The following is a 72,089-nucleotide window of genomic DNA, read 5'->3' as shown; positions in this document are numbered from 1 at the left end:
CACACACTCCCACCTGGTTGCAACAGCACCCAGGCTCAGCCAGTGCTTTGCTCTGCCTGGAGCAGGCTTCAGGAGTGGGGAAAGGCAAAGGAGTAGAAGCAAGGCAGGGAGGCTTCCCAGGACTCCGAGAGCACAGGGACCCCCAGGACCGGAGCCGGGGCTGGATGGCTGCAGCTGTGTTCTTGAAAGAGGGGCTCCTGCCCACCAACCTGATAGGGGATGGGGCTCCTGCCTGTTCCCACTCTGACTGGTGACCCGGTGGCACCTCCCCTGCTGTAGCAGAGTCTTTGTAGCTGCTGCTGCCCTCAGTTATATATGAAAACTAATTTTTTCCAACTAAGGATGAAACTATATTCTGTGGAATATAGTTTTCACATATAATTAAAATTACACAATATATTTTAATATAGTTATATTTGGCTATTTTATGCTTTAAAATAAAATCAAATATAACTCTTTTTGTATCATTTAATTTCTTTTTTGTTAATCAATGAGAGCTTGTTATGTTGCTCAGGTTGGCCTTGAACTCATGGCCTCACCTCCTCAAGTGCCAGGACAACAGCCCGGAGCCACCGCAGCCCCCATTTAATTTATTAAGTTATATTTCACCCAATAAAAATCAATATTTGTACATTGATACGGTATACATAATTATTTCAGTTAAATAAATTGACCTGAAAATTAATGCTAGCTATTCCTTATTGTATTAGGCATCATGAAAGGGTTTTACATATGCAAACTCTAAAGGCATTTAGTACTAAAACAAATACACATATATGACAGAAATTTCATTTCTATCCCCCCACTAACCCCCCCCCCCGTTTTTTTTTTTTGGAGACAGAGTCTTCCTCTGTCATCTAGGCTGGAATGAAGGGATGTGATCTCACTTCACTGAAAACTGGATTCAGGTGATCAACTTTCGTGCCTCAGCCTCCCAAGTATCTGGACTACAGGTGCACCACAACTCCCAGCTAATTTTATTTATTTATTTATTTATTTATTTATTTATTTATTTATTTATTTTTAGTAGAGATGGGTTTTTGCCATGTTGCCCAGGCTGGTCTCAAACTCCTGAGCTCAGGCAATACACCCACCTCGGCTTCCCCAGATGTTAGTATTTCAGGCGTGAGCCACTGTGCCTGGCCCCCCATTTTTTAAATGAAAGAACTGAGGCACAGAAAGTTTAAGCTACATGCCCACCATGAGAAAATAAGTGGCAAAGCTGAGATTTGAACCTGAGCAATTTAGTTACAGATGTTCTACTGCTAATCATTACATTAATTTGCTCTTAGATTATCTATATGCTCCAAATGAGATATATTAAAGTAAGAAAAAAGGAAAAATTGCTTCTCTGTCATCTAAAGCTGTTTGTTGTTGTAATTATTAATGATTTTGCGCCTAATTATTTTAGTAAAATATTTTCTTTTCTAACGGATAGGGTATTGGAGAAAAGTAAAATAGAATTCAGCTATCAATAAGTTATATTTCTGTTAGTTTATTTCTGAGACATTTGTTTTGAAAAATATACATGAAGATACATGTCACTAATTTCATTTCCGAGCATCAGCAACAATTACAAATGAAATTAAAAAATAGAAATAAAATTAACAATACTGACTTGAAAATCTGTTTCTATGAATGTCTGAAAAAATAAAAATACCTTGCAATTTAATAGCATAAATATCACTGTTTGAATTCTAGTTGTTCCATTTATTAGCTTTATAACACAACCTGCTCAAGTCACTTATTTTCTGGGCCACTATTTTCTCACTTGTCCAGTGAGAATAATACTTTGTGTAGTGTTATTTTGAAACACCTAACCCAGAGACTGATACATTCTGAGCATTTAATAAATGTCAGCAACTATTCCTCAATCTCATCTTTTAATCAAAAACCTTTCCAGGGGTGAGGCAAAATCCTTGAATTTATGTTAAACTAAGAGATTATAAAAAAAATCAGTCTATTGTTTTAATGTATGCACAAAATATTTAGAAACAGAACTACTCTGTTATGCTATCATTTGATACAGATTTTCAAAATACAATGTCACTCTAAGTGGTATAGTCAATAAACATAGTAAAGATAGAAACCTAAAAAATAATTCCTAATTCTAGTTTTTACTCTCATGATAGTCCTTTAATACTTAAGTCATATTTAGAAAAGCCTTACCAAAACTAAAATTCTTAGGACATCTACATTTCAATGTAAGTTAATTACATCACAAGTACAATTTAAACATTCATTAGACATCATTAAAATTTGGGGTAAAAAACAAAAAACCCAAAGGCCGCTAAGCAATGTAGCTTAGAATTCTCTCTAGCATTGCAAAATGAAAATAAAAGGGGCTAAGGAGTTTCTTTGATTTGAGGTAGCATTCTTTAGAGAATATAAATTTGTTAACAGATACATAATTATATTGTTATGGTTCATATTTATGCACATGGTGGAAAATTATCATTAGTTTTTAAACAAACAGACCACAGGATCAAAATAACAGAAAAAAAAAAACAAATTATTAACTTTGCTTTTATAAATCCTTTATAACACCAAAATCAGTAATGTCTGTTGAGTATCCAATTTTAAGGTGAATGAAAAAAATCCAAGCAGATTATTCTTTAAGTGTTCAATAATTTGAAATGCTGCCATCCTATTCTGGACTCTTGGAAATCAATAGTAGAAATGAATCAAGTTGCAAGGGATTCATCTACTATAAGCTCCTTCTGAATCTGGACAAAGTAAAAGTTATGTTATATATCACTGGAAAAGTGTCATGTAGCATTGATTTACTATGTTAGTGACAGCACTGAAAAAACAAATCAAACTACCTAAGAAATATCAAAAAGTACAGCCTACAAATGTTTTCCTTTGGATAACATCATTAGCCCTGGGTAGAACCTGAAGGCACAGAATTGTACTGAAAGGCAGCCATGAGCCTCACTCAGTTCATGTGACCTCTTGTGTTTTTTAAAAGTATTTGTAAAAGTTTCAGTGTACTTTAATATGCTCATCATGTTTATGTGACTATGGAGTGCAACTCTCTCTGTTATGTTTATTTTAAGAAAACATGGTTGAATCAATGAATATAATGCAGACTAGTAGAAAATGTATTATTTTGGGAAAAAAAGTGCAGCTCATTAATTTGAGCATCCAATAGTTTTTTTATTAACTTTCATTTTAGGTTCAGGGGCGCATGTGCAGGTTTGTTATGTTGAGAAACTCTTGTCACAGGAATTTTGTGTACAGATTGCTTCATCACCTAGATATGACCTGATAGTTATTTTTCCAGTTCTTCAGCAATATTTTGAGAAGTCAAAGGCAAATTCTCTTTATCTAAGTAGCAAGACACTAAATACATGTGATATTTTATTTTTATTTGATACAAAGTAATTTTTATTTTAAAGGGTAAGATACTTTTTTACTTACCAATTAGAAAAATGGCAACACTGGTTTTTTACTAATGCCAATTTAGCAGACATCCAATTATTCATTTTCTCTTCCTGCCATGTATCCAGTTTAGATTAATATTGTATTATCATTTAAGGACACTCTTCTCCAAATAGTCATAGTAATTTTAATTTTATTCTATGATGCTTTTGGAATTTCATATAATAGAGAATTATCAGTTATCCATAAGTTCAAAATAGAGAATTCTAATTTACCCGTAAGTTCTAAATACCATAGCATAGCTAAAATTTAATTTGACAGTTACCTAAGGTAAGTAATGAGTCACTACATTTAATTAAAGTAATGTGATACTATCTTTACAAATGAGGTAAAATCATGCCCCAAATAAAAATGAAAAGGTATTTAATTAAATGGTTTTAGATGCAAATGATATTTTCTATCATCATTGAAGAACTCATATTTAAGCCTATGAAATCAACAAACACTGAAATAAAAATTTTTTAAAAACTAAAAATCAGGAAGACTCTTTTTACCCCCGTTCGATGAATTGATCAACTCACCCAAGCCTCAAATGTTTATGACTAGAGAATGCTACCTCAGACTCAGGACTGTAATCTTTTCTGAGGGAAGAGTCACAACTCCTGAAGAGTTACTACACAGGTTAAGAATAGTTTGTTTCATGGAACATCAATTTCTAAGCTTTTGAAAGAGCAATTTTACAAGCCTGCATGAGAAGGCATGAATATTGGCCCCCTTACAGGGACTAGGACCATGTGAGCAGGTATGGTGCCCAGGAGAAACTGTGATTTATCATGCTGCTGTCAATAAACTACAGAAGAGTTTGGGCCAAACAAATAGGAAGCCGCGGTGGAGGCTATGGTGCAAGGAAGCCAAGCATCAGGGGAGCCAAATGTGTGCTGGGCTAATTTAATTTTTTAAAGCTGTAACTCAGCCCACACCTTGGGGACACAATTTCTCTCTGGCAGCATTTTCTATGAAGCTAAAACAGCTGCTTCACCTATCTCAAATCAGATACTGTGCTGTTTCAAGCAAATGTTTACCAAAAATAACAATCGTTGGGCACGCTTTTCCAGAACATTTAGATTGAACAAAATAGATTATCATGCCCCTAAAGTAAGCATTGATATAAATGATATTTGCTAATAAAATTTTAATTTTGGTATTTCTAGTAACCAATGGAAAAATTATGCAAATTACTAAAATGCTTTAAAATAATATACAACCAGGAATTTTAATAATATATTTTTCAAAATGATATGTCATGAAGGGTAACAGATTTAAGAAATAAAAATCTCATATAATTCTGAGCATTTTTAATAAGTATAGAAAATTTATCAATTATTTAAAACAGGGATTTATTTATGTTAATTTAATTACCTTTATACTTGATCTAACTCTCATTCATTTAATAAAAATATAATTTCACAGGAATACTAGTTGCGACATCTTAAACATTAAGTGTACTTTCTGTTTTCCTTTGGGTTTTTATAGCACAATGAAATTGAAGAATCTGCTAACAAATTAGCAATATTTGGAGAGAAACTTTCCCTTTAAGACATTGAAAACACATTTGTTTTCCATTCACTGAAGGGCACAGAGTTCAGTGTTATTCGACATGGTAGCTGAAGGAGCGTTCGTTCTGTTTCTCATCTTTAAGTCCCATCTCCTTCGTAACCTGAACTTTTATCTCACAAATAGAGAATGAACAAATTAATAGGATAAAGCATCTATGACTTAGTATATTTCCATATATGTCAGCTGGAATCAAAATTACTGAAGCACAAAGCATATTCGACAGCACAATATTAGGTGACTTTTACATGCCTCGGGAATAGAATGTCTACAAGACCTTTGTAATGAAAGTCAGAATGTAAAGAAACCTATATCCAGGTCCAGGAGGTGCATAAAAAAAAATGCTAGAAGGCAAATTTTCTAGCTTCTGGCTAAAATCAGTGAGATGTCACAGTCCAGATGAATCAAGTTTCAGGAAGCAGGATGAATGTCAAATGGCTTATGCCAAAGAGCAGCTTGTTCTTGGAGCATGCCTAAGGCCATTTTGTTCAGAGATTTCATAGAGGAAACAGTCTGCAATTGTAACTCTGAAAAGCCCGCTAAAAACTATTTTAAAAAAATATTTCAGACACATTTTTAATGATAGGAAATGACTCAGTAGGCCTGCAGGGTCCCCAAAACTTTTTTTATTATTAGTTGAAAATTGTTTCAAGGGTTGAATGACTAAGAATATGTGCATGTAGCATTCTGAGCCAAAGTTAGCAGATGTCCTTTTATCTTAAATGCTACACGACCACCAAAGCAAACAGAATAAAGCATTTGGACTCGAGAAAATTCAGGACTGGGTTTAAATAGAAATATAGAGTGTCCAGCTTTAAAGTTTTGAATATACCTCTCTTTTGAATAATGATATAACTGACAGTCATATGCCTAGTCAGTCATGGAGTTAGATATGTGGACATTTATCACACACCTCCGGTCCTGCCGTGATGACTCCTACTGTCCCAAACACCAAAGCCATAGTGAACACACTAGAATCATGCTTGCAATGCTCATGTTACCCAGTATTAGCCACACCGATGTTCCATCTGTCAGGGACATATCTGGCACCTAAAGAGCAAATGATGCTGTATTAGCATGAATTAATAAAACAGCAATTAATGGCTCCCATCTGTTTATTTAAAAAAAAAATTTCTAGATCTTGGCAAAATCTTGCTACAAAAATAAATATTTTTGTTGGTGAGTTGTGTAAAAACATTACATCAAATTCTACTTAAAGCCTTTTAGGACAAAATATACTTTAGCAAATATGATGTTGCTTTACAATACGTTCTTTCAATGATAATGCAAATACCTATTAATTTTACTCGATGGGAATTGCAAATGCAAGTATATAGTTGGAAGAAAAATAACTTAGACACAAAAAAATAGTTATACATTATGTAAACATGGGATATATACATTGAATATTCCACTAAAAATGGCAAAAATTTGGAATTCCTTTGGGACATAAAACATAATATTCCAATGGAAAATTAAACAGCTTAAGTGAACATAAAAATAACTTCAACTAAAACAGATTTCCCTATCTAAAACAACTATAACTCCAACTTTCTTCCGTTTACCAAGTTACTAATGTAAGGTAACACTGAAGGAAACCACAGTTCACAGTGATCAGAGGGAATCAGATTTCTTTTTTTTTAATGGATATATTTTTTATTGTACTTTAGGTTCTGGGGTGCATGTGTAGCTCATGCAGGATTGTTGCATAGGTACATACATGGCAATGTGGTTTGCTCCCTCCATACCCCATCACCTGTATCTGGCATTTCTCCCCATATTATCCCTCCCTAACCTCCCTATCCCCTGCTGCCCCTCCCCTATTCCCCCCCAGCAGACCCCAGTGTGTGTTGCTCCCCTACCTGTGTCCATGTGTTCTCATTGTTCAACACCCGCCTATGAGTGAGAGCATGCGGTGTTTGATTTTTTGTTCTTGTGTCAGTTTGCTGAGAATAATTGGTTTCTAGATTCATCCATGTCCCTACAAAGGATACAAACTCATTTTTTTTATGGCTGCATAGTATTCCATGGTGTATATGTGGCACATTTTCCTTGTCCGGTCTATCACTGATGGGCATTTGGGTTGGTTCCAGATCTTTCCTATTGCAAACAGTGCTGCAATGAACATACATGTGCATGTGTCTTTATAATAGAGTGATTTATAATCGTTTGGCTATATATCCAGTAATGAGATTGCTGGGTCAAATGGAATTTCTATTTCTAGGTCCTCGAGGAATCGATTTCTATGTTTACACAATGTAAGGAACCGAAATTTTTCACCATGTTTTTATGTATAATTTATATAAAGGAAGGGTTCTGTTTCATAAACAATATTACAAATTATCTACATATTTCCTTGCTATGCAATATGACTGATATATCATTTGATATATCATGGTAATGTAAAGGGAGAAAACCTCTTAAGTGATAGAAGGATATAATATAGCTTTCATTCCACTTAAAGTTTGTTTTACAATTCCCACTTCTCAGCACGTAGGAAGTTATGCTATTATTCCTGTTACCATTGTTGAAATTATTAGATAAATTTAACACAAAACATAATATTAGGCTTCAAAAATTAATACTATTTGATTACCAAATGAGGACTTTTATAGATTTCTCACCAAACTAGTTAGATTTATATTTAATCTTCTTGATTTCAAGTTTCATAAATAAGGTACACCAAGATATTAATACAATTTATGTTTATTAAACATGTACAAAGTGGAAATAAATAGCCTCATTTTTTTTGTATTATTCAGTTTAGCTTAATTCTCACAGCAATCCCTTGAGATGAGCACTATTATTAGTTGAATTTTGTATATGGGGATTTCAGTGACAAAATCCCCAAAATGATCTAGTGTCATGTAGTTCTGAAGTGGCAAGGCTGAGTTTCAGGCCCTGGATGCAAAGCCTATGCCTTCTCTCCTAATGAGTATGTATCTTTTAATTGTTAGATTTTTAAATACTGCCATAGATATAATCTTACAAATCACATATGGGATTATTCCCATTCAGCCAATAGCCCCGGTACAGATTCCTACTTCCTGCAATCATGGAAAATGAACCAAGATTTGGATTCACTAAAATCCAGTAGAGTTTTGTATTATTTCTTAAATCACGTAATTCATGTAGGTAGCTTAGGGTCAAGTAGGAGTCCCAGGCATATGTGATACAAGTCTCTTTCCAAACTGTTCTTTAGTTTGATAAATTAAATAAATTTTAAACTTAAATGTTATATGTGTATTTTTTAATACTCATCTTGCATGATTTGTCTTTTCATAACTTAAAAATAAATTGAAATTCTAATTTTAGCAAATAACATGATAACTACTATAGTGGATCTTTTATTCACTGAAAATTAAATAAGCATACTTTCTTTATATTTATTTATATTTTATTTTGTTAATAAGTCATTACCAAAGATATAGTCAGATGCAGTGAGTCACACCTGTAATCCCAGCACTTTGAGAGGCCAAGGTGGCCTGATCATGAGGTCAGGAGTTCAAGACCAGCCTGGCCAATATGGTGAAACCTTGGCTCTACTAAAAATACAAAATTTTGCTGGGCCTGGTGGTGCACATCTTTAATCCCAGCTACTCAAGAGGCTGAGACAGAAGAGTCACTCGAACCCTGGAGGCAGAGGTGCAGTGAGCTGAGATGGAACCACTGTCCTCTACCCTGTGGGACAAAGCAAGATTCCATCCCCCCCCCAAAAAAAAACCAAAGATGATAAATGGTATAAAATCAATAATAAAATCCAGTGCCATAAATTCATGATTCTCTCTGAAGGTTCATAACAATTAATGTATTATCACTAGGTACAGATATTCAATGAGCAGCTACCACTGATAAATGAACTATTATCTATCACATGTCCCCCTAAAATAAAATATTATGAAATGCTTAATCTAATTTACGTATAATTAAAGTCATCTTGACATTTTGTGAACTTAAATGTGCTATTCAGCTTCATAATATTATTTTCTTTCTAAAGTGCTACCACATAACTGATTCTGTTAGATGTTGTAAAATTTTGTTAGCAATAAACATATAGATTATACATCTGGAGGTTTCAGAATCTACCTGGTAACTTTTGCATACCATATATCGTCTGTTATGGTTTAGCCAATTTCCTTCAACCTAAGCATACTTAAGTCATGCAGCATTCTGTGGTCTCTTTTAATTAACATCACAGAAATATAATAACAGAAAACATCTCATGCCATAGGAGTGTCTCAAGAAATCTTTCAAATATTTTATTTGGATTATAGGTGAGGAGAATTAAACATCTTTATCCAGGTCTTCATACAAATGTACAGACATAACTGCACAAGCCATCATAGTTCGCCACCTCTTAGAAATTATACAGATTTAAAATGGATGTGTTAAAAAAGCACAAATCACATATTCATCACAGCAAGTTGACAAATATTACTGAGATTTTATATTTTAGGTAGTTTTCGAAAAGCCAAATTAGACAGAATTACTTTTGAACAGTAATTTGTGGAGAAAGATGAGGGAAAAAAAAAAAGCTAGATAAGAAGGGTCAGCTGTCAACATTCCCAGAAAACAACAACCAAAATAACTTGTGAAAAGAAGCAAGGACTAACACGAAGGGCAAAACTACCTTTCATTTGCAAAAACACTTTCTGGAACAAAGGTTGAAAAGTTTGATGATTGAAGTCCTCTGGAATCATTTTCAATTAGAGACACAGAGTAGCTAGAGCTACACAAACAATCCAACTGGAAAACGATGTTTGCAGAAACAAGTCTATCTTTGTTAAAGTATAGATGGAGAATATCTTAAGTTCAAATACGTCTCCTCGTTCCAAAAATCTTCCAGAAATACTTGACAGTAGACTGACTCCACTTGAAGGGCACAAAAATAACACAGAACTGGCAGAAAAATTAATAATAAGGAGAATAAATCATGTTGAAAACAAAGGCAAATTTAAAAGTTGGTGAAGATATTCATCAGAAAAATGTTTGTGCATGTTTAGTAAGAAATCACGCCTCACATACCGAATGAGGTTTAACTTCTATGTAGGAAGGACACACGGTAGAAATCAAAGAGTACAGGAAGAAATACAAAGACAATAAAATGAGATTCATCATTAACTAGAAGATTCAGAAACATAGTAGGAAAAAAGTTACGAAAAGAATTATGTTGATGACATCCAAACTCAACTCGACAGTTTACATTCCATCTTTTCTGAAGATTGTTCTACAATTTTGATTTTGGCCATGACAAAGAAGATTACAATTTCATTAGCATGTAAAAAAGAAAATGAAGACAAAATTAGAAAGTCATTGAGGAAATTAGCAACAGTAGAAAACTATGCATGTAGGAGCAGCAAGCATAGAACAAGTAAAGCAAGCACAATGAAATGGAGACCAAAAAGAAGCTAATAAAGGTTGAGATCCAAAAGCAGAATATCAAATCAAAGAAAATATTTAATGATGCAATGCAAATAACTTTCTAGAACCTACAGCAAGGCAAAATGCTGATGATAATAAATATCTGATTTGTGATTAAGTAAAAGAAGGATTAAACATTTATCTAGACTGTGAAAGGTTCTTAGAAAATTAATGGGATTTGAATACAAAGAAAAAAATGGGGATACGAAAAGAAAAAGATAATTCGAAGCATTGAATTTCAGAATACCGGAACCGCTTTCATGAAATTTCATGGAAATAAAATGTCCCTGACAATATTTTACAGCCATAGGAAAGCTTATGTAAAAATATTTTTAAAAAGAAAAGCTCAGAAAATAATATTCTGTGGGTCCTCTTACAGAAATTACTTAAAGATAAACTTTAACAAAATAAAAAGCTTTGAGAAAATTATAATAAATGATTGATATGAAATATTAAATGTATAACCATAGACAAGAAAAAAATGTGAGCTGTAGAATGCAAGAAGACAGCCCAAATATTTTAGCCCTACAATCTAAAAATGATACCCATAAGGAAAACAGTAGCTCACACTTTAATGACGTTTAAGGATAAAGTAATTTTGCTGATTATATACTTATGTGTAATCGATGTCTATGGGAATGTTCTTTTCAGCTGAAAATATATCTAGCAAAAATTTTGATAGTATAAATGAATTGAAAAGTTAGTAGAGTTCACTACTGTTATTTGATGAGAATTTAGGTGGGAGAAGAAGAGGAACACATTACTCATATTTGTGTTTCCATTTCCTCTTTGGTTGTCTTTTATTTTTGTGAAGAAAATAATACATATTCTCCAAATAAGTACATTAGCAAGGATATTTATATGTAAAGTTGTAATTTTCATAAAAGGTAAACAGTAGAAAATAGACATTTTTCTAATATAAAAAAACTACACACAAAATTTTAAAGAAAATTTATCAGAGTGAAGTTTTTAAATGTTAAAATAGAAAAAATATGTTAAATTAATTGAAAAATAAATTCCAAACATATCACATTAATGTATTAGTTATACACGCATCACATAAAACAGCAAAAATTAAAAACAAAAGATGATACAGAAATACAGTAAGGATATAAGATATTTTTGTTAACACCTTTACTGAGATATAACTGACATTCTATTGAATTGGACACTTTCAGGCAGGCCCAGTGGGTTGCTTCTGTAATCCCAGTGAGGAAGGCTGAGATTGGAAGATAGCTTCAGGCCAGGAGTTTGAGACCAGCTTTACCTGCTTTCTCTATAAGATCATAATCATTATGTATACAATACTACATGCCATGGTAAATTGCAAATGTGTTCAAAGATTTAAATTTAAAAGCAGAACTATCCAAAAATATGTGCAAGATTGGGATATGTCTTTGAAGACATGAATAAAGAAAATAGTTTTGAATTCTTATTTAAATTCAAAATTGAATATACTATGATAGACTGATGCACTGACTTATTAAAAATAAACTTCCTATATTAAAACATGCATGTATGTAAGTACACACACAGTCACACACATGCCACTCAATCAGTCATACTACGAAAGACAAAGCAGGAAAAAATATTGTATCTTCTACTTCGGATTAAGAGCTATATTTATTTCCAAACATGTAAAGAATCCCTAAAACCAAAATTTAACAAAAAGTAGAGTTTACATAAACCAAAAATTTGTTTAAAAGGAAAAAGTAATCAAACATGATCATTTAATTCCATGAAAAGATGCTTAACATCACTGATAAAAACGCACATTTTCATCTGTCTGGTTGGTAAGTCTGAATACCTTTGATAACACCTTTTGCAAGGCTTTGGAGAGGCGCAACTCTCAATTTTGCTCATAGATGTTATAATCTAGTGCAAATCCTATGGGAAGCATTGTAGCAATATTTCACATAAACTTTGACCCTGCCACTCCACTTCTGGGTGTTTATGCAAATGACATAGTTACAGATATATCATAGAGATATGTTTATAGTAGACTTTTACATTACTGATTTTAATGCCAAGGATTGTAGATAGTTTACATACTCAGTAAGATTTAAACAGTACATCCATACACAAATGCTGCACAGTTCTGAGAAAATTTTTACACTGTTATGCAATGTTCTCTACGATGCATCTTCACACTAAAAAAGGATAAGGGAGAACAGTGTGCATGGTAACTTTTTAAATTATAGGAAAGTAGAAAAATATGTTTTCATTTATTTAAACATGCAGAAAAACTGTGCTGATACACTGGAAATGGAAAAGTGTTTGTTTTCTCATGCATGGTAGCCTGGCAAGAACAATCAGGATTGGAAGGGATATTTTTATTGTATCTTCTTATGTTTTCAGATTTCTAAGCGTTAGGAATATATTACCTAGTAAAAAGAACTAAAACATATTCATGGTTGAAATTGGAGTCATCTGTATCTATCGTCCTCCAGTCTGCTGCTGTTCTTTGCTTCCAGGAAGGACACAATTATCTTTGTATTTCCCAAGGCCCTGCTAAGACAAATACGAGTGTTAAAAGAAAAAGAAAATTACAACAAATTTAGTTTAAAAATCTAATTGGCTTTTATTTGTGATTCTAGAATTGGGCAGCATTTTATTCTATAAAATATTATGAGTGCTCCCTGGCCTTGGCAAAACAGGCGGCTGTTAAGGCAGAAGCAAGGAAACAGAATTTTTATTTATTTATTTATGTATGACTTACTGAGAAGCAGCCTGATGACATCCAGTTGCTCCTGTTGTAAGAGTTAAAGTAGAGAGGACTTTTTCATACAGTGAGTCAGGTTGCACAGGCCCTTTCCAACTGGTAAAGTTGAATTTTCTGTTTTCAGAAAAAAAAAAAAAAAACATACAGAACAAACAACGACAACAAAACACTGCTCTGTTTGGAAATTTACCTACTTCCCTAACATTTCAGGTTGATTATGTGGCACTAAGCATAAGGGATTCCGTTGTAGTCTCGTCTGTTGAGGCCTAGTACTGGAGTTCAGTCCAAATCAATGGCATCCCATGTGTTTTATTTAACATAAGTCAAGATTGTGTTTAACTAAAGCTTTAGTAAATATGGGGGGTATACAAAAGTAGAGACATTGGTCATAGTGGGGAAGAGGTTCAGCCTTTAAAGGGTGTAAAAGTGGCATATGTATTTAAAAAATATAAAAGTTGTATTCGATTCTTAAAACTAAACTATTTCATTAAGCAAAACCAGTATTATTTTTGGTTTTCTTTAACAGCTCGTACTTTCTCTTTCCTTTTTGTGTTATAAGACTGATTCCTTATCCAACATCATTTTCTGGATTACTTAGAAGAAGTCCAACTCTCATGAGAAGGTCTGATAATCTTGAGCCCACTCAAAATACCTTTTTACGTTTTGATGCAAAGCAGCCCAGGTCCCTTTTATCTTAAATGTTTTATTACAGACAATGCCTTTTCTTTAATAACCAAAAGGTGATTAAATAACGCATTCTACCAAACAAAAGAGTAATTTACCCTTAGTCTCTACCTATAGAAACAGAAAAAACTGAGAGAAGCTTTGAAATAACAAGTATCCTGTAATTTCTTCCAAGACATTGTTTCAGTGCTATGGATTTATTTAGATGACTTACCATATTATACTTTAATAATTCCCTACCTTTCTTTTCCTTTTTAAAATCATTTTTAAAAGAAATTCTAGCCAATGAAATATGCATACTTTCTGAACTTTGGTTAAAATTTTCTTTTATAATGTTAACAAAGTGGGAAGGGTTTTCTTCATTCTAAAGGCAATGATATTTCAGATGTTTTCTGCTAATATTAATGCACTGTTAATACCCACAATATGGTCTAGCTTCCCTGTTTACTAATTGCATTACCTTGCAGAAGCTATTTAATATTTCAGTTTCTCTCCTCTTCCCCACAAAATGAAGAAGATAATTCAGCGACTGTTACGGGGATGAAATGTTACCTTACTGGTTCTGATGTCTTTCACCACGATGTCATCTTGTTTGCCACTCTGCTGGAATGACTTGACCACTCAGATATGATCCTGATGTCTATAATGTGATACCTCCTGAGAGTCAGGCATTTGACACAGACACCCTTCTCATTTTGCTCAGGCTCCAACACCGCAGTCTGCCATGCAACGCTCTGCACAGTCTCCATCATGGATATCTGCCTTTTATTCCAACACCTGATGTTTTAATATTAAATCGTTCCATATGATAAGAGTAGAGAACTGAAAGAGGAAGACTCATTCAACAGAATTTGTGTTTTCATAATTATTCCATGCATAATATTTTCTAATGTTTTGTCACTTCCTTTTTGACTCAGTTGCATACAAATATTTTGCTTAATTTTCAGATATATGAGGATATTCCTTAAAATTTTGCTACTGATTGTATAATCTAATTCCATTGATGTTCAAGATTGTTCTCTTTAATATTGCAATTCGTTAAATGTATCAGGGAACTCCATTACCTATTATATGATCACATTTGGTGAATTTATTAATGTGCTTTTGAGGGAAGAAGAGTATTCTAGAGTTTATTCATTTAATTCACTTAAATATCCTTATGTCAATTTTTTGATAAAACATTTTAATTTTTCTGAATACTTAGTGATTTTTTAAAAAACTGACCACACCAATTTCTGAGAAGGAGTATTAAAATCACCACTAGTAATGGCAAATATGCCTATATCTGTTTTTTTTAATTGCATTTTAGGTTTGGGGGTACATGTGAAGAACATGCAAGATTGTTGCATAGGTACACACGTGTCAGTGTGATTTGCTGCCTTCCTCCCCTTCACCTATATCTGGCATTTCTCCCCATGCTGTCTTTCACCAACTTCCCACCTCTCGCTGTCCCTCCCCAGTTTCCCTCCAACAGACCCCAGTGTGTAGTGCTCCCCTCCCTGTGTCCATGGGTTCTCATTGTTCAACACCCGCCTATGAGTGAGAACTTGCGGTGTTTCATTTTCTGCTCTTGTGTCAGTTTGCTGAGAATGATGTTCTCCAGGTTCATCCACGTCCCTACAAAGGACACAAACTCGTCGGTTTTGATGGCTTTGTTCTCTCCAATTTTGCTTTTTGTATTGTGAGTACAGAAAAATTAGCGTTTTTATTTCATTTTTAAAAATCGATTATTTAATTATGAAATATCTCTTTTTATTAATGGTAAATATATTTGTATTGATTTGTACTTTACCTGACATTCAAAAAGCCAGCTTGTTTTTTTTATGCTTAATATTTCTAAATATACCATTTCTACCCTTTTACTTTCATGCTCCTAGTGTCTTTATATTTACATAAATTTAAAAATAAGGAACATATATGTATCTATGTAAAATACATATTTCCACTTTACTGAACATTTGTTAACATTTTTACTACTTTGTTTCATTATTGTGTTCGTTTCTGTTGACTATGTTTTTCTTTTGGTTATATGTCTCATTTTTCTTCTTTTGTCCATATCTGAATTTTGTTCTATGCTGGCAGGAGGTTCTAAATTGTTGAGAGCCTGAATTTAATTTTATTTTTCTTTTCTTTTTTAAAATTATACTTTAAGTACTGGGATACATGTCTAGTACTTGCAGGTTTCTTACATAGATATACAGGTGCCATGGTGGTTTGGGGCATCCATTACCCTATCATCTACGTTAGGTATTTATCCTAATGCTATCCCTCCCCTTTACCCCCACCCCCTGAGAGGCCCTGGTGTGTGATGTTGCCCTCCTGTGTCCATGTGTTCTCATTGTTCAACACCCACTTATGAGTGAGAACATGCAGTGTTTGGTTTTCTGTACTGGTGCCTACTTTATTGAATAAATGACACAATGCTCAAAATATTCATATAACTTTTTCCATACAGTGAAATCTTAAACTGATTTTCTCATGTAGAAGAAACTTCCATTATAATATTTGTTGTAAGCTGTCAACTGTTACAGCCCTGTAATCAAAAGTGATTAAAAAAATGGTGAAGCTGAGTATATTTTCTTTTTTCCTTTTCTTTTTTTCTTGAAAGGGAGTTTTGCTCTTGTCAGCCAGGCTGGAGTGCAATGACACAATCTCGGCTCACTGCAACCTCTGTCTCCTGTGTTCAGGCGATTCTCCTGCCTCAGTCTTTTTCATAACTGGGTTTACAGGTGCTCGCCACCATGTCCAGCTAATTTTTCTATTTTTAGTAGATACCTGGTTTTGACATGCTGGCCAGGCTGGTCTTGAACCCCTGTCCTCAGGTGATCGACCCACCTCAGCCTCCCAAAGTTCTGGGATTACCGGAGTGAGTCACCATGGCCGGCAGAGAAAATTTTCAAATGAAAATTTAATCATTTGTTACTATGGCAATAGTGGCTATATTGTAGTTTCAGTGCCAGACCATTGCAGTAAAGCAAATAGGGCAATAAAATGAGTTGGACAAATATTTTTATTTCCTAGTGAATATGAAAGTCATATTTACACTATACTCTGGTTTAATAAGTGTGCAATAACATGACATCTTAAAAAGTGTACATATTAATAAAAAATACTTTATTGGTAAAAGATACTGAGACAGAGACACAAAATGTGCACAAGCTATTGGAAAAATTAGCCCAATGCAGGGTTGCCACAAACCTTCAACTGTAAAAAGCACAATGTCAGCAAAATGCAATAAAGTGAACCACAATAAAATGAGGTAGGCCTGTATTTTTGTGACTTTCAGGGAAGTATTTAATATTGCTATGGTCTATATTTCTTTAAAGTCTGGTTAATATATCACTTAGAAGCTTGTTTTAAGAGTACACAATGAGGCAAGTGGTTAATGCAATACCTCTTATATGGTGTGATTAAAACAAAAACAAAATTAAAACAAAACAAATCCAAAAAAACCTCCGTACTATTATTCCTATTTCCTGCACTAGATTTTAAACATTTAGAAGTTAGAGAATAAGTCTTGAGAATTTTAACGTTTTCTTATCTTTTTACGTTACCATTGCTTACTATCTTAATTTCAAAGTAAATTACTGCTTTGTAAACAGAATTTTCCGATGATAATGTCATTGCCATCCTCTTGATAATCAAATCCCAAAGGTATTTTTGTGCCCTATCATCCTGGTATTTCTTCATTTCTTCCGCTTTTGTACTGAAAAATACTACTCCACACACACACACTCACACAGGCACACACACATGCACACACAACTTCCTCTCTCTTTTTTTTTTTTTTTTTGTATTTTCAGTTTTCCTCTTAATTGTACAACTTCTCTGCTTCCATTGCTCCTATTCTAGATTTGAAACCTTAAATATGGGGATGGTAAACCACTTCAGGTTATAATTCGTAGTCCTCATTTCTCTTAGTTATCTACTCAACCATATCATCAGCTTATGTATTAACTCTATGCAGATTAATTTCAGGTCCTCAACTCTAGAGTCTTTCCTAAGCTCCAGACTGTCAAATTCTATTGCCTCCCAAAAATTCCTTTCCAAATACTTTGCTAGTGCCACAAACCGAACTTTGTGAGGCCATTTCAGCTTTCTCTAACATTTTTTTCTCAACCCTTATGTCTTTCAGCTTTTATATTTTTAGAAATATCACTATCATTCTCTCAGCTATGTAGGATTGGGTTCTAGTAATATTGTAAACTTGGGGATATAACTAAACATTTGCCAGAAAAAGAAGGGAACTAGGTCTATAGTAGAAAGAGGGATCCATCAAAATAAAAAGACACATAAAATTTTATTACTTAGAGAAAATTATACTTTTAATAGTTTATTAATGCACTGAACATATGTTTAGTGAGAAAGTAATAAATGTTAACATTGAGGACATAAGTCAGACATAATACAACATAATAGAAATTAACCATAATGGCTAGGAGAAACAAGCAAACAGGAAATTACAAAGCATATTGTCAAGTGCAAAGAAAATGTTTTAGGAACATGCAGAATGGAAATTTAACATAGTCTTGGAAACCTGGGCAATGCTTTCCAGATAAATCTGAGATATGCAAAGAATCATGAATTGGGTAGAAAATGGAGAAAAAGATGTTTCTGGAGGAAGCAACAATATGATTTCAAAAAAAAAAGCTTGACTAAAGTATACTAAATTGTCTCCGAGTATCAGAGGCAGTTTATTAAGATTGGTTCATCTTTTGCAAAGAAAAGTGAAATATGGAAAGAGCTCACACAGAGTATTTGCTCTTTTTTTTTTTTAGTGTATCTCTATAGTCACTATTAAGTGCATTAAATATACCTATGAGCACATTATCATTTCATTCTATATAACTCAGAATTGATAAAATATTGCATTCCTGTTTCCATAAATTGATAGGTGTTTTCAGAAGTCTGCAGGAGATATAGCCTGGTAAAAATGTAAGCGACCAGGTAACATTCAGAAAAGTGAGTCTGCATGATTTTTTAAATCTCTTTTGAACTATGTATCTTTTTATAATACAATTATTTGATGAAAGGAACATGGCATTTTTAGGTCCTTTTCATAATTCTGTGCAACATTATAGCAAAGGTCTGTGGGGAAGATCAAAGGTGAGCTTCAATGTAGAAAACTATTTCGTCATGCTAGAAAGCTTGTTTGTAGGTGTCCAACTGAAATGCCAATAGTGGCTTAGAATGCTATTTCATGCTCAGCAATTTTAAAGAAAATATTAAATTTGTCCCAGTTAAAAAATTGGCCTTTAGCCAAAAGTTACATCTAGTTCAAAATAAGGAAAATGTATTCTTGCAAACAATCTTGTGCTGTATTTCAAAACAGGCATTATTGTGTTATGACATATTAATTGATTATATATAGAGAAAGAACGGTGCTTTACCTACCACTACAAAAGGAAGAGGAGGGAGAGAGACGGAGAAAAAGGGAGAGAGGGAAAGATTTTTTTGCCATAATATTGTGTCAATGACAGCCTTGGGCATCTCTTAAATTATTCCTAGACATTGTTTACACATGCTGATCATCTGTACCAAGATAAAATAATGATGCTGAAATTATTTTCTAAATGGTAAAGGAAACCACAGCTAATGCCTGATAATGTGTTGCTACAGAAAGCAATTTCTTTACCAACTTACTTAAAACATTTTCTAGAAGCATGGTTACAAACAATCCATGAAAGTAACACATAATGATGTTTTAGTGGAATCCCATGCTTATTAAAACACCAATTCTGTTTCTCTCCAAGCCTTGAAGCATTTTGCGTATTTGCTTGGCTATCACATTTAATTGTGAAACTATAGTTTTCCAATTTAATTACTTAGAAATATAATTGACAATCATCAAAAAGTCCAGTCTAGACATGAAAATGCATTTATACCTCTAAATTTTGATTCTCTATTTGAATTAACATAAATAACTTACTAAATTATATTTGTATATTTCAAGTTCTTATGAGATTCACTTGTTAGTTCTCATTGTGTATGATTCCAGAAAGATAACTTAAAGTGGAATGCTGTTTGATTAACCTAAGCGAGAGTAGGATGACCAAACGGAATGGTATGGATTCAGAGAACACTTTCAGAGACTTATCTTTGCATTTAAAATGGTATAATTTTGTTTAGCACAATTAAACCTTAAGAAAAAAGTATTTTAAAAATGAAGATTGCTCTGTCTCTAATTTTACTAGGACATTACAAATTTTAATAAAAAAGTTTATATACAATGATCAGTGTTGTCCATCTATCTCTATACAGCTATACTTACAAAACCAAACTTAATTTAAAAGCACGACTTTAAATTTTATGCAAATAAGAAACAAATTAATGTATCCACAATACTTTAATTAAATGGGATAAAACAATCTTATTATTGATTATTTATACATACCCTGCACATACTGCATGCAATTGTTTCAACTATGTTCTATGTTCTAAAATACACACTTGTAGAAAATAGGTAAAAACTGATATTCTAAGTCTTTATATTAATTTAAATAGTAAGCCTAAATATAATATATTTTATCTTATACATGAATTAAATTAATATCACAAAACAGGATAGATGTGAGAAATAATAATTTGTAAAACAGACTGATTAGCTAGGCTGAAAAATCTAGACAAAAAGGTAGAAATATTTACAAATGTGAATGGCTTTTCATTTTTTCTTTAACTGTTATATCTAATGTTTTATAAACTATAATATGAAATATTTTATTTACATATTTGTATTGCTGACATTTAAAAATAATATTCCTCTTAAGTGGTCAAAGTTGCAAGGACAAATACTGAAATATGATTTTGCATTTGAATATGTAATCAGTTCCCTTGGGATAATCTTGATTTTGGCTGTTGCACACAGTTGAAAAGATATGTTGTATTTGTTGTTGAAAGATAAAAATGACTATATCTAGGTGAAGCTATGCTTAATTTATCATGTACTCAAAGGGCTCTTTTGGTTGACTTACTGTTTAGATATGCTCTTGTTTGACTGCATTTATTCTGAAATTAAAAATTAATCCTTTTGTATTGGGTGACTTTTATGATGAAAGAATGAGGATTCAACACATTTTTGGAACAGTTGGGTATATATGTGTGTATGCATCCATGCATATATAAATATGATAAATGTTTATATGTATAAATGTTTTACTATAGCAGAGATCATTTTATCCACCAGACTGCTAATTTTTTAAAACATTTTTGACTCATGGCGATGGAATTTGTGCACAGAAAAATGTTAAGCTGTTGTGACTAAATTATGAATTGAACTAAATAGAGCAATAAAACTAAGCCAGGAAAATGTAATTTATTGAGTCTTTGATATCAAATCTGCCAAACAAGGTATTAAGGTAAAGTGCAGCAAGTGATTGGTCAGGACTGCTTCTAACACAGGTACTAAGCTATTTTTTTTATAGAAGTTAGCAAGTATGTTTCCTCCTAGGGACTCCACATAGCACATAGTCACAAAGTGACCCTTTGAATAAGTATTCAGAACATGATGCCATAATTAAAGACTTCCTATAATTTTTCATTCACTTGACATTAGAAGTAAATGTTCTTTTTTTATTGTATACATGCACACACACGAGATGCTACTACCAACTGAACAGTTGATTATGACAAAACTAAGTAACGAAATAAAAAGCCTCTATATTTTTCAGAAGAAAAGAAGATTCAAGAGACTTGCATTGTTTTTTAATACTATTTTAAAAATGTACTTTGCTCCCCTGATTGTAGGGTTTGGAGTTGTGTCTTTTATGCCTGTACCTCGCTGCAACTCCCATGGAACCAGATGTTCAGCCACAAAAACCTTACAAAAGAGCTTGTTCCCGACACTACATCTTCTTACAATTAACCTCATCCATTCCTTTCTCAAGTGAATTCTTCTCAGTGGCATTCAAACATTTCCTCATCTTTAATAAGATGATGCTATTCAAACCAATTGTCCATATTCTGTCTCCACTTTCTCACTTTCCATTTTGCTTTTTTTTTCTGTATTTATATATTCTTGTGATTACTAAGAAGGTACACAAATTCTTAAAGAGCATATAATGAGCATGTCTTTCCTCAGACTACTGTAATTTGGGGGTTCATGGGTTCAGGATGCCCTCAGCTCCTCTGAGAGGACGTTTCTCCAGGTTCTTGGTCTCCTGCCCTCTCAAGAATGAGAGAGGGGACCACCGCGCAGTGCGCAGTAAATGCCAGACTCAAAAGTGTTTGTAGAAAGTGACTTATTTAGAGAGAGAGAGAAACAGGAGAAGGAGAGAGAAAGAAACAGCTGACTCTCACACTGAGTGAGAGAATCCAGAAAGGTGGAATCCAGGAGAGAAAAGCAGCTTCCACACTGAGTGGAAGGGAATAGATAGAGATGGAGGTTAGGAGGGGAAGACAGGCTTCCATGAGAGAGTGTGGAAGGGGGTCCCAGAGGGGAAATCCAAGAGAAAGACAGCTTCCACCAAGGGAGTGTTCCTGGAAGGGGACCCAAACATGGAGTCTGAAGGGGTGTGGAAGAAGGGGATTTTTAATCTGGGAGGAACCCCCACCTTCTCTTAAGTCCCCAGGGGAATGAAAGGAATTCCTTAGAATTTCCACTGGAGTGATTGACTTTTGATTCCTCCCTTGCCCTCAAAAATTAAAACAGAGACCCTTCAATCTCCCGGATGGAGAGGGATGGGAGGGTGGCATGGTGCTGGGAAGTTCTTGCCCTTAAAATTACGCCCCCTTGTGGAGCCAGAAAGATAAGACACTCCCTCACTACTGTCCACTGTCTACACAGTAACGCAATATAAATAACAAATTTTCTTCCCATGTTTTTCATTTCTTAAACTACAAAATAAGTTGAAATCTCCTACACGTTTCTTTTCTAGTTCCATTGCTCGTGTACTTCTCCAAAAACAACTGCCATTGTGAATCAGCCATATAAGCCGGATAACCAAGAAATATATGTTTGCGTATGTACTCACACCTATACAACTACATATGCATACACATACACATGTGTGCATGCACACTAGCATGCAAGTGTATCCAGGCACAGAGACACATTGTGAAGATGAGGAAACTTGAACAATTAGAAACAGAATGTTTACAGAGCTTCCTGAAAGTCACAGAATTGGTTACTTATGGCATCAGGATTCAGCTGCAGACATTCTCACACAGGAATTCATGCGCTTAATCAATACTTCACATTGAATTAATATCTGATACTACTTGTGCATCTCTGTAATAGAACTCATTAGATATATATCATACACCATCAACTTTACTGGAAAATGCCAAATATCTCCACTAAGAGATTGCACCCATAAGTTATATACAATTTTTTCTTCTCCTAACACATTGTTGTACTTAGAATTTAAATTTTAGATTTTAACCAGTCTAAATTTGTGAAATAATTTTTGTTTCGACTGGAATTTCTTTGATAATTAGAGATTAACATTTTCAATTTCCTCTTCTCTGATTTGCATATGTATTACCTTTGAAAATTGTTTTTCAGTTTTTTACTTCACTACGGTTCCTTATTCATTAGCAATTTCTTTAACTATAAATTATAAGAAAGAAATCCATTTCTCTATTCTTTTCCATTTATAAATTGTTTATATATAGTTAGGTCCTAGAATAGATACATAGATTATAAAACAGAATGAATGTGAATTCCACAGTCTGGTCTAACACTATGCAGTAATTGGAAACTGGGGATGAAGAAGGAACACTGATGACATTGTTGGCTACAGATAAAGGAATTCACTGACCTTTGCTAATTTCTGAGTTATATTACCATGCACTGATCTTTGAATTTTATTGATTTTTTCCCACAACCATTTAAATAAACATGTGTTTTATTTATCTTCCTTAAGTAGATTGATACAGATAGAGTTTTCAAAACTGAAAACTCTCTTTGCTTACCTCAGTTAAGTTCTTCTTGGTTATTATGTCAGCATCTTACTATAGAGGTGAACTCATTTGTTAATACTTTATCTCTGGAGTTTTTTATTTTAAGTGAAATTGATGTATACATTTTTTATAATGTCTTGTGTTATTTTTGCTTTTAAAATTTTAATAGCATGAACTGAATTGAATAGCTTTTTCTCCCTTTCTAGTTTCTAAAATAATTTGTAAAAATAGGACTTATTTGTATATTCAAGTTTGATAAACTTACCTGCACTATTATTTGGACCAATATTTCTTAGGGGAAAGACTTTTTTAAAATGGCGATGTATTGTCTTCAGTATTCTTAATATCAGCTGATTTTCCTCTTCCACTCTGATTGATTTCCTCTAAAATTCACAGTTATTTGTCTATGTTTTCCAGGATGTTCATGGTATTTTGTATTTCTTACTTAACCAATGTTAGTCTCATATGTGTCTAGCATTCACCTACATGCTTAGAGACTTTTTATCAACTTATGTGCTCCTTTTTACTCAAATTGTTATTAATGTGTCTTTCTACCTCTCAGTCAACTAATCTTGCTGTAAGTTTGCCTATTAGTAAATGTTTATGTGAATAAACATTTGATGTTCTTTACCCTATGATGAATAAGATACATAAGACATTTAGCATGTTCCTAAAAAATGAAACTTTTTGTTTAGGAAAGCAGTGTGGAGCAATAGATAAGTAGGTAGTTAGATAGATAGACTTTATCAATCAACCAACATATAAATGATAAATAAAATATTTTTTAAAAATCACCAGGAGTCGTTTAGACAGTGATTACTGGAGATTATGAAATGTGGGATAAGTTAACAACATAGAACAGATACCCTATACTACAAAACTTTAATGACCTAATGGAAACAAGCAGATTGATGCCAAAGAGATTTAGAGAAACTGTATATTTAAAGGAAAAGAGAAAAAGTGTTGCTGATTTCTGTGCATTCAACTTTTTTTTAAGGTTCAAAAGTTACAATCTCATAGTTGTAGAATAAGTAAGTGTAGCAATCTAATGCATAGCAAGAGGATGATAGTTAATAATATTGTATTGTACACTAAAAAAATTCTGAGTAAATTTTAAGTAGATTAACCACACACATAAAAAATAAGTAATTATGAAAGGTGTATGTGTATGTGTGTGTGTGTCTATATATATACGTGTGTGTATCTATGTGTGTGTATCTATGTGTGTGTATATATATGTCTATAGATACACACATAAACACATGCACATATATATCTCAACACATCATATTGTATCCCTTAAATTTATATAATAATAAAAGAGTTTCTGCTAAAAATAAGAGTATATTTTTCTAAATATTTCATGATGTGTAATGGTATGGAGTAATTATCTCAAAATTTTGTTGCAATAGAAGGATTTGGCATTATAATCTATTAAAGAAACACTGAATACGCTTAGATGGAAATATAAAAGGACAGAATTCTCACAAAAATATTGCAAGGAAAATAAGTCAACATTTTCCTAAAATGTACATAGATATCGATTTTATTCCTTTTTTTACTTTATATTTTTACTTATATGAGATGAAGAATAATTGCCTTGAATAAACTTGGCTGTTTTTATTAAAAATAATATGTAACTCACCATGTTATCACTATGTATCAGATCAAACCCAATAAAATGTGGAAATATTCACAAAGCATTTCTATGCTAACCTAAGCAGGCCAATATAGCTCAATCATAAAAACTCAGGAATGATTGATCATGTCAACTTGTGAGAGACCTTGTGTTCCACATTGATAAATGAGGATGTGAAACTCTACCCCCAAATTTTTAATTGTGTTTTGAAAAAGGTGAGTCATGTAAGTTTTACAATGCACAAAAAGCAAGTTCCCTTCAGGCATGAGGGCTCACCCCTGTAACCCCAGCACTTTGGGAGACCAAGGCAGGAAGATCATTTGAACTAGGAATTTAAACCAGCATGGGCAACATAGAGAGATCTTGTCTCTACCAAACAAACAAAAAACAACAAAAATTAGCGAGACATGGTGGGGTGTGCTTGTAGTGTCAGCTGTTTGGGAGGCTGAGGCAGGAGTATAGCCTAAGGCTAGGAGGTTGAGGCTGCAGTAAGCTATGATTACGCTACTGCATTCCAGCCTGGGTAACAAGAGCAAAACTCTTGTCTCCAAAATCAAACAAAAAGGGCACACACACACACACACACACACACACACACAAAGAAAACAATGAAACAAGTTTCTTCTAAAGGAACTTGACACATGAGGGTATTTTTTCAGAGTGGCCATAAATAAAAGTAGCAGAAAATTAGGTACCACAACTATTCAGGGTTGAGGAGATATATTAGATACTTTTCAAAAAATATGAGTTGAATATTTAGTCTGTATGAGTTATTATAATTGAATTATTAGTCCTCATAACCCCTTCATAATTAGAATTGCATCTCAATATTAATAATGTACCTTCTTAATTTTAATTTATAGTTTTTATAAGTGTGACATACACTACTTTTAATGAGAGCATAATTTTAAAGTCATTTAAAAACATGTCTAATATATATTAGAAATAATTTGCTGCCATATGATGTCTCTGTGTATTAGTTTTTTTAAGTTAAATATGTAACTCTCCCTCTGCAAAGGTATATAGATTTTATGTTATTTAATAGGCAAACACGATTTCAGTGGACTAGCTTTCAGCTCAGTGAAAGTTACTTGTGTTGGCCTAGATATTCTTTTGTCCCAAACTAATATACCTGAAATTGGGTGTCTGTCTCGAGCAGCTTATAAAGGTAAGTATGGAATATATCATATGCTGTAGGTAAGCACTCCGCATATCCAACATTGAACATGACAAGGATAGTTGATTTTTTAAAGAAGTATTTGTAGAAAAGTCACTTGGGCTTGAACTTCTTAAGTGATAGGGTAAATTTAAAAATATTTTACAAATATTGATAAGGCAACGGCCAATAGGAATGGAACTATCTGATACTTCATACCAACGTTTAAGAGGATAATATCAACCCTGAAGCCATGCTTAGGAGGGATGTTTTACAGTGTAACCTTGAGAAGCATTCTCCAGAGAACAGAAGTTGAGGCATGTTTGACCTCAGTTCGCTAGTCAGGCAAGCCTGAGGATAAGGTGTGAGGTTCAAGTTGTATGTTTGTTTGAGGTCTTCACTGGGTTGAACTGAACTGCTAAAAAAAAAAACCACTTTCACAGCTAAGAATAACTGAACAGCCATGGAGTATGCACATAATGTCATCAAGTGGAGAGCGACGGATGCTTAGTGCTGTATGTGTAAAGTCTATGGAAAGAAAAAATATTTTCTAATTTGTATTACTGTAAGTAGAGCTTATTAATAAAGTACTGTGTTCATGCCTGGAAATTGCTGCATAGTTTTTTATTATGTGATTCGTTTGGCATTATAAAGGTTACAATGTGTGCTTTGCTTTTACACATACAAAATAGTTTGTGAAGAATTATCACTGTATTACTCAGAATCTTATATATATATACTTCAAGTCTTGGGGTACATGTACAGAACAGGCAGGTTTGTTATATAGGTATACCCAGGCCTTAGTGGTTTGCTGCATCCATGCCCTCTTCATCTACATTAGGTATTTCTCCTAATCTTATACCTCCTCAATCCTCCCCACCCCCTGCTATCCCTCCCTTAGCTCCCCAACCCCATAACAGTCCCGATGTGTGATGCTCACCTCCCTATGTCCATATGGTCTCATTGTTCAACACCCACTTATTAGTGAGAACACACAATGTTTGGTTTTCTGTTTCTGTCCACTAATATTGAGGATTTCTAGCTTCATCCATGTCCCTGCAAAGAACATGAATTCATCATTTTTATGGCTGCATAGTATACCATGGTGTATATGTGCCACGTTTTCCTTATCCAGTCTATATTTGATGGGCATTTAGGTTGGTTCCAAGTCTTTGCTGTTGTCAACAGTGCCACAATGAACATAAGTGTGCATGTGTCTTTATTATAGAATGATTTAAAATCCTTTTCATATATACCCAGTAATGGGATTGCTGGGTCAAATGGAATTTCTATTTCTAGGTCCTTGAAGAATCGCCACACTGTCTTCCACAGTGGTTGAACTACTTTACAAAGCCACCAACGGTGTAAAGTGTTTCTATTTCTCTACATCCTTTCCAGCATCTGCTGTTTTCAGATTTTTTTTAATGATCGCTATTCTAACTGGTGTGAGATGGTATCTCAATGTGGTTTTGATTTGCATTTCTCTAATGACCACTGATGATGAGCTTTTTTTCATGTTTGTTGGCTGCATAAATGTCTTCTTTTGAAAAGTGTCTGTTCACATCTTTGCCCACTTTTTGATGTCATGATTAGCATTTTTTTTTTTTTTTTTTTTTTTAGTAAATTTGTTTAAGTCCTTTGTAGATTCTGGATATCAGTCCTTTGTCAGTTGGGTAGATTGTAAAATTTTTTCTCATTCTGTTGGTTGCTGGTTCACTCTAATGATAGTTTCCTTTTATGTACAGAAGCTCTTAAGTTGAATTAGATCCCATTAGTCTATTTTGGCTTTTGTTGCCATTGCTTTTGGTGTTTTAGTCATGAAGTCCTTGCCTATGCCTATGTCCTGAATGATTTTGCCTAGGTTTTCTTCCAGGATTTTTGTAGTAATAGGTCTTATGTTTAAATCTTTAATCCATCTGGCATTAATTTTTGTATAAGGTGTAAGGATGGGATCCAGTTTCAGCCTTATGAATATGACTAGCCAGTTTTCCTAACACTTTTTATTAAATAGGGAATCCTTTCCCCATTGCTTGATTTTGTCAAGTTTGTCAAAGATTAGACGGTTGTAGATGTGTGGTGTTACTTCTGCAGCCTCTATTATTTTCCATTGGTCTTTTCCATTGGTCTCAGAATTGTTTTACTATGCTACAATAACAAACTGCAAATCTCAAAAGTGTCCAAAAGTGTCTTTTTTTTTTCTATTTTTCAAGACAGAGTCTTACTTGATGCCCAGACTAGAGTGCAGTACTGAAATCTCAGCTCACTGCAACCTCCCGCCTCCCAGATTTAAACAATTCTTATGCCTCAGCCTCCTGAGTAGCTGGAACTATGGGCATGCACCATCACACCCGGCTAATTCTGGTAATTTTAACAGAGATGAGTTTCACCATGTTGATCAGGCTGGTCTCAAATTCCTGACCTCAAGCCATCTACCTGCGTAGCCCTCCAAAAGCTCTGGATTATAGCCGTGAGCCAATGTGCCCGTCCTTCAGTGTCTTAAAAGAGCATACAGTTATGCTGAGTCTAGTATGGTTCAGAAAATTTCCCAGGACATTAGAGTCAACATAGCCACTTGTGATTCATGATGTTTCCATAGCTGAATACTTGAGCGGGAACATGCAGCTTCTTTTGTGTACAGAATAAGGAAAGAAAACACTGGATTTTCATTTATAGGCTATTGAATCCATTGGACTGAAATAACAAATGACATTTCTATTCACAAGCCCTTGGCCAGAGAGTCACATGGCCCAACCTAAATGCAAGGAGGGCAGAGAAGTACAATCACCATGTGTTGAGAAAAATAGAAAAGTTGGATGAGATTCAGCACTAAAAGTCATTCTGTAGCCAGTTATTAGCTATGCCTCCCCACTCATTTGGTGCATATTTATTTTGAAATGTAATGGCATCATCAAATTACTTTTTAAAGTATTGTATCAGTTCATACTTCCACCAGAGGTATATGTTACTATTAACTTAGTCTCACTAATCCTGTTGGCATTCAAGTTTTCTGCTAGTCAGATGCATGTAATATAGTAATGTATCTGTAAGGCATCCTCATTTCCTCTTCTACGAGTTTCCTATCCACGTCTTCAGCAAATTTTCCAGTAGCATTAAAAAAAATTTCATATTGGTGTCAAGAACACTCTATACATTCTACCTACTAATGCTTTTTCTGCTCTGTATGATTAAATAATTTCTATAATTTGGTGGTTTTTTTCTTTTAATGTTGTTTAAAATAGAAATGTTTTACTATTTTCTAGAGATATTTATTAAAAACCTGCTTGCCAGGAAGCAGTGGCTAGTGCCTGCAATCCCAGCATTTTGAGAGGCTGAGCTGGGAGGATTGCTTAAGTCAAGGAATTTCAGACTAATGTGGGCAACATAATGAGACCTTGTCTCTAAAAGGAAAAATTAAAAATTTGCTGGGCATGATTGTGCATACTGGTAGTATCACCTACTGAGTAGGGAGTGGTGAGGTTGTGTAGTTGGAGCATAGTAGGGGTGGAGACAGAAGAGGCTGACATGGAAGGATCTCTTGAGTTCGTGGTGTGGATGCTTCAGTGAGGCATCATCTTGCCACTGCTCTCCAGCCTGTGCAACACAGCAAAACTGCCTCAAAAAGAAAGTCATTTCCTTCTTAAAATGTAAGCTGTCCTGTTATTGGCAGCGTCCTGGACAGTCCAGTTTTCAAGCATTCTCAAGGCTTTTGTCAAGCTTAATTGTCTTAACCAGAAACTTTATCAATAATTTCTACCTTCTTACACAATAGATGTTTAGGAATATGTTTAATATATTTGAAGAGTTCTTTTAGATTTTAAAAGTAAAAGAAAACACCTTAATAAATAGGATTATAAATGTATGACTCTGTTCTGATAGTTAAAGAAATTTGGTGCTGGAATGATTTTATATCTTATAGTTCCTGCCATATCATCTTCAAAACTTAAGGTCTAGTCTAAGATGAAAAAAAAGAACTTTTGGAAGAAATAATTAAGAGAAATTGAAATGAAGTAGATAAAGTCATTTTGAAAAGTTGAGATATTCCTAAAATAACACTTATTTAAAAATAATTTAGGATTAAAATTTGTAAAATTAAAACAAAAATTTTTTAAAGTTTTAATATTGATAGTCTAAGAAAGCACATTAGAGAAATTCAAGGCTATATTGTTCTCTATAAACATAGTGACTACATTTTTTAAAATAAAGTTTAAGAATAATCAAGGATCTATACTTTAGAAGAATGTTGAGAGAAGAAAATGTTTGAATTGCATTGTTTGCCTAATTAGAATTTAATATTTTCTTTGAAGCACTATCCTAAAAACATAGCATCTTATATTTTATCTTTCAGTGATTAAAAAACTATTAATTATGGGTATACACAAAACATATTCAGTTATACATTGTTTCATTTCAAAGTCTCAAATCAAGTGATATGGCCCCGCATCAAAGATTAATTGTTGTAGTTTTAATTTCTGCAGTGTTGTTCTCAAAGAGGAAATAGTCTCTAAAACACTGTTCATGAACTCCAGAGTTGTAGGAAGATATTTTACCACTGTTATTTTTTAGAGTATCTTCATTTCCTTAGTACAATGAATTAAGTGGTATCTGTGATGACTTCTGAATTTAGGACACTTTTTGGTAATTTAAGAACTGAAAATGAATTATTTCCTTTATTCTATAAAATAGAAACTTTAATTGCACTGTAAGAGCTGAGATTTATCATCACATTTAATTGAGTCATCAGATAATTATTATGTATGACATGTTATTTTTATTTTTTGAAGCAATTTCAGACAAGATGTCAGAAATATGTATGAAAGTACTATATAATTGAAATTTCTATTGTTTCCATTAAAAGCAAGACTTCATTTTCAATGTTGAGTGCATGTTCAGGCTTCAATGGAATTTAATAAACTACGCTTAAACCCAGAATAAAGAAAAATAAAATTTAAGAAAGCTGTCAATTTCACTCTTTTTTCAATTTCTTATTTTTCCTCATTCTTCGTCCTGTCTTATTTCTTTGACTTGATGTATTTAAGTTTACCTCAATAGAAATTACATATAAAACTAAAGAGAAATGATGAGAATAAAATGCCAGTCTGTCAATTATTTTAATCAATATAGAGAATCAAATTGATCAACTGGTGCCAGTAAAAAAATGCCAAATGGCAAGAACGATTTTTAGAGTTTAAACTTTATTATTAGTCTATGGAAAACATCTACATCAGCCAAATATAATTCTTATTAATCACTAATAGGCCTAATATTAGTATATGTTGGCATTTCAAAGCTCTACATTCCACTGACAATGTTAAAACCAAACAAAATATAAAATAATATTTTATTTATTTATTAGAACCTAGAATTCAGAAACTGTCTAGCCAAAAACTTTTTTAAAACTACTGATTTAAAACTGACTTGAATGATAACAGTTGACAGAATTATGTAAAGTTGCTTTATTAAAATACTTCAGGAATGAAATATTTAATATTTAGTGACAAAAAGAATAACTTGAGAAGTAATGCTTTATCTATTTAAGAATCACAATTCAAACAGATGGATGAATCAAGTGTACACAAAGAACTGTAAACATTAGGAAGGCAAGAAAATCTCCAATACTGGTCTGCCTTGGCAGCTCCATGAAACAGGATTCGCTTTTCAGTCTGTCCTCGTCCTTAAATTCTTGTAGGAGTCAAGAGCAGCAAATTCCTCCCAACCTGTCTTGCTCCCCAGGAGACAGTGGTTAATACACCCTTAGAGCAACCAAACCAATTAAAAGTTATTATTGACAGAGAAAAATATATCATAATAAATCTGAACCCTGCAAAGTTATGGACAAATAGAACAGACAAGCAGTGGCAATATTTTCAAAAGTATCAGGACAGTATTAGTTGGTATTGAATGAATATTCCACATCAATCCAATAAAATAATATTTTAAAAGCAGTCAAGCCTCTATTACATATATACATGCCAATTAATACTGTAAAATGCCCTAAAATTCTTTTTTTTTTTTTTTTTTTTTTTTTTTTTTTTTTTTTGAGACGGAGTTTCGCTCTTGTTATCCAGGCTGGAGTGCAATGGCGCGATCTCGGCTCACCACAACCTCCACCTCCTGGGTTCAGGCAATTCTCCTGCCTCAGCCTCCTGAGAAGCTGGGATTACAGGTGCACGCCACCATGCCCAGCTAATTTTTTTGTGTTTTTAGTAGAGACGGGGTTTCAGCATGTTGACCGGGATGGTCTCGATCTCTTAACCTCGTGATCTACCCTCCTCGGCCTCCCAAAGTGCTGGGATTACAGGCGTAAGCCAATGCACCTGGCCCAAATTCATAATTATTAAAACACTCATGCTAACTAAATAAAACCTGGATTCATTTTGTAGGTTTACTGATTTACTAAAATATAAAGATTTAATTTACACTCAAATTTTAATCCATAATATATGCTTTTTTTGAGAAAAGCATTACTTCTTTGTCCATTCAACATGTAATAAATTTCTATAATCAGATTAACCCTATGCTACTCCACAACAAGCTATATATGAAACTACTTTATATGAAAGAACATTGTTAAATAATAGGATGATCAAAATGTCATATACTTTTTCCATTTTCAAAGTTAAGCTATATTTTTAAAGTGTGTCTTAAAAGCACCTAAAAATCAATTGTCTAAAGTTGGCCAGGCTAATGATAATGCATAAATAATCTTCATTTTTGATAACAGTCAATTATTATATCTAAGTATTTGCTTGAGTTACTGGTGAGATTTAAAAAATTTTTTTTACTATATAGATCTTAATAAATTATACTTAAAAATTGAAAGCTTAACTACACATTTATTCACATGGTTATATTTTTCTTTTTCTTTGTTTTGCTTTTTTTTTTTTTTTTGAGAGAGAATCTTGCTCTATCACCAAGCTGGAGTGCAGTGGTGAGATCTTGGCTCATTGCAACCTCCGCCTTTCAGGTTCAAGGAATTATTTTGCTCAGCCTCCTGAGTAGATGAATTTGAAACTGCATGAATAAGTCTATTTGAATATTTTCTACAATCTGATCTATAAAAGAATAATGCAATTTTCATCAATACTATTCACAGTTTTAGATAAAATTAACAGTAATGTTCTGTTTTTTTATCAAACAGAACTATACATTTAATCTGTTATTCTTATTTCAACAATAAGCCATTTCTTTTGTCTCTCTGTTGTGTCTTCCTTTTTATAAACTTAGTAAATTAATGACTGCTTTACATAGGAATGATTTGTAATTAAATTAAATTCTAAACAAAAAGTGTGTAAAATGCATTTAATCTGAAACAATAAAGAAGGCATGATTAATTGCTTGCAATATGCCTGGCTTTAGTGTGAAAATGAAGATGGTGCAGCAGCTCAATGCCTTCAAAACAATTCATACCAACCTGGCATAAGAGCTCATTATTTACTGTATACTTAGCCAGTCTTTTTGAAAGACTTTGTAACATTTCTTATGAAAATAACACAATAGTCTTTTCTTCTAGTCAAGGTTATAATATTTCATCTACATTTTTAGCACAATTAGAGAGAAGACATCCACAAAATATTAAAGATTCTAATATATGTGAAAATGATTATCAAGTGATTCAAAGATACAGCTAGCAATTAGGAAATCCCATTAAGCAACCTTTATGGTCCTGGAAAGTATTGGCCATAAAATAAAAGGAAACTCACTTTTTTCTCATTCACGAATATACATCTAAAAGCAGATTTTGTTCTTGAACTTAGTGTAAAAATGAATCATTTGAAAGCCCTAAAATTTACCTTTTTTTGAAGAAATGTTCACATTTTCAAATAATATCTGTTTGCATACAGACATTCGCCCAGATCATTTTTCAGTAAATCACAACAGACTGATCTCACATTTAGAGAAGACTCTAAACGGAGTGGTAAAAAAAAATTGATATTCTTACATATCCTGAACTCTCTGTATCCTACGATTCTTTTCAGATAAAGTAACTGACTAGCACAGCTTTCAAACAGGATATTCATTTTCTTTTTGGCAGTAAGAGCATTATTGTCTATACACAGACAATTTTGTTTGTTTTCCTAATCTTTCTTTCAAAATAGTCCTCTGCCTTTTATAATTTGTCAGTAGAAATCTGGTTGTAGGTGGTATTCATATAAGCCAAAATATTGTCAGATCACATAAACAAAAGTGGAGACTTGAGGAAAAATTCTTATTTTACAGAGTACTGGGTGCATTCAGTTAGTCATAATAAGTCATTGGTGGATTTGAAGATACCTACCACTGCAAAGTCTCTATGAGTTCTTATTTATAATTTTTTAAAATTGGAAATAATTTTACTTTAAATGGGACATATTTGGGGCTTTCATAGCTTAATAGTACAATGACAAACTGTTGGCTATTAGTGACATCATCACTTTATTTCTGATGTTATTGGAATTTTTGATTATTTAAAACTAACATATTTTTTATTATTTAACAAAGTATCAAAAATGCATCATGTTTAAAACATGTAATCACAATATGTAGATACATTTTCATTTAAAAGAGATTTAAAATTTTTTATTATATAATTTATAAAATCACTACATTTAATATTATTTTGCTTTTACTTGTAACATTTTAAAACATGTAACATTGAATCCTCAAATACCAACAGATATTAAAGAAAAGGTATCAAGATATTTGAATATTTGAGAACCTAAAATATCATTTGTTAAATAAATAACCAGATGATGATTTGTTTTCTATTTATACGAATAGGTTTTTTTATTGCTTCAAGTTTGGATACTAAATGTTTATTAGGCTCCTGTCAAATGTAAAACTCCCTAATATTATTTCTTTGGACTGTCTAAGAAAAGTACAACCTACTATAGTATTAAAAAAAGTCTGAATTACTATGTATAATGTAATTTTCCTAAATGAATACTACCTCTTTGTTAGATATCAGAAAACAGTAACAAACATAAACAAATAATCTAAAATAAAAGATATAATTTATGTATTTGGAAGTACATCATATCCCAAGACTTCTTGATGAAGTAAGGTCTCTGAATTTACTAAGTACATTTCCATGTCCCCAGAGAAGATTGTTCATCTCCACCATAGATGATACTAATTGTATAGTATTCAAAGTCGGTTTTTATAGGTATTATATCTTTTCTTCTAAAATATATCTTATAAAGTATAAGCTTTATGTGGGATTTTCACTTTGCCGAATATATTTTTAGGATATGACTGTTAAGCTACTGGATAGATCATGCCTAATAAAATGGCAAACAATACTGCTAAAACTGAGAAAAAAATAGCCACACAGTTAACTGCCATGATCTTGTTACCCATCCAAGAATATATAGTCAAGTTGCTGCTCACAGCCTCCTTATAATCAAGAAGAAATGTTCTGAAGATGTAAACTCTGGATGGGACACAGGGAAGGGGAAAAGAATCTGTGTACTTGATGGTGAACCAGTTACAAAATGTTCAATCACTCTGGAATATGTAATATGATTTGATAAATCTTTTTCATTGTAAAAGTCAGTTGGAGTTCAGGTGTTTTTTGTTTGTTTGTTTGTTTTTATTTCAAACCAAAACACCTTTCTCTTCTTATCTTCTTAGAAATTTACCCTTCTATGTGTTTGCCCTAAGGAAATATCAATACGAATGCACAAAGCATTATTTCAAAATACATTAATTACAGAAATATTTGTATGATGAAATGTTAAAAATTGTTCTCATGTTATAGTATAATGTATCAGGTAAAAATAATAACATGTGTCTAAACTTCTAACAGTGAAAACGTCATAAATCTTTTAAAATGATGCAGAACAGTTCTGTTTGTGTTAATTAAAAAAAAACTTTGGCATACATATATAAGTATATATATAAATAACTTGAAACGTTTGTAGCAACACTCTTAACAGTACTAAACTCTAGAACAATTGGTTGTAGAATATAAGGGATTTGAAAAGAATTTTATTTTAAAATATACTGATCAATTTCGTAAGAGTCGTTTATTTTTAAGTAGTCATATATCTATGGGCTTTATGTGTACCTGGAACAAAATTAAGTGTATTAAATCTTAGTAATTCATTTAACGATGGTGTTATATGTTATCACAAAATTTTATTGACAATAGGCTCTCGATTCCAACATTGTTTAATTGTAAAATTCCAACCAGAGAGGTATTAATAAAAATGGGGAAACTATGAAAGCTTTCCTATCATGAGTTTAAAAGGTAATTTGCATGACTGTTGTCAGAGAAGGAATAGTACAGGGGCTAGAAATAACTAGTAAGTGATAGTAGGGAGATGTTATAACTATTTAAGGTTTACAGAATAGAGTTTGATCTTCAAATCCACAGTTAGGAGCATTGGCATCTGGTAAACAGAGATTCTAAATAGTTATTAAGTGTCCTCTTTACTCTTTGTAAATAAAAATATTTGTTTGTAACATATATATTCATGTATACAAAAAATATATATTTGATATCTATTGTTTATCAGACCCTGTGATAAGTTTAAAAATAATTTATAGCACCATATGAATAGATTTACTATCAATATAAAATGTTATAGTTTACACAATAAACATGAAAAGATAAAAAATTTGATGTATACTTTCAGATTAAGACATGTCTAATCTTAACTGTATATGTTAGAGTTATTTCACTAGTAATATGTTAGTTAAGTGATGCTAAATCAGTAGCATGTAAAATATATAAGGAAATATACATAATTGAGCTATATATCAATTTATAGCTAGACAAAAAACATCAAGTATACCTGTAGCATTTTCTTTTGAATGATTATTAGTTATTGATGTTATTTTTTTAATTTTTTAATTTTTAGATAATTTATATATATGATTATAGACATGTATCATAAACATGTATATCAGAGCACAAACACATGTACAAACAAATATATATGTATATATACATTTCTTAGAAGTCCATTCACATGTATAATTCATGTGACTATTTAAATTCTACACCATATTATGATTATACTTTTAGAAATTCCATAAGTATTTTGTAAGCAGAGATATTGATTAGTACACCTATGCTAATAACAGTAATTTAGTAATTGTCATTGTTAAAGTCAACAAGAAATTTTGGTATTACATAATTATGTAATTGAGAGTAGTATGTGTTTCCATTACCAACATTATAGTTATTTCTATACTTCAAATACTGTAATTAGAAAATATAGAAATTCTATTTCAGAGAATACCAAGAAAAAGCATTGAAAATTGACATAAATCTAACCACAGCATTTATCTGAATAATAAATCCCTAAAATATAATCCCAATAATTCTAATTTAATGACTAAGAATATTGAATTACTAAAAATGTAGCCTAAAGAACTAAATCATAAAAACATAAGTACACAACACAGTTTTACACTTAAATTAACATTTGCCTTTATTTTCCTCTTAAAATTTAAAAATATTCAAAGTGGACTTCTTAAACTTTATTAAAATGAAATTCCATTCATAACAGCAAATATAAAATTATTATACTATGGCTTTTTAAATTTTGTTAAGTTTTACCTTAAGAATTTTTTAGTTAAAAAGCTTGTATTATTAAAATAATACGTTTCCAAATCATGAAAGTTCAGTGCACCATAAAGCACACTGATTTCAATTGGAACTGAGTGGTTCATAAGCCTGAGTTGTCTCAATTCAAGCTCAAACATAACCACATTGGGAAATTGTACTAGATGAATGAATACAGTAAAGTTCAGAGGGCTAGCTTGATTAACATGAATTATCTACTACAAAGGCCAACAATTTTCCCAGTGGATGCCGATATACCTTCTGAAAAAAAAAAAAAAAAACTTTCTAATCTCTACCTGTTACAGTTCTCCTCAAATAGTAAGACACATTAGTTACAAAGGCAAATTTAAAATATCTGATTATCGATGATAATATTGTGATCATCTTTTTAAATCTTACTTTGTATTGCACATGTTTTCCATCTATATATATTTGTATCCATTATATGTTCTATGCTTTTCTCTTCTACTAATCTGTAAATCCCTTCAGAAGACTCCTCACATTGAAGCATAATGCCTGAAACAAAAAAAAAAAAATCCAGAGAATTTTAGCTTAATCTATGATAGTGAACAGATAAATAGTGCTATAAGAAATATATTGGAAAGGCACTGAATATTGATAGCTTATTAAAGTGTATATATGTAGATAAAATTTCTTAGAAAGTGTATTTAAAATAGCTTGGGCTATGCTTAACCGTTAAACAAATAGAGAAAGAGCAGTCCCATCTATGGAAACAGTTCATTGTATTAACTGATTTAATTTAGTTAAAATGTAGAGTTATGGGCTAAAGGGCAAATTTCAAAGCAGTCTTCCAACAAAACTTTGCTGAAAACAGCAGAGAAATATAAAAATTTAGAGAGAAATACATTCCTAGGAGAAATCAGGGAAAATCATCTACCACCTAAGAGACAGTTTGAGATCTGTTGCTAGAATCTCTGTTGAAAGGTAGACAGCGATTCTTATAGATAAAACAACTGATGTATCAGGGACATAAGCAGCAGCATGAGTTATAGAATCAAGAGTGACTGTGAAATTTACCACTCTACTTGGCAGCTCATTCACAAGTATATTCAAAATATTCAGAGGCAGCTGTTGGGGCCAATATATCCATATAGAGTAGAAATATACAGCACTACTGTTAGGGGTTGGCTCAGCTATGAAGCAATAAATGATAACTGCGGTATAAGGGCCTGGCACAGACCTAAGATGGACTGAAGTAAGGGTTAAGCACAGCATTAGATATAAAAATGTGTCTTTGAGTACATTGACTTCATTAAAAGTAGAAACTTCACATAGAACTGGGTTTGTGCATGACCCTGGAGTTTTCTCCAAACCCCTCAGGTTTACAGATCACTGGACAGTTAATATAAACCCACATTAACCAGCCATCCAACTTATATTTCAGAAGGAGGATTTAAATAGCATAATAAAAGACAAGAAATATATATGCATAGGGTTTTTGAGCAAATGTCAAGATTGAATAAACCAGTATTAATGCAAAGTTAAGTAAAGAAATCGAAAGAAAAGTTGAGAATCAGAATAACTTCTTGTTTAACAGGATTAAATTTTGAAATACAGAATTGTGTAGAGCAAGTTCTAGCACTGTGTTATAGATGCTGTGGGGTCAAAATACTCAGATTTTTAACATTTCTCTAATCTGCAAAATGGAAATAATAGTACACAAGATGCTGAAGTTCTGAGGTTTGATTTAAAACTAAGCAATATATATAATAAAAGCTGAGAAAAAAATACTATTCGTTTATAAATGGAGTTCCCTGAAATCCACAACAATCTAAGATTACATAAAATTTCATGCTCAAGATGTAACATTAAATTTTACTTAACATTAACTTGTACCCATATATGTTCCATGTTTATCTTTTCTACTAATCTGTAAATCACTTTGGAAGACTCCTCACATTGAAGCATTATGCCTGAAACAAACAAACAAAACATCCAGAGAATTTTAGCTTAATGTATGTTGGTGAACAGATAAATAGTGCTACAAGAAATACACTGGAAAGGCACTGAATATTCATAGCTTATTAAAGTGTATACATATGGATTAAATTTCTTAGAAAGTATATACAAAAATAGCTTGGGCTATGATTAACTCTGAACAAATAGAGAAACAGCCATCCCATTTGTCGAAACAGTTCCTTATATGAAGTGATTTAACTTAATTAAAATGTAGAGTTATGGGTTGCAGGGCAAATTTCATAGTTTATTAAAGTATATATAATACGTAGATATTTTAGCTTACTACATTTTTACTGAAAATGTAGTTTAAAAACACACAGCAATTTTACTTTTGATATTTAAAGTATGTTTTTGACATTATTTGCCCCAGTAGAATTCAGAAAAATCAGTATTGTTTAATTTTAAAATAAACAATGAAAGGATGGACACAATAATCAGGATACATGAGCACTAATTAAGGTAAAAAGAAAATAAAAACAAACTATAACAAAAAACCTATGGGTATGAATTTTAACTGTCAAACAGGCAAAGATCTTTAAAACCGATGACATTTGGGAGTGACATCAGCAAGACCACAGAATAGGCAGCAGCAGGTTTTTCCCAGCGCCCAGAAATTTTGAAAACAAGTTTAAACTGTCAGAAGCAACGTCGTTCTATCTAAAAAACAGTCAGAGACTTACAGTGATCAAGTGAATGCTTAATTAAGAAAAAGAGAATGTAAAATGATAGGAAACTTTTGTGACTTTTTCAGATGCCATTGCCCCACCTCTTACCTGACTTACTGATGGCGCTTGAAGACAGCAGCCTGTGTTACTAGTACAGAGCCCTGGTCTGGAGGCAGCGGAGCAAACTTCATTAAAAAACTATTATTTATTTCAGGGGTCCCAAACCCCTTGCTGCGGACTGGAACTGGTCTGTGATACTGATCCGTGGCCTGTTAGGAACCTGAAAACAAAAGAGGAGGTGAGCAGTTGTCTAAGGAGTATTACCACCTGCCTCCTGTTGATCAGCTGTGGCATTAGATTCTCATAGGAGCGCCACCTTTATTGTAAACTGAGCATGTAAGGGATCTAGGTTGCATGCTCCTTATGAGAAGCTAATAATCCCCAATAATCTGCAGTGGAACAATTTCACTGTGAACCACACTTCCCTCAGTTTTGTCTTCCATGAAACTGGTCCCTGGAGCCAAAAAGGTTAGGGACTGCTAAAATCAGTTGTATTTTCCAACCTGCAAGGTTGAAAAGGACTTCTTGCAGGAAGGACTGATTAAAGGTGTTCATCTCTGTTTTATTTGACTTGGAACTGATCCCATTCACAAAAGCAGTAAGCCTTGCCTGAGAAAAAAGATCACAGTTGAAGAGTACACTTGACAACCTAAGTCCTAACAGGTAAAGCTTAGAAGAGATTCTCTCGGATTTTAGGCCATTTAAAACACCTGCATATATGGTGTGATTTAGAAATCCACATACATTTCCAGGGCAAGACAGAAAAGACCTGAGAACACCCCAAGCTTTCACCTCAGACTGCACCCTAGGTTCAGTGACAGCCTGATTAAGTACTGAAGGAAGACTCTACCACAGGGTCCATCTATGAAGACACGGAGAGGTTTGTTTTAGCTTCTGGTGTGTCAGAAAATCTCTGTCAAAACACAAGCTAAATATAAGCTATGGAACAGTCGCTTTTGTGAATGCAGTCAACAAGATATACATTTGTAAAGGCTTATCTCCCAATAAATTCACATCATTCTGAGGTACTGGGATTACAATTTAAACATGTAAATGTTAGGGAACACAGTTTGGATTACAATATCAATCAAAGTTAGAGACAATAGTCACTGTGATTTTTGTTTCTACTGATTTGACGTCAATACTATGTAGTAACTGTGAAGTGTACCACGAAGCCAGATTGCCTTGGCATATCCCTGTCTCACTATATCTTCAAATTTGACTTTTGACCAGTAATTTTGTACTTCTGGGAATTGTTCAACATAAAAAATAAATAGTTTATTTAACTATTTTGTTAGGTATTAAATAAAGTAATATTACAAAGTCCTTCAATAAATGCTTGACACCTAATTAATGACATACTAGTTTTTACTCTTTTGAGTTAGATGAAGAAATTATTAAATATGTATGTATGTATGTATGTATTTTATCCTTAAGTTCTGGGGTACATGTGCAGATATACCGTGTTACATAGGTATATACATGTCATGGTGGTTTGCTGCATCCATCACCCCATCACCTACATTAGGTATTTCTTCTAATGTTATGCCTCCCAAATCTCCCCACCCCCTCTATCTCTCCCCTAGCTCCTATGCCCCCAACAGGCCCTGGTGTGTGATGTTTCCCTCCCTGTGTCCATGTGTTCTTATTGTGCAACATACACTTATAAAAGAGAACTTGCTGTGTTTGGTTTTCTGTTCTTGTGTTAGTTTGCTGAGAATGATGGTTTCTAGTTTCATCCATATCCCTGCAAAGGACATGAACTCCTCGTTTTATGGCTGCAGAGTATTTCATGGTATATATTTAGTTTCCATTGTATATAGTTAGCTTTCATTGTAAACAGCAATGAACATATGTGTGCATGTGTCTTTATAATAGACTGATTTATAATACTTTGTGTATATACCTAGTAATGAAATTGCTGGGTCAAATGGTATTTCTATTTCTAGATCCTTGAGGAATTGACACATTGACTTCCACAATGGTTGAACTAATTTACATTCCCACCAACAGTGTAAAAGCCTTCCTATATCTTCACATCCTCTCCAGCATCTGTTGTCTCCAGATTTTGAAAGATAGTCATTCTAACAGGCATGAGGTGGTATCTCAATGTGATTTTGATTTGTATTTCTCTAATGACCAGTGATGATGAGCATTTTTTCATATATTTTTTGGCTGCATAAGTGTCTTCTTTTGAGAAGTGTCTGTTCATATCCTTTGCCCAGTTTTTGATGGGGTTGTTTGTTTGTTTTTTCTTGTAAATGTGTTTAAGTTCTTCGTAGTTTCTGAATATTAACCCTTTCTCAGATGGGTAGATTGCAAAAATTTGTTCCCATTCTGTTGGTTGCCAGTTCACTCTAATGATTGTTTCTTTTGCTGTGCAGAAGCTCTTAAGTTTAATTATATCCCATTAGTTTATTTCGTTGCCATTGCTTTTGGTGTTTTAGTCATGAACTCCTTGCCTATGTCCTGAATGGTGTTGCGTAGGTTTTCTTCTAGGGTTTATATGGTGTAAGGTTTATGTTTAGATCTTTAATCCATTTGGAGTTAATTTTTGTATAAGGTGTAGGGAAGGTATCCTGTTTCAGCTTTCTGCACATGGCTAGCCAGTTTTCCTAACACCATTTATTAAACAGGGAATCCTTTCCCTATTGCTTGTTTTTGTCAGGTTTGTCAAAGATCAGATTGTTGTAGATGTTGGACTTTACTTCTGAGGCCTCTGTTCTGCTCCATTGGTCTATATCTCTGTTTTCCTACCAGTACCATATCATGTTGTTTTGATATCTGTAGTTTTGTTGTATAGTTTGAAGGCAGGTATTGTGATGACTCTAGCTTTTTTTTTTTTTTTTTTTTTTTTTTTAACTTGGCTATTCAGGCTCCTTTTTTGTTCCATATGAAGTTTAAGGTTTTTCTGGTTGTTTTTGTTTTTTTCCAGTTCTGTGAAAAAGGTCAATGGTAGCTTGATGGGGATAGCATTGAATGTAAAAATTACTTTGGGCAGTATGGACATTTTCATGATATTGATTCTTTCTAACCATGAGCATGGATATTTTTCTGTTTGTTTGTGTCCTCGCTTTGTAGTTCTCCTTGAAGAGGTTCTCCATGCCCCTAGTTGTATTCCTAGGTACTTTATTCTCTTTGTAGCAATTGTGAATGGGAATTTGTTCATGATTTGGCTGTCTGTCTGCTATTTGTTTATAGGAATTCTGGTGATTTTTGCACATTGATTTTGTATCCAGAGACTTTGCTGAAGTTGTTTATCTTGGGGTTGAGATAATGGGGTCTTCTAAATATACAATCATGTCATCTGCAAATAGAGATAATTTGACTTCCTCCTTTCCTAATTGAATACCCTTTATTTCTTTTACTTGCCTGATTGCTCTGGCCAGAACTTCCAATACCATGTTCACTTGAAATGGTGAGAGAGGGCACCACTGTTTAGTGCCAGTTTTCAATGGGAATGCTTCCGGTTTTTGCCCATTCAGTATGCTATTGGCTGTGGATTTGTGATAAATAGCTTTTATTATTTTGAGATACTCTCCATAGATAACCTAGTTTATTGAGAGTTTTTTTTAACATAAAGTGCTGTTGAATTTTGTCAAAGGCCTTTCTGCATCTACTGAGATAATCGTGTGATTTTTGTCTTTGGTTTTATTTATGTGATAGATTATGTTTATAGATTTGTGTATGTTGAACCAGCCTTGTATCCCAGGGATGAAACCAACTTGATAGTGATAAATAAGCTTTTTGCTGTGCTGTTGGATTTGGATTTTCTGTATTTTATTGAGGATTTTCACACAGATGCTCATCATGGATAATGGCCTGAAATTTTCTTTTTTAGTTGTGTCTCTGCCAGGTTTTTTTTGTAGGGGGATGATGTAGTCCTCATAAAATGAGTTAGGGGTATTCTCTCTTTTTCTATTGTTGCAAATAGTTTCAGAAGGAATGATACCAGCTCCTCTTTGTATCTCTGGTGGAATTTTGCTGTGAAACCACCTGGTCCTGTGCTTTTTTGGTTAGTAGGCTGTTTATTGCTGCCTCAATTTCAGAACTTGTTTCTCTATGCAGGGATTCAACTTCTACCTGGTTTAGTCTTGGGAGGATTTAAGTGTCCTGAAACTTATCCATTTCTTCTAGATTTACTGGTTTATGTGCATAAAGGTGTTGGAGTAATCTCTGATGGTAGTTTGTATTTCTGTGGAATCAGTGGAAATATCCCCTTTATCATTTTTTATGGCATGTATTTGGTCCTTCTCTTTTCTTTTTAATTATTCTGGCTAGCACTCTATTTGTTGATCTTTTCAAAAAACGAGCTCCTGGATTCATTTATTTTTTGATGATTTTTTTGTGTCTCTATCTCCTTCAGTTCTCTTCTGATCTTAGTTATTTCTTATCTTCTGCTAGTTTTTGAATTTGTTTGGTCTTGCTCCTCTAGTTCTTTTAATTGTGGTGATAGAGTGTCAATTTTCTTTTCTTTTCTTTTTTTGTACTTTGGGCTCTGGGGTATATGCAAACTTCCTGCATCTTGCAGGATTGTTGCAGAGATGCATACATGCCATGTTGGTTTGCTGTCTCCATCCCCCCACCTGTCACCTACATCAGTCATTTCTCCCAGTGTTATCCCTCCCCATCCTCCCTGCACCCTGCTGTCCCACCCATCCCCTCCCCTCCCCCCCCACCCCTCCCACCTAGCCCTTGGAATGTTGTTCTGTGCCCAAGTATTCTCATTGTTTATCACCCGCTTATGAGTGAAAACATACAGTGTTTGGTTTTCTGTTCTTGTGTCACTTTGATGAGAATGATGGTTTCTAGATTCATCCATGTCTCTACAAAGGACATGAACTCATTATTTTTTATGGCTGCTTAGTATCCCATGGTGTAGATGTGCCACATTTTCTTAGTCCAATCTATCATTGATGGCATTTGGGTTGGTTTCACTCTTTGCTATTGTAAACAGTGCTGCAATGAACATACATGTGCATGTGACTTTATAATATAATGATTTATAATCCTTTGCATAGATACCCAGTAATGGGATAGCTGGATCAAATGGAATTTCTAGTTCTAGATCCTTGAGAAATTGCCACACTGTTTTCTACAATGGTTGAACTAATTTACACTCTCACCAACAGTGCAAAAGTGTTATTATTTCTCCACATCCTCTCTAGCATCTGTTGTCTCCAGATTTATCAATGATCACTACTCAAACTGGCATGAGGTGGTATCTCAATGTGATTTTGATTTGCATTTCTCTGATGACCAGTGATGATGAGCATTTTTTCATATGTTTGTTGGCCTCATATATGTCTTCTTTTGAAAAGTGTTTGTTCATAGACTTAGCCTACTTTTGAATGGGTTTGTTTTTTTCTTGTAAATCTCTTTCAGTTCTTTATAGATTCTGGATATTAGCTTTTTGTCAGATGGGTAGCTTTTTTTCTTGTAATTCTGACTTTAGGTCTTTCCTCACTTCTCATGTGGGCATTTAGTTCTAGAAATTTTTCTGGACACTGCTTTAAATGTGTCCCAGAGATCACCTGGCTCACTATCTTAGCCTCCTCCCTTTCAGTTGAATGGGTGGCTCTGTCTCCCAGGCATTCCAGGCACCAGTTGAAAGGGCTACCAAGATTTGTGTGAGTTTCTGTGTGCCAACCCACGGCACCAGCCATGCTGAAAACTCATGGTGCTTTTCGCGCCAGGAATCTCCTGCTCTGTGGGCAGCGAAAACTTGTTCGAAAATACAGTGAGCACTCACCCTCTGCTTTGTTCTTGCTGGGAACTGTACTCCGGAACTGTTCCTATTCAGCCATCTTGGATCCATGTCATTTTTTTTATATGTATATATAAATGAAGATTCTCAAAACACCTATAAGTCTAGCAAACAGAACTCATTTCAATTTGCATAATTAGTAATCGTTCATCATTAACTAACTACAATTTGGTCCTTTTAGAAATTAAAAGTTTCATCATTCTTAAAGCTGTATTATGTTGTTATGGTCTGAACACATCACCTAAAATTTTCTCAGTCTGTAGAAGTGTGAGAAATAAATTTCTTTTTTTTTATAAGTAACTCAGTTTGTAGCATTTTATAACAGCAGCCCAAACTAAAATATATACTGTGACAATGCAAATGTATATAAACACATCAATGACGTTCCAAGTCTCTCTTGATTGTTATGATCCCAAAGGAAGCTTGACATAAGTTGTAATGCATGTTATTTAAAAGCAATTTATGGTTTCCAAAAACCTGAATGACTGAGTTCAGGGCCAAAGTTGTAGAAATGTGAGTGATGTACATTCCAACTATTGCTAATAAAACACTTTCAAAATGTTAATTTGGCAATACTGAAAACTCAGATCATAATGTGAGAGACTGAAGTGGCCATAGGGGACTTCTTTTTCCAACTATGTTAAAAGGTACAAAAGGGGATATTATATTTAGCTAAGTTGGTAGGTTCCATTAAAGAGAAATATATATGTTGCAGTAGAATAAGGATATAGAGAATCATGGATGGAATTCTGGAAATCCAAGAAGAGATTTTATTTAAATTTTTAGTGGTAGAAAATTCCAGAATTACTGCAGTCTTATTTTTGAAAAACACCAGGAACACAGACCCATAAATTATTAATATTTGGGTTAGTGTTTTAGGCAAAACAAATGCTTTCCATCTGAAGTACAAGTGATAATAGGGCAATAAAAATATGGCTGATAAATCTAAATAGTAGCTATAACCTCTTGATCAGTTAAAAATAAATGCTGCATTTACTCTATGAATTTATGTTATCTTTTCCATGTGTCTGATTATCTAATTATTTATTTTCTCCTCTTTGCTCTAACTAATGTAATGTGAAATGTATCCCTGCTTTTGAAAGTTTTTAGTTAAACTTTGCACTTGCTTGAGAATTTGTAGAACAAATAAAAGTTACTACACAGAACTAAGTAATATAATGAAATTATTCAGACAGTCTGGAGCCAGATGTCTAATAGTATCCCCTTTGGACCTAATAGTTAGAAATTTCCAGTCTCCACTGAGAAGGATTATTGTTTCCAATCATATGGTTGTATTTTCTTAAGTAGTTTGATTGTTTGACAGTATAATGGGTGCATAAACTGAGCAAACAAAGGGAAGAATGGTTATTGGTTAATTTTAGCTATCTAATATCCTTTCCATTGGTGATTTGTGTTTCATTCATTATGTAGTTCTGATTAAATTGCTCATAAGAAGACCAAGCTTCACTGACCACAAGAGGTAGTATAAAATTCAAAATAATACCAACATATTCCCTTTTCTGAAAACTTAACCATGGGTTGGAACTTCAAGGACAGGACGCAGCTGACATTGGGTTATCTGATGGCACAACACTAAAGACATATTCTACAGCGGTTTGTGCTAAAAGCAATAGACCTGAGACCATTCTTGACCCAGATATATTGGGTAGTCATTTGATTCTATTTTTATTTTTCCAATTTTAGCAAATATATATATATATATAAATTATATTTATATAAATATATTATAAATTATATATTTATATAATTTATATATATAAATATAAATTATATATTTATATAATTTATATATATATATAATTATATATATATAATATATATATTTGCTTTAGGTTACTCAATGTCATTTTACTAAATCATTTCTTCATGTTTAATTATGTAAGCTAATATTTCTATTGTTTATATTAAATTCTGAGGATATGGACCTAAAAAAGAAAGTAATTTTAAAAACTAAAATATAAACATAATCCACCATATAAACAGAACCAAAGACAAAAACCACAAGATTATCTCAATAGATGCAGAGAAGGCCTTCAATGAAATTGGACAGATCTTTATGCTAAAAACTCTCAATAAACTAGATGTTGATGAGACGTATCTCAAAATAAAAAAAGCTGTTTATGACAAACCCACACAGCCAATATCATACTGAATGGGCAAAAACTGGAAGCATTCCCTTTGAAATTTGGCACTAGACAAGGATGCCCTCTTTCACCTCTCCTATTCAATATAGTATTGGAAGTTCTGGCCAGAGCAATCAGGCAAGGAAAAGAAATAAAGGGTATTCAGTTAGGAAAGGAGGAAGTCAAATTGTCTCTATTTGCAGATGACATAATTGTATAGTCCCATCATCTCAGCCCAGAATCTCCTTAAACTGATAAGCAACTTCAGCAAAGTCTCGGGAATCAGTGCTGTCTCCATCAAGCTAGCAATAACTTTCTTCTCTGAACCGGAAACAAACAAACAAAAACACACCTTAAACTTCATATAGAACCAAAAGAGAGTTCACATAGCCAAGACAATCCTAAGCAAAAAGAACAAAGCTGGAGACATCACGATACATGACTTCAAAGTACACTACAAGGCTACAGATATCAAAGCAGCATGGCACTGGTAACAAAATAGAGATACAGACCAATGGAACAGAGCAGAGGCCTTGGAGGCAATGTCACACATCTACAACCATCTCATCTTTGACAAATCTGACAAAAACAAGCAATGGTGAAAGGATTCCCTGTTTAATTAATGGTGTTGGGAAAACTGGCTAGCCATGTGCAGAAAGCAGAAACTGGACCCCTTCCTGACACCTTACACTAAAATTAACTTGAGATGGATTAAAGACTTAAACATAAGACCTAACACCATGAAAACCCTAATAGAAAAACTAGGCAAAACCATTCAGGACACAGGCATAGGCAAAGACTTAATGACTGAAACACCAAAAGCATTGGCAACAAAAGCCAAAATAAGCAAACGGGATCTAACTGAACTCCAGTGCTTCTGTACAGCAAAAGAAACAATCATTAGTGAAACCAGAAACCAACAGAATGGGAAAAAAAATTTTGCAATCTACCCATCTGACAAATGGCTAATATTCAGAATCTACAAAGGACTAAAGCATATTTACAAGAAAAAACAAACAAACCAACCCATTCAAAATTGGGCAAAGTCTATGAACAGACATTTTTCAAAAGAAGACATATATGAGGCCCACAAACATATGAAAAAAATGCTTATCATCACTGGTCATTAGAGAAATGCAAATCAAAACCACATTGAGATACTATCATGCCAGTTAGAATGGTGATCATTAAAAAATCTGGAGACAACAGACACTCCAATCTCCTCAAAAAGAGAGGATGTGGAGAAATAACACTTTTGAACTGTTGGTGGGAGAGTAAATTAGTTCAACCATCGTGGAATAAAATGTGGGACTTCCTCAAGGATCTAGAAATGGAAATTTCATCTGACCCAGCAATCCTATTACCAGATATATACCCAAATGATTATAAATCATTCTATTATAAAGACATATGCACACTTATGTTCACTGTGGCACTGTTTACAATAGCAAAGACCTGGAACCAACCCAAAGCTCATCAATGATAGACTGGACAAAGAAAATGTGGCACATCTACACCATGGAAGTTTATGCAGCTGTAAAAAAATGATGATTCATGTTCTTTTTAGGGAAATGGATGAATCTGGAAACCATCATTCTCAGCAAACTGACACGGGAACAGAAAATCAAGGACCACATGTTTGCACTCATAGGTGAATGTTGAACAATGAGAATGCATGGACACAGGGAGGGGAGCATCACACACTGGAGTATATGCAGGGATAGGGGAGGGAAAACAGGGGGTGGGGAATTTGGGTAGGAAAAGTATGGAGATAAATGCCAGATATAGGTGATGGGGGGATGGAGGCAGAAAACTACATTGCCATGTGTGTACCTATGCAACAATCCTGCATAATCTGCACATGTACCCCAGAACCTAAAGTATAACAACAACAACAACAAAAACTAAACTATTGACGTTAAGAAAGTTAAAGGCATACACATTTACAATTATATATTTACTTATCAATAAATAAGAAAGAATGATTCATAATCATAGTAAAAGATCAGAGATGATGGGTAATTTTTACAGGTAAGAGTTATTAACTAAAAATGGAGGCATATATTATTAAAATTTACAATAAAATCAAAAGTTTTTATTTATATATAACACTATATATCTGATTTTGAATTAAGCTAAATCAGAGCTGAAAAAGTGCTTAATAGTTAATCTATCATGATATATATTGTCAATATGATATATTAATGTCAAAATATTGGTATTGCCTTAATCAAATATATAAAGATTCTCACATGAAATCAAACTTTTCAAATAATGTTGGTATAAAAAGCTTAATAAGAATATTAAATGTGAATTACAACTTTCATATTTTCAGTGTTTTTTAACAATTAAGTCTCTTAGCAAACGTGGAAATTCCATTGCATGAGTATGTAATATTGAGGAGAATATATTTCAGAGACAGAAACCCATTCTTAAGCAAGAAGCACTTTGATGATTTTAATAAAAGTTATATCAGATACAATGTTTGGAATGATGGCTGTCATGACAGTGTTGAAATTATTGAACATGTTTACAAGGTTCCAGGGACTCTACTAAGTCATTGTATTAGTCTGCTTTCATGCTGCTGATAAAGACGTATCTGAGACTGGAATAAAAAGAACTTTAATTGAACTTAATCGTTCCACACAGCTGGGGAGCCCTCAGATTCATGGCAGGAGGCAAAAGGCACTTCTTTATTTTTTTTTAATACTTTACAAGACTTTATTGTATATTTCAAAATAGCTAAAAAAGAAGATTTGGAATATTCCTAACCCAAAGAAAGTATAAATGTTTGGGATAATGGCTATCCCAAATACCCTGATGAATCAGTACATATTTTACACATGTGTCAAAATACCACATATTCCCCATAAAAATAAACCATTATGTATCAATAAAAATTAATTAATTAGAAAGTCAATATTCATTATAAATCCATATATATGTGGACCAACATATCATCTCTCTCTTGTTTACTACCCAACAACCCCTCTTTCCAGTCTGTAAAACTATCTCCATATTCTGACTTGTTTCTTTCTTTTTAGTTTTTCATTATACTTTAAGATCTGAGGTACATGTGCAGAATGTGTAGGTTTGTTACATAGGTATACACGTGCCATGGTGGTTTGCTACATCCATCACCCCATAACCTACATTAGATGTTTCTCATAATGCATACCCTCTCCTGACACCCCATTCCTGGACAGGCCTTGGTGTGATGTTCCCGTCTCTGTGTTCATGTGTTCTCACTGTTTAACTCTGACTTATGAGTGAGAAAATGCAGTGTTTGGTTTTCTGTTCTTGTGTTAGTTTTCTGAGAATGATGGTTCTTATATGGTGGTGGCAAGAGAAAAATGAGGAAGCAGGAATAGCAGAAAACCCAGATAAAACCATCAGATGACCTGAGACTTACTCACTTTCATGAGAATAGCATGGGAAAGACCAGTCCTCATGATTCAGTTACCTCCTCCGGATCTCTCCGACAACAGGTGGGAATTCTAAAGGATGCAATTCAAGCTGAAATTTGGGTTGGGGCACTGCCAAACAATATCATTCATTTATGAGTTTAGTCTCATTTAATTTTAATAAAACTCCTACTAAATTAGGATAAATTTTTGGAGAACTTGTGTATAAATCAGAAAATCAGAATGTATTTCCAAAATTTATTATCACAGGGTAATGGTTTTTATTTTCATTCTCTAAAATTTTTCAGCATATTCTGGAAATTGGTCTTAGTTATATAAACAGAGCCATGAATATTAACAATATTTAGACCAGACCGAATTGTATAGTTTTGCTTTAATCCGGTCTGAAAATTTGAGTGTGATGATTTTTTTTTCTTCTCTTTTTTTTGAGACGGAGTTTTCACTCTCATTGCCCAGGCTGAAGTGTAATGGCAGGATCTTGGCTAAATGCAACCTCCACCTCCCAAGTGGAAGCCATCCTCCTGTCTCAGCCTCCTGAGTAGCTGCGATTACAAGCATGTATCACCATACCTGGCTCATTTTGTATTTTTAGTAGAGATGGGGTTTCTCCATGTTGGTCAGGCTGGTCTTGAACTCCTGACCTCAAGTGATCTGCCTGCCTTGGCCTCCCAAAGTCCTGGGATTACAGGCATGAGCCACTGTGCCTGGCCGAGTGTGATGATTTTCACTTGACTTAGATATGTAACACAGTAGGCAAGCTGTTGCATTTTGCATGAACTAAAGCATATTTTTGCTCTTCTAAGCCATACTCGTGCATGTAGTTAAGTTTTTCAGGTAATTGCTTCCAGGCGCTTGCCTATAGATATTATTGCAATGCAATGAAATTAGAGTAATAAACTCATCAGCAAAAATTAACCCATAGGCATGTTACAGAGCCATGTATATTTAAATGACATCAGTATTGTCATTTGTGGGTTTTAGATATTTATGTTTATGATGAAGACAAACTCCTCCAAGGTAATTAAGAAGATCTACATACAACTAGGTATATTTGACTTTATCCTAAGCTCATTGGAATATTTCACATGCCCAATTTTTAAATGGGGAACTTAAATTTTCACCATTAAACATATAGAAATTTTATGATTTGATTGTCCCTTCATTCTAGTAACTAAAATGCTGTGCAACTTCCTTTTTCCTGTTTATCTTGGTTGCAGGCACGGTGAAAAAAATTTAAATTGAATATTAAACATTAGTTTTGGTGAAAAGAACAGAAATATTTTCTATTTTGGCATTTTAGTTTAATAAATATTGTCTTAAATTGCTGAATTCACTTTTAATCACATATAGGAATAATAAATTTGCATCCATTTCAAGTTCTTAGCTATGGTACTTAGAGTTGTTGCATAATATTATGATGACTTTAAGAGTCTACAGAGACTTTATATTGCTATTTACATTAGAACAAGGAAAAGTATTTTATTTCGAACAGCAAACATTTCATTGAGCACCTATTCACATTTATTACATTCCTAGGTTATAAGTATTGTGTGTTGCAGGGAACACCACTCATAAAAACATGTAAGTTCTAAGTAAATACTTATAGAAATATGACCAAATGATACTAAAATTATATACCTATATATTTACATATTTATACATATAGCCATTAAAAATCTATTTCATTATATATTTGGGGTTTGTGTTTTATTTTTGCTCAAATCATTATATTATTCTCATAAAACAGTACCACTAAGCGACATTCAAGTAGAGGGTCAACTTTAGCAGGATTATTTATCTTTATTTCTTCAGCTCCACTATTTTCACTTATACATAGTTAGGAGCATTACAGGAACTAAGGAATGCTTAGTCGAACAAAATAGCTCTGGAAAACTTGAAAGGAATGACAAATATGTGCTAGAAACACAAATGAGTCTTAAATTTTCTCTATGTGGAAAAAAAATCTAAATTTAGATTTTAAAAAACTCAGAATAAAAGTAGAATTTCTTAAATTTCAAAGACATAAAAAACTAGATGAAGTTATGTCTTGAATTACAATAGATTTGGAGGAAATATTAAGATTCTACCTGCTTTAGCGTGAATGTATTTTTTTTTAGAAGCATGTGTTTAAAACTTACTTTACCGATGCAACAGTGTTGGAAAGTGGAAGCTAATCAGTTTTTAGACTATGAGGGCTCCACACTCATGTATGGATTTATTTCACTTACAAAAGTTCTTGAGGCTATGACTTCAACCTCTTTCTCTCGCTCACTCTCTGCCCTGCCACCGTCAGATGAAACAGCAAGAAGGCACTCACCAGATGCGGGCCCATGATACTTCCCCACCTTCGAAACTGTGAGCCAAATAAATTTCTGTTCATTTTAAAAGTCTGTGCTACTCTGTTAGCCCAGCATGAAGCAGACTAGGACACGATCAGTGCCTGTGAGAAGTGCACACCAGGGCTTGTGGGGAGTGGGGGGCGGTAAGGAAAGGACAGCATTAGGAGAAACACCTAATGCAAGATGATGGGATGATGGATGTAACAAACCAGCATGGCACCTGTATATTTATGTAACAAACTTGCAAGTTCTGCACATGTACCCCAGAAATTAAAGTATGAAAATAAAATAATAATAATAAAGAGAGGTGCATCACATATCAGTGACCCTTATTTTTAAATTTGGTGGATATTTTGCTGTTGTTGTTGTTGTTACTGTTGTTTTGTAGAGACAGGGTTTCTCCATGTTGATCAGGCTGGTCTTGAACTCCTGACCTCAGGTGATCTGCCTGCCCACGCCTCCCAATGGATTACAGGTGTGAGCCATTGCGCCCAGCCTGGATATTATTTTTGAAAAAAAAATAAAAAATAAAAAAGGACTACTATAAAGACAAAATCACTTAGATATTATCAATAATTAGACAATCTGAGAGACCCATCAATTCATAGCCAAACCTTACAGTAGACAGCCTTTTGTAAGCATTATGGTACCACAAACATATGGAAAGATTCTTGAAAGGACTCTCTCATAGAGGGTCTTGGGAATTATTTTGAAGGAATCTAACAGAAAGAAAAAAACAATAGCCAAACGTAAATGGGACTGCAGTCCTAAGCACCTGGAAATGTGGTGGCCAAGAACTTGAATTTCTGTATACTGGAGTACATGAGGGAATACACAAAATACAGAGGCATGGAATCAGGAAGCCATTTTCAGAGAAGTAGGAAATTACAAGTGCTAGAAGACAGTAACAACAGCTTGATCTAAATTTGCAATTACAAGGGTTTGGTAGCTGATTTGTGCACAGAACATTATGTCAGCACTAAAGTTAATGACATCAATCATTTGTACATCAGTGAATTATTGAACTGGGTTTAAAATTGCTAAAAACTAAAATGTTTTAGGAACAGTTTACAACTTCCTAAATTAACAATCTTGCATGTTATTCACATGTACCCCAAAACCTAAAATGCAATAAAAATAAATAAATAAATAAATAAATAAATAAATAAATAAATAAATAAGGATTTCCACTTCTGGTCTACCAGCAGCAAAATGGTTGGAGAAAAATATTCCACAAGTTAGGCTCTTTGACATTTTTAGGTTAAAATAAACCATAATTTATCAGTTGTGAATCATGTAAAACAAAACCAATCCAGAACAAAGCATGAAAATATATATTTGTTATCATGCTCAGTGGAAAGTACATCAACTGGGAAATCCATGTTTCAGATTTTAGATTTACAGGTGCAGTGGCCTGGCTCTACTTTAAGCATTAGTTCTAAGATGAAATTGGGGCATTGTTGTTCTACGTGGCTTTTATTCTGGATTCAGGGCCTATGTGAGGAGTGTTCTTATCACAGCAATGTGATAAGATAGGTTTCTATTAGCCTTCTTAAACACAAACAGGGTAATAGAAACATATGCTTCAAAAGGACTTAGCATAGACACACTGTCATTTCATCCACAATCAACTAGGCAAAACTAGTCAAAGGTCAAGGTATATATAAAAGTAATAGGAATATATTATGTCTCTTATTAATGCCACTTCAGTTATATTTTTTAAAAAACCCAAATACAGATAAAGATTTGGAACAAGAATTCAATCAACCACCTACCACTTCCCAAATACTAACAAATTTTGTGACAATCAAGACATTGTAAAAAAAAAACAAACAGAAACTAATTAGACTACATTAAACCTAAGAACTAAAGAAGTTGTGCTATAGTTTGAATGTTTTATCTCCCCATATTCATATGTTGAAACTTAATGTCCAATGTGGTAGCATTAAGAAGGCCTTTGGGAGATTAGGTCATGAGGACACAGCCCTCATGAATGGGTTTAGCTTCCTTATAAAGTAGGCCCAAGTGTTCTCATTCCCTTCTTCCTCCATGTGAGGACACATAGAAGGTACTGTCATTGAGCAGAAAGCCCTCAGCGGACCTTGAATCTTTTGGTGTGTCTTCCTTAAAAGTCCCAGCCTCTAGAATTATAAGAAGTAAATTTCTATTTTTTATAAACCATCCCGTTTATGGTATTTTTGTTGCAAAAGCAAAAAGAGACTAAGACATGCTGTATTTTAAGTTCAGAAAATAAAATGGTTGTTATAGAAATGTTTAAAGTAACAACAGATAAAATTAAAGAGGCAAGTAAATGCTAACAACCTGTCAGTAACGGTGGGTCAGACTTGAAAAATTAATAAAATATCTAGAAACATACCACATAATTTTCCTAGAAGTCAATGAGTGAGTGAAAAACTAAAGAAATAATTAATATGGTATAAATATATAAAAAATTATTTATAAGACACTATAAGGAGGTAAGAATAACAAAATCAAAAGAGAGGCTAACTATAAAGAGGAAAGAATCAGAAGTGTCATCATTCATCTGAGAGAAGAAAGAGAAATTGGAGTGAAAAACTAAAGAGACAATGGTTATGGATTATCCAAAATTGACGAAAAATGTAAGTTTACAGATCTAGGAAAAACATTGCCTCAAAGACAGGGTAAGATATGTGATAATCATTAATATCTGTATTCTTAGTCACATGGGACACTTTAAATAAAAGAAAATTTCTAAAAAAATTAGATTATACAGAATTAATCTGAGCCAAGAACTATTCATAGATTAGGAAAGCACTTACAACCAGAAGAGGTACAGAGAACTCTTTCCAGCAGTGTGAGTGGTGAGGTCTTCAGGTCTTCTTTAGCCACTGCAGGAAAGTGGCTAAAGCATTGGATTGTCTGCAGCTAGGAATGCGATTTGTTTGGGCAGGATGTGATGAGGCATTTGTCTCATTTGGGAATCATATGATCAGTTGGTTTCCTAGGAATGGTGGAGGCTCCATTATTAATGATTGTATGAAATGTGGGCTCTGTTTTAGTCCATTTTCATGCTGCTGGTAGAGACATACACGTCACCAAGAAGAAGGAGTTTAATTGGATTTACAGTTCCACATGGCTGGGAAGGCCTCAGAATCATGGCAGGAGGAAAAAGGTACTTCTTACATGGAGGCAACAAGAGAAAACGAGAAAGATAAAAAAGTGGAAACCCCTGATAAACTCATTAGATCTCGTGAGACTTTTTCACTACCACAAAAACAGTATGGGGGAAACTCCCCCAATGATTCAAATTATCTCCCACTGAGTCCCTCACACAATATGTGGGAATGATGGGAGTATAATTTAAGATGAGATTTGGGTGGGAAAATATAGCCAAAATATATCATTCCACCCTTGGTCCCTCCAATTTACATGTCCTAACTTTTTTTTTTTTTTTTTTTTTCTTTTTTGAGACGGAGTTTCGCTCTTGTCACCCAGGCTGGAGTGCAATGGCGCGATCTTGGCTCACTGCAACCTCCACCTCCTGGGTTCAGGCAATTCTCCTGCCTCCGCCTCCTGAGTAGCTGGGATTACAGACATGCGCCACCATGCCCAGCTAATTTTTTGTATCTTTAGTAGAGACGGGGTTTCACCATGTTGACCAGGATGGTCTCGATCTCTTGACCTCATGATCCACCCGCCTCGGCCTCCCAAAGTGCTGGGATTACAGGCTTGAGCCACTGCACCCGGCCATGTCCTAACATTTTAAAACCAATCGTGTCTTCCTAATAGTCCTGCAAACTCATAACTCACTTGAGCATTAACCCAAAAGTCTACAGTCCAACTTCTTACCTGAGACAAGGCAAGTCTCTTCCATGTATGAGCCTGTAAAATCAAAAGCAAGCTAGTTACTTCCAAGATCCAGTGGGGGTACAGGTACTGGGTTTCAAATGAGAGAAATTGGCCAAAACAAAGTGGTTACAGGACTCAGTCAAGTCCAAAATGCAGTGAGGAAACCAAATTTTAAAGCTCCAAAATGATCTCCTTTGACTCCATGTCTCACATCCAGGTCACACTGATGCAAGAGGTGGGTTCCCAAGGTTTTGAGTGCTCTGCCACCATGGCTTAACAGTGTATAACCTCTGTCTTGGAGGCTTTCATGGGCTGGCATTGAGTGTCTATGCCATTTCAGGTGAACGGTGCCAACTAATGGTGGATCAACCATTATGGGATCTGGAGAATGGTGGCCCTGTTCTCACAGCTCCACTGGGTGGTAGGAACACTGTGTGGGGGCTCCAATCACATATTTCCCTTCTGAACTGCCCTAGCAAATGTTCTCAATGAGGGCTCTCCACCTGCAGCAAACTTCCGTCTGGACATGTAGGCATTTCCATTCATCTTCTGAAATCTAGGCAGAGGTTCCTAAACCCCAGTTCTTGATATCTGCAGGCTCAACACCACATGGAAGCTGCCAAGGCTTGGGGCTTTCACCCTCTGAAGCTACAGCCTAAGTTCTATGTTGTCCCCTTTCAGCCACAGCTAAGGTGTGTGGGACGCAGGGCACCAAGTCCCTAAGCTGCACACAGAACAGTGACCCTGAGCCTAGCTCACAATCCACTTTTTCCTAGGCCTCCAGGCCTGCGATGGAGGGGCAGCCATGAAGACCTTCTGACATGTGCTGGAGACATTTTCTCCAATGTCTTGGGGATTAACATTAGGCTCCTTGGTACTTATGCAAATCCATGCAGTTGGTTTGAATTTTTCCTCTGAAATTGTTTTTTTTTCTTTTCTGTCACATTGTCAGGTTGCAAATTTTTGTGCTCCTCTTCCCTTAGAAAACTGAATGTGTTTAACAGCACCCAAGCCAACTCTTGAGTGCTTTGCTGCTTAGAAATTTCTTTTGCCAGATATACTAAACCATCTCTCTCAAATTCAAAGTTCCACAAATTGCTAGAGCAGGGGCAAAATATTGCCAGTTTCTTTGTTAAAACAAAACATGAGTCACTTTTGCTCCAGTTCCCAACAAGTTCCTTATCTCCACCTTGACCTGGACCTTATTGTCTATCTTGCTATCAAGCTTTTGAGCAGAGCAATTCAACAAGTCTCTCGGAAGTTTCAAACTTTCCCATATTTTCCTGTCTTCTTCTGAGCTCTTCAAACTATTTTTTTTTTTTTTTTTTTTGAGACGGAGTTTCGCTCTTGTCACCCAGGCTGGAGTGCAATGGCGCGATCTCAGCTCACTGCAACCTCCGCCTCCTGGGTTCAGGCAATTCTCCTGCCTCAGCCTCCTGAGTAGCTGGGATTACAGGCACGCGCCACCATGCCCAGCTAATATTTTGTATTTTTAGTAGAGACAGGGTTTCACCATGTTGACCAGGATGGTCTCGATCTATTGACCTCGTGATCCACCCACCTCGGCCTCCCAAAGTGCTGGGATTACAGGCTTGAGCCACCGCTCCTGGCAGACTATTTCAACCTCTGCCTGTTACCCAGTTCCAAAGTCACTTCCATATTTTTGGGTATATTTTCAGCAACACCCTACTCTACTGGTACCAACTTACTGTATTAGTCAATTTTCATGCTGTTGGTAAAGACATAATTGAGACTAGGAAGAAAAGGAGGTTTAATTGGATTTACAGTTGGCAAAAGGCACTTCTTACATGGTGGCAGTGAGAGAAAATGAGGAAGATGAAAAAGCAGAAACTCCTGATAAAAATTGACAGATCCCATACCACAAAAACAGTATGAAGGAAACTGTCCTCATGATTCAAATTATCTCCCACTAAGTCCCTCCCACAACACAAGGGAATTGTGGGAGTATAATCCATGATGAGATTTGGTTGGGGACACAGAACCAAACCATATAAGGCTGTTTATTGAAAAATACAGTCCTAAATTTTATTTCAGTTTGTTTAGTTACCAAGTTAGTTTTTAGTTTGCTAAATACATGCTTAAAATACAAAAAATGGGCCAGGTATGGTGGCTCATGCCTGTAATCCCAGCACTTTGGGAAGCTAAGGCGAGCAGATCACCTGTGGTCAGTAATTTGAGTCCAGCCTGACAAACATGGGGAAACCCCGTCTCTACTAAAAATACAAAATTAGCCAGGTATGATGGTGCAGGCTTGTAATCGCAGCTTCTCAGGAGGCTGAGGCAGGAGAATCGCTTGAACCCAGAAGGCAGAGGTTGCAGTGAACTGAGATCACACCATGTCACTCCAGCCTGGGCAACAAAAGTGAAACTCTGTCTGAAAAAAAAAAAAAGCCTCAGCCAAATTGCTTCCAGTTTGTCTAAGAATTTTCCCCTTTGGCTCACTCAGCATCTCAATTTTCAGAGATTGACCAAAAGCTTGGCTATTGATCAAAATGTCTATAAGCATCACAATGGTCATTTTTGTCTCAGTATAGAATTTATGAATCATGACATTAGGTCAGTTGAATATATATATATATATATTGAATATATATATGTGTGTGTGTATTTTTAATATAAAACATGTTTAATTTAAAGCAAAGGATTAAATTTAAAAAAAATGTTCATGATGATGACTTAACTATTACAAATATCAATGAATCAAAAGTATACTGTAAAGACTGATGAAACAAAAACTTAAAGATAAATACTAACAAGTTAGGAGCAAGAGATTTTACTTTTTATTGTTATTTCATTTTTCATTTGCATGCAATTGTAAATATTTCTGGAGAACAACATGATATTTTAATACACATACACATTATATAATAATCAAATCATTGTATTTAGCACAGGCATCATCTCGAAAATTTACTATTTGTTTGTGGTGAAAACATTTAGGATCCTCGATTGCAGAAATTTTAAATATTTAATATCAATAAATTGTTGTTTACTCCAGTCACCCCGTGGTGGTATATAGGACACTAGAATTTTCTTATCCTATCTAACTGTAGCTTTGTACTTGTTAGCTAATCTATCCTTACATTGCCATCTCTACTCTCGTGCCCACCAGGCTCTGAGAGCCACTATTCTAGTCTATGCTTCTATGAGATCAATATATTTTCAGACTTCCAAATGAATGTGATCCTGTGGTATTTATGTTTCTGTACCCTGGCTTATTTTACTGAACATAATGTCCTCCCACTTCAGCCATGTTGCTGTAAATAATATGCTTTTATTTGCATGGCTTGGGAATAGTACGTTGTATATATGTACTGCATTGTTTTGTTTTAATTTCTTATTAAGGTTAAAATACACACATTAGTTACCATCTTTACCATTTTAAAGGTACAGTTCAGTAGTAATACACATTTATATATACTTTTTATTTTCTTTTTTCCCTCTCTCCATCATGGCCTCTGATAACCACCAGTCTACTCTCTTCATGATATTCATGTTTTTAGCTCCTGCACATGAGTGAGAGCATGTGATGTTTGTCTTTCTGTGCTTGGCTTATTTTGATTAACATAATTATCTCTAGGTCTATCTATCTTGCTGCAAATTAAGGTTTCTTTATGACTGAATAACGTTTCATTGTGCATATATACTATATATCCATTTATATACTATTGTGCATATATACTATTAATCCATTTATCTATTGATAGGCATCTAGGTTGATTCCCTATTTTGGCTATTACAAATATAGCTGCAATAAACATAGGAGTATAGATATCTCTTAGATATATTGGTTTTCTTTCTTGGGGATATATACTCTGTAGTGGAACCTCTGGATCATATGAAAGATCTGTTTTAGTAGTTTTCAGGAACCTTCATGCTGTTCTCCATAGTGTATTTAGTTTTCTGAGGAGTCTTCATACTGTTCTCCCCGATGTCTTTTGTATTCACAGTCCCGGTACCAGTGCATGAGTGGATCCCTTTCTACACATCCCTGCTGGTCTTTACTATTGCCTGTCTTTTTGATGCAAGCCATTTTCACTGCTGTCAGACAGTACTGCATTTTGCTTTTGATTTGCATTTCTCTGAGATCAAGTGATGTTGAACATTTTTTCATATACTTGATGGCCATTAGTGTGTTTTCTTTTAAGACATTTTTTTCAGACCTTTTGCCGATTCTTAAATTGAATTATTTATTTCTTGCTATTGAGTTGTTTAAGCTCCCGATATTTCCTGGTTATTAATCCCTTGTTAGATGTTTGTAAATATTTGCTCCCATTCTAAGGGTTGTCTACTCATTTTACTTATTTATTTATTTTTACAGTGCAGACGAATTCTGGTTTTATGTAATCTCAACTATTTTCGTTTTGCTTGCCTGTGCCTTTGAGTCTTTCTCAAGAATTCTTAGCCCAAAACATTGGAGAATTGTCTCCAATATTTTCTTCTAGTAGTTTCATAGTTTCATGTCTTAATTTCAAGACTTTAATCCGTTTTAATTTGATTGTTGTGTATGGTGAAAGCTAGCAGAATAGTTCAAGCTTCTGCACATAGTTACCCAGTTTTCCCCTCATAATTTATTTAAAAAGACTGTCCTTTCATCATTATAACTTCTTGGTTCCATTGAAGACTATGAATTGGTTGTAAATTTCTGGATTTATATTGAGTTCTCTATTCTGTTATATTTGAGACAGAGTTCTAATTATAGTCTCATTTACATTTATGCTAAGCAAGGGATGGAACATTAAAACAATGATGTCCCTCTAGAAGAGTTTATGCCTGCTGACAAATTACTTTTCATTCTATAGTTCAAATGATGAAGCATAGACCAATATTCAGTTTCCATTTGAATATGTAATAATCTAATTAAAATCCACATAGAGCTCTAAAATAAATAACACTAACTGAGACAAAAAATTTCATTTGTATGTTACCATCTACAGATAAAAGAAAATCCTGGAGAGGTACAACAGACAGTATCTGTGGGATGCTTTATTGTACTTGGGGGTCACAAATAGGGAATTGCAAACCTCCATAAATACAACATTGTATGGTTAGAGGCTACTGACAGTTAACAGATTAAGGTAATACATTTGTCTACAAATTATCTTTCACTTTGTTTTACTTACTCAATTTATGGGATAATTTACATGAAAAACCCTAATTATTGGTTTTCCTACTGTTATATTTAAAGAAGAAAACTTAATACAGGGAGTCTAAAAGTCTAACCTTGTAGAAAGAACTTGATTTCAATTTGAACAGGTAGTTGCCATTGGAGCATCAGTTAAATTTGTTACAGGTGAACCAGAGGAACTTTAGCCTATTGCAGGAATTTAGGCTTAGCTTGACATATTCGACCTTCCATTGAGTTTTCTGCACAAGCTATCAATCATGAAATCCTAATCATAGTATTATTTTGTTTCACTAAACAGAAAGAAGGCACAGGGAAAAGAGGATGAGAGAATATGGTTTTTGTATTGCTAGGAAAGTCTTGATCCATAATCTTGGAGAAGTTATTTGCGTGTGGGATGGCATCTATTTCTGGAAAGAAACCTCTCTCCTTGTCAGTTTTACCTTGAGTTATCCAACAGGTGCACAGTTTGTCTTAATTCATTTGTGATTCTATAACAATATACGTTAAACTGGGTAATTTATCATGAACAGAAATGTATTTTTTATAGTTCTGGAGGATTAAAAGGTCAAGGTCAATATGCCATAACTGGTGTTTTATGAACACTGCTCTTTGATTCCCAGATGACCTCTTCTTGTGTTTTTATGTTGCAGAAAGACAAGAAAGCTCTCCCTTTAGCCAGGAGCCTGTTTAAATGGATACTAATCCTATTTATGAGAGTAGAACCCTCATGAATTAATTACCTCATGAAGGCCTTATCTCTTAATAATGTAGCATTGAAGATTAAGTTTCAATGTGAATTTTAGAGAAGCACAATTATTCAAATCACTGCAAGTACCAGAAGTGTGAAGGGGCCCTTTTGACTTAAGAAATGGACACACAAGACTTGAGGCTCTGCCATTTTGTTGCAATGTAGGTGCTGAGAACAACTATATGTGTTCCTTTCCAGTGGGGCTCAAGGGCAGCTTTTCCCTGGTGTTATTTTTAGAAGCCCCAATTTCCAAGTTTGAGATTATTAAAGTCCTAGTTCTCTTCCATTGGTGGGCAAAAATATGCTTTGGTATAATGCCATTAAAGCCCTGAAATATTGAGTCATATTAAACTTTATAAGAGCAGAACGTACATGAGATTCTAACATAAGTGGCATAGATTTTCATATATATATATTCTAATATAAGTGGCATAGATTTTCATATATATATATATTCTAATATAAGTGGCATAGATTTTCATATATATATATGAAGGCACAGGGAAAAGAGGAGAATCTAAATCATTTCTCTCAAATTCAAAGTTCTACAAATTGCTAGGGCAGAGGCAAAATACTGCCAGTCTCTGTTAAAACATAACAGGACTTACCTTTGCTCCAGTTCTCAACACAGGCCATGATGGGGAGAGGAGAAAAAGGAAAGAAAAGTATATATAAATGTATTTACTACTTATATAGGAATATCTATATAGGATTCATATAACTATTTTATATTGGATCAAGGTTTGCTTTTCAGTGTGGGCAGATCTGACTGGGATAAAGGCCAATTGTCATGTCTTTGGCCAAGAAATTTCCATCAATTCTGTGAACTTTGCCCAGTTCAGTTAAAAAATACCATTTTGTCTTTCAACCTTCTCAGAAGATTAAAATGATAAAAACAATGTTATTGCCACTATTTGAATAACACTTTATTTAACTGTTTTATAACTTCTCCAGACAAATGAGTGCCTCTATAATTGGAGATTACTCCAAGAATATCTTACACAGAAAATATTTTTCTAATAATGTTTAGCTTCTGTTATAGCAGTAGCCTTCCTTCAAGGGAAAACTTTTGTCTAAGAAGAAAGAGTATCATAAGAACATTTTGATATGTCACTGAGGGAGGCAATTGAATAAAATTTATTTGTAGGTGTTCAAATGATCTAAAGTACCTCCTGCAGTCTCTATTATCATGTCAGGATTATGGGTTTGACAAATGGTTGTAGACTATTTAGCAATTTTTAGAACATCACCCTACCATTTTAAAAGTATTTTTTACTATTCTATCTACACAAAGATGAGTCATGGAGTACAGAGCTTTTTTTAAAAAAATAATTGAACCTTTAAGAACATGGAAAAGGCAAGACCATTTTCTGGGCCCTTCATGAGTCCATAATTAACATTAAATTTATGTCCACTTAAATACCAGTTTTGTTTTTCAAATTAAGTATATAGCACTGTTTATTACATAGGTCATCATCAGTGATTTGACTGATGGTCAACAAACTTGGAGTTTGTTTCAGCTGCATATCTTTCACATTTCAGTAGTAGCCAACTTAGCAGGTAAATGTGTCATGAAATTTCTTTGAAATTAATTTTTGTTCCGATTGATGTTTGGTTAGCAGTTCTTTGACTCAATCAGTTTCTTCATATGAGTTCTGGGAATTTTTACCCAATTCAATGGTATTATCTTAAAGTTATCAGCAACTTCTATTTGTTAGAGTCCTTTCCAGGGGTCTCCTTTCATATGAAACACTTAAGTTTTATAGTTGTTTGCTATAGCGTTCAGGAAAGTACCAGAGTAAAACAATTAGTTAATTATCTGTAGAAGAAAAAACTTAAAATGACTATGGTAAAAGATCAAATGTGGGTTCATTATAATGCAATGAAGAAGAAAATTTTGTTTCTAAATCTTTCATCATTATTTAGAGGCATATTTATTTCTATTAATACACAAAGGCCTTAGAGGTCATATAACTATTACATCTTTTTCATCTAATATACACACACAATTTTTATCATTAGATTAATTCATCTTTTACTACTCTTCTCTATTACATTTCTATGTAGATATTTTTACAATACATATGTTTTAAAAAGCTTGATATATATCTACAGTAAAAATATTGTTAATTAATCTCTGTTTTTTGTCACAATTATATAATAATTATGGAATAAAATATTTCTACCACTAAGATTTCAGTGCTTTCTTTTGCAAGACTTACAATCAGATGATTGGAAAATTTGTATCTTCTCCAAAGAGGCTATGACTTTATTTTAACTGAGGCTCGTTTTTTATGATAACATGAATACCTCTTATCATGGCAACAGAATGTGTGTCCCTTCCCGTGAAGAATCTTTCAAGACGTTCTTAGATCCTCAGTTTCAGCTGAAGATGAATCACAAATATCTTTGGCATAACTCAAATCACCTGGCAAACCTTTTAAACTTCCACACACCTTCATAAATACAAATAATTTTGATGAGTGGGTGAGAGGCTCTCCATAAAACCTAGACTCATTTATAACCACTGTCTTAAATCATCAACGAAATTAGATACAAAAATCATAGCTACTACTTCTAAAATATACTTTTTCTTAAGTAAATATTAGCCTAGATTAATGTTAAATTGCTTTTATCTTAAATACTATATAGGCATGGCTTTGGTTTCATAGTTTTCCTAATCCCTCTTTCAGAACTGCTCTGGATACTACTAAATTGCAGCCATTAGCATGGCACTATGTCACAGCATATAAGCAAGGCCTATTGGCCATTGATTCATTACTCTTCTACTTCATAAAGTGCCCTGTGAGTAAAGAAGATACATATCTTCAATAAACCCAGTGGAGGAAATGAAATGTTTCTCTTTTATCTTTGCATGTTATGAAACATCTAATAGGAGTTCACATGTGGTGAAAAGCAGGAAGGATGATGGAATATTTGACTCTTTTGGTCAGGTTTTTCCTGCATTGCAGTTACATACATTTAAAGAGAGACCACAAATCTCCCTGCATATGCAGATTTGGATAACAGCTCACTGTACTTCAGTATGATGCACAAACTTACTGAACATGTTTTGTTTCTGAATTACCAAAGAAAAAAGTACCTAAAATAAATCAACTTCACTTGCCATGCTCTCCTAAAGCACAGTTCTCAGGGATAGTATTTAATTATCCAGCCTTATTGATGTCAAAAATTCTATCCAAGAAAGAACAGGTACAGTTTTAGAATCTTATAATATGCCTGAAGATTTTTGGAAGTCTATAATGATTATATATCATCATAAAAATCTATTAAAATCAAATATTAAAATATAGATTTTAATCTACATTTATACAATGTAAATGTGTATATCATAGTTATGTGATCATAGGCAAATCATTTTCTAGGATACATGGGAGATATATGCATTAATAAAGAATACCTGCTTATCTATTAGTTTTGTGTATATTCATATTAATACATTAGTTATAGAACTAATAACCCAATTGGAAATTTAAACAATGATGAACTGTATGGCCATTAAAAATAAAGAACCTCTCAAAAATATTAAGTGAAAAAATCATGTCTTTGTGCCACAAAAGCTGAGGAACTTTACATATTTTACATAAAGATAATTTTTCACAACTCTAATTTGTACAATTTTTATGCAAACCTTTTTATGGCAGATAGATTTTCTTGATTCTATTTCTTTCAGTTAGAATTTTACCTTAAGATCATTCTTCGGTTGCAAAGGTTTCTTTTAGACTAGTCTAAGAAAACAAAATGGACAATTAAATTTATATATTTCATATTTATTTTAAAATACCATAATGCAAAAATATTATTGCTTGTTTGCATTATATTGTCCCAGATTTCTGAAATATTATTCCTGTTGATCTATGCCAGTCCATATTCTTATTGCAAGCCTCCCAATGCAGCCTTCCTCTGTTTGTTTTTATCATACTTCTCTGAGATCTCTGTTTTATTATTTATTATTATTTAAGTTCTGGGATACATGTGCAGAACGTGCAGGTTTGTTACATAGGTATACTTATACACATGCCATGGTGGTTTGCTGCACCTGTCAACCGGTCATCCACATTAGGTATTTCTCCCAAGGCTATCCTTCCCATAGCCCCCCCACCCTCAGACAGGCCTTGATATGTGTTGTTCCCCTCCCTGTGTCCATGTGTTCTCATTATTCACCTCCCATTTATGAGTGAGAACATTCAGTGTTTGGTTTTCTGTTCTTTTGTTTGCTGAGAATGATAGTTTCCAGCTTCATCCATGTCCCTACAAAGGACATGAACTCATCCTTTTATATATCTGGATAGTATTCCATGATCTCTGATTTTATGTCTTTTATTTATCTTTTTTCTCTTTAATTTTTTTTCGTTTTACTTACTCAAAATTAGTTTAATAAGAATAAAACTAGAATGTAGTTTTGTTTCATCACATTAGGAACTAATAATGTAGAGTATTATAATTGTATATATTTTTAAATCTATTTAGTGACATTCACGTTGTCTGTGCCTGTTCATCCCATTTTCCTATTTTCTAAAGGGTATTTATTTTTATTATATGGATTATTTATTCCTTCTGGATCTTATTTTCAAATTTATTTTGCAACTTATTTTGTGAGTGAGCTGTAAATGATATTCATGGAATCATATTACATCTTAGTTTACATTTTGGTATAGTTAAGTTTAAAAGCATTTTTCTTCATTTAGTGTGTCTTCACATATTTTATATGGATTTCCGTCTATAATATATCAAAGAGGTAATGAAAAGAGTAGGTGGCTGCACATCACCATGTAAAACTTAATAGCATTCCCTTGACCCAAGCAGTAACAACATTAAAGATATAGTATAAAATGTCTCATTTATGATTATTGTAAGAGATCTGTAATATGCCTGATGACAATTATTTGAAAGCTTTCGTATGCCATTACAAATTAACTGAGATAGACCAGTAAAACAATTGACTGGTTGTTGTTTATTTTTATTATAAATTTATTTTACTTTATAAATGTATTTTACTTTTGTAATATGTAAAAAGTGATAATTTTATTTTACTTTTGTATATGCAAAAAGGACATTAAGAAGAGTCCATTGTTTTTCTATTCAAATTTAAGGCAACAGTTTATGTTTGGGTCTATTTCTAAGTTTTCACTGCAGGTCAATTGTTTTACTGGTTTATCTCAGTTAATTTGTAATAGCATACAAAAGCTTTCAAATAATTGTCATCAGGCATATTACAGATCTCTTACAATAATCATAAATGAGATATCTTACAATAATCATAAATGAGACATATCATACAATAATCATAAATGAGACTATATCATTAATACTGTTATTGCTTGGATCAAGGGAATGCTATTAAGTTTTACATGGTGATGTGAAGCCACCTACTCTTTTTAGTTTTAGTAATTTGTCCAAGATGCTTATGTGGTCAATGAATACAATTGTGTTTCTTAATTTTTAACCATCCTGATCTTTATTTATTTCACGTATTGACTTTTAGTAATATGTTGATAAATAGTAGGAATATGAGGCCATATTTCTTTATAATTCAATAAAAATATTTCTACATTTTGAAAAATGATATTTGCTGCTAGGCTGTTAGATTATCAAATTTAAAGAGTCTAGTCTCTTGTTACTTTGGCAAATAACATTTTTTTCTTTTTTTTTTTTTGAGACGGAGTTTCGCTCTTGTCACCCAGGCTGGTGTGCAATGGCGCAAACTCGGCTCACCGCAACCTCCGCCTCCTGGGTTCAAGCAATTCTCCTGCCTCAGCCTCCCTAGTAGCTGGGATTACAGGCACGCGCCACCATGCCCAGCTAATTTTTTGTATATCCTCAATGGCCTCTTGTTAGTTTTCTTTTTTTGATCTCGTGATCCACCTCCCTCGGCCGTGGTGGCAAATAACATTTTAAAAAATAAAATGAATTTGGGGGAGGGCTTTCTTTAAATATTGATTTATCATAATTTAATTTTATCTACCTTCTTGGTTGCTATGGTTGAATGTGTCCCAAAAGTTTATGTGGTAAAATCTTAATATCTAATGCAGTAACATTCAGAGGTGGAATCTTACTAAAGGTCGTGAGAGCTGTGCCCTCAGGAATGGACTAATATCATTATGGAGGAAGGGCATCCATTATCAAGAGAAAGCTTGTTAAGTAAAAGCAAGTTCAGCCCTCTCTTAATGTCACTCTCACCCTTTCTTGCTCTTTCAATTTCCAGAAACGGGTAACGCTGTATTAAAGTCCTTGTCACATGTCAGCACCATGTTTTGTATTCCCCAGCTTCCAGAACAATGAGCCCAATAACTTTGTTTTTCTTATAGAATACCGAGTATCCAGGAATTCTGTTATAGCAACACAAACCAAACTAAGACATTGATTTATATGATGCAATCCTTTGTTGAGTTATTTTAGTAGTTGCTTTATGGTTTATACAATGTAAATTAAAAATTTCTCTGCCTACTGTCATGTGAAATTGTAGTAATAATCACATGTAGTATAAAATATTTACACAGTACATTTTCATTTATTTTCTTCTAGTCCTAGTACTATCACCTTGTTGCAGTCTTTTTTATACAACTGTTATTTTATTAGTTTTATAGAGTTGTAAAATATACTAGAAAAAAATTGATACTTTTTTGGTGTGTTGTTGAATGAGTTTAACAAACTCATACAATTATGTAACCATCACCATAATACAGATGTATGTGTTTTATTACTCAAGTGCTCATCTGCAGACAATACCTTTCTCAACTCACATTTCATGTTAATAAATGATCTGTATTCTCTCCATACATTCTTAATAAGTAATAGAAAAGGAGAACTATAAAATGTAATTGTCTGCTTTTGACATTGTTTTTACTGAGAATAATGCATCTAAGAATTATTTATAGAGTTCTATATATCATTAATTTCTTTTTTTTATTAAGAAGCATTGTACAGTCTGAATAAGCACTATAGAATATTTATTTATTTACCAGTTAAAGAATATATATTTTTCCAAATTTGGTTAATTATAAAAAGGTCATTATAAATATTTGCACACAGGTTTTGAGTGTGAACATACATTTTAATTTCTGTTGATAAATATTTAGAAATGGGACTGTTGAGTCATATGATAAGTGTAGGCATCAATTCACAAGAAATGGGCACACTATTGTGAAATGTGACTACTCAAAAATTTTATTCCCACCAGAAATGTATGTGAGTGCCATTCGTTATGTATATCCTCAATGGCCTCTTGTTAGTTTTCTTTTATTTCTTGGCCCCATCCCTATTAACTTAGGCATTTTAAAAGTTTTCAGTAATATCACATAGTGGTATTAATTTGCATTTTTCTGTTTTTTTTTTATTTTTATTTTTTTTACAACTACCCATTTATGTTGTTGCCAGGCTCACAAAAATCTGCATTTAAAATATACAGTTTTTAAATTTCAACTTTTGTTTTATCTAAAGATACAGAGGGTACATGTGCAGATTTGTTACATGAGAATGTTGTATGATATTGATGTTTGAAATATGGATCTCATTACCCTGGTAGTGAGCATAGTACCCAAAAGGTAGTTTTTAAACACACTCTGTCTCCCTCCACTCTCTAGTCATCCACAGTATCTATTGTTCTCACAGCTATATCCATGTGTGAGCAATGTTTAACTCCTACTTATAAGTGAGGATATGAAGTATGTTTTCTGTTCCTGCAATCTACAGAATAAGAGAAGATATGCATCCAGGAAAGGTCCAACAACCAGAATGTATGGGAAGCTTAAACAACTCAACGAGCAAAAAACAAATAAATTCATGAAAAATGGGCAAAAGACATGAACACACACATCTCAACAAAGACATATGAATGGCCAGCAAACATGATAAAATGCTCAGCATCACTTGTCATCACATGAATGCAC

The 72,089-nt window shown here is 33.6% G+C and overlaps 2 long non-coding RNA genes across 2 annotated transcripts; both read right to left on the bottom strand.

Annotated features, from left to right (window-relative positions):
• Positions 1-32,029: 32,029 nt before the first annotated feature.
• Positions 32,030-40,991, bottom strand: LOC118149932 (uncharacterized). Its single transcript, XR_004737698.3, has 4 exons — positions 40,825-40,991; positions 39,917-40,005; positions 38,471-38,587; positions 32,030-32,270 (listed from the first exon to the last, which is right to left on the bottom strand). It is a non-coding gene; the product is annotated as an uncharacterized LOC118149932 (long non-coding RNA).
• A 25,428-nt stretch (positions 40,992-66,419) lies between these two features.
• LOC144580670 (uncharacterized) lies at positions 66,420-70,465 on the bottom strand. Its single transcript, XR_013530627.1, has 3 exons — positions 70,381-70,465; positions 67,886-67,928; positions 66,420-66,635 (listed from the first exon to the last, which is right to left on the bottom strand). It is a non-coding gene; the product is annotated as an uncharacterized LOC144580670 (long non-coding RNA).
• Positions 70,466-72,089: the final 1,624 nt, after the last annotated feature.

Source organism: Callithrix jacchus, chromosome 21 (assembly GCF_049354715.1).
Source record: "Callithrix jacchus isolate 240 chromosome 21, calJac240_pri, whole genome shotgun sequence".
NCBI classification, from domain to species: domain Eukaryota; kingdom Metazoa; phylum Chordata; class Mammalia; order Primates; family Cebidae; genus Callithrix; species Callithrix jacchus.
This window is presented reverse-complemented; position numbering and strand designations above follow the sequence as displayed.